A 71,595-nucleotide genomic window follows, 5' to 3' on the forward strand; every position below is an offset into this window, starting at 1 on the left:
ACTTTGGATTGGACATTTTAGTTTTATATTTCTTATGGTCAAATTAATGTAAATATTAAGAAACATAAACGATAAATGAGGTCGAAATGAAAAATTGTGGGGTCAAAATTATATATATTTATACATGAAAAAAATAATTTAGTGGGGTTGGTTGCCCACACAAAATTGTGTGCGGGTCCACCCATGCTCTTACGAGGGCTTTTGAGGGGGCGCTTTTCTTTACATTTGACTTCAGCAAACCCTTGTCGCAAGAACTCTAGATCCTCTATCGTTCGTCTAATCTTCGCTTCCACGTCACTTTTAGTTGAAAATGCTCCTCTTGCGGCCACATGGATTGTGGGTGAAACGACATCTTCGCCAATAATCTAAGTGTTGTCTCTCCCTTCATCCTCCTCGTGACTGGTTCTCGGTTGGGGTTACAACCGTGGGAACTGACATAGGGAAAGATCCGGCATGGTCGACTTAGATGATTCCATGAAAATAGAATTAGGGTTTGATAGAGAAAAGAAACCTAGGGCTCCTATACCATGAAGAGTTTTATGTTTGGCTTACTCAACTGAGTGCCCTGTCATTGTATATATATGAGTGTGTATACCATATAAGATTACATGAACACCCTTTGTACACATTGACTCTAATACTTCTCTTGCTTCCAATCCGACTTCAGATCTAATGGTTGCCATGTCAAAATTCAGGCTTGATTCATCGTGGAAAACATATCTTCTCCCTTTGTGGTCGTCAAAATGTAGTGAACAAAATTTTATCTACTTTGGCCGAACACTCATTTGTGCTAAGTGGGGTTGTTCGGCTGGTAGCTCCTCCACGATCTGGCTGCCATAGCCTGAGAATCTTCAATTTCAACTCTTTAAAATTAGGGTTAATTAGCAATAAGTCTCCAAGGCTCAAACCAAACTTTTATTCCAATAGGTCCACTCATAAGGTTCATAAGTGAATAAGATTTATTCCATTAAGGACAAATTATTTAAAATATATTTTTTAATCAACCAAAGTACCGTCGACTACCTCTTGCATGGAATCTTCATAGAATGAAAATGGTATTCTGGTCGGGTAAGGGAGGGTGGCGCGGTACGGGGTCATGGAAGAGCTGGCCATGCTCAGGCGGCTCATCTCTCAACTTCAAGACCTCTTACGTCTCTACGGTACATGATGCAATAGAAGAATTGGTGTAGGAATTGATGCAATAATAGTGGGCTCTAAATCAACAAAAGATTGGGAATTACAAATGCAGCAAGATTTTATAAATATCATAGAATCAATCAGGGCTTTAGTTAATTAAGCTGGAATCATTGAAGACCTAAGAATGAATCATGGAAGTCAATGGCAGTAATCAAGGAAACTATTAGAGGCTAAAGTCCAGCTACCATAATAATGTAGACGTAATAATATTGATTATGTTCAGACTCCTATTTAAAATGATGAACCTTAGTTGCACCCCATTATTTGCTCACTACACTCCAATCTAAATAAAACTCACTTAAAATTAAAACAATTATGAGTTCACCCCATTTTCTTCTTTTTTTTTGATTTTGCCACTTGCACCCCATGTACAAACCTGCAACTCTTGTTCATCTTCTTCATTCGTTCAAACCCTAGGCTCTCTCCCTCTCTTCTGGCAAGAACCACTCTCCTTCGACGCCTAAAACCACCAAATCGAGACCATTTGCACTGCCATTGAAGTTTCAGATTCAATGTTGTTAGTTGGAGGAGGAGGAGGAGAAAGGACATGCATGATGATGGGAGGAGAAAGGACAGTGAACAATCTGCAAACCTAGCAATGGCACCCAGATCGGATTCCGTCCAGAGCTCCACCACTGTGGAGCCGATATTCGGCGCATGAAGCTTCCCATCTTCACCCTCCCCTCTCTGATGACTGTCTTCTTCCTAATTCTTCTCACCTACTTCATGGTGGTCTCCTACCTCGTCTACGACGTGATCGTGGAGCCTCTAGGTATCGGTTTCATGTTCGTTCTCGACGATGTCGGCATCATTTTGTTGGACCTCGCTTTGGACAAGAATCGTGCCAAGAATGTCAAGGTCTCCTATGCCTCTACGGGAGAATGACAGAATGAGGAATAAAATGGTAGGGTCAGGAGGGGTGTGTATAAATCAGAGTTTTTGTGTTTTTTGGGGTGTACTTAGCAAAAGCTGGGGTGCAAATAAGAGCCAAAGTCATTTGAGTTTGATTACCTTGCTTTGATTTGAGAAAATAATGTATGATAGGAGAGATTCCACAATCCTTTCAAGAGTGATTCTCAAAATTCTTAGTGTCGTTCTTGTGTTCACTATAAATACATGTATCATTCCAACATTTGAGACACACTCGCTTCTTTAATAAAAGATCAGATCTCCGTGGACTAGGCAAGTTGTCAAACCACATATATCTTTGTGTTCTTGTATATACGTTCTTTCTTTCTACATTACTTTTTTTCCTCGGTGTAAAAATTGCATCGACAATAGATAAATTAATTGCAGTGCAGATAAATTACATGCATAAATTCATTCCAATAGAGATAAATTCATTGCAGTGCAGAAAAATAAAATTTACATGCGAGATTATTTCATCTCAAAATATATCGATGAGTGATTTTGTTTGAAAGAGTGTTTCACGCTGATTGAGAATATGAAATTCTTTTCAAATTTCGTCATGTATGAGAGATAAATCATTTTGAAATTTCGTTTTAAGAAAAGAAAATTGTAAAAATTGTGAGTGAGGCGCCAATACAATATGGTGTAAGTTATTTAAATGAAAATGGATATTTATGTAACTTTGCAATCTACGTCCTTATTCTTCTTCTTTTTTCTGGTTGTCCTTATTTGAATAAATTTTGTTGATTTTGTCCTTATTGTTAATTGCCATTTTAAAATATATTGCAAATTTGTTTATTTTTTAATTAACTTTGCAATCTCAATGTTGCCTTCATAAACTGATCAAGATTAGTCTACGAATTAGGGGGATGATTAAGTAAATGTAATCATCATATACGTAGCAAAATGAAGTTAAAAGCATCCAATAATCTTCTATTTTTGTTGATTCAGCAAAGGAAAGTTTTTCGGTGGGATTAACTGGCAAAATTAATACCAATCCTTCCATTTCCATTACCTCCATTGATTTATTTTCTTCTCTCTCAATATTTTTTTCCATTCTCCACCATTCAAGGTAGAGAGTTAAGAACAACCAAATCAACCCTATCTTGTGCCACAATATATTTTTGTTTGATCAAATCCTCATAACCAAAACATGATCACATTGAAGGAGAAGACTCGGTTTCGGGTGTCTCCATTGGCAAGAACCATTCTTGGCTTATCGGTAGCTGCTTCGATCGTCTGGTTTCTTCGATCGCTAAGAAACCCTAACCCTAATAGCTTTGATATTCTAGACACTAAACCCATGAGCGTGCATGAAGATTCACCGGAGCGTAATTTCTACGATGATCCCAACCTCAGCTACTCAATCGATAAGAGTGTCAAAGATTGGGATGCCAAGAGAAGGAATTGGCTTAAACGACATCGCCCCGATCGCGATCGAATCCTAGTGATCACCGGATCGCAGCCGTTGAAATGTCAGAATGAAAATGGTGATCATTTGTTACTGAGGATGTTCAAGAACAAGGTTGATTATTGCAGAATTCATGGCTACGAAATCTATTACAACAATGCCTTCTTGCATCCCAAAATGGGTGGGTATTGGGCCAAGTACCCAATCATACGGGCCGCAATGCTGGCCCATCCGGAGGCCGAGTGGATATGGTGGATTGATGCTGATGCAGTTTTCACAGACATGGATTTCAAGGTCCCAATTGAGAGGTACAAAAGCCACAACCTTGTCATAAATGGTTGGCCCAATATGATCTACAAGGACCGTAGTTGGGTTGGGCTGAATGCAGGAGTGTTCTTGATCCGGAACTGTCAATGGTCCATGACGTTGATGGAAGTATGGGCCGGAATGGGCCCACAGACTCCGAGGTACCAAAACTGGGGCAAAATCCAGAAATCAGTACTAAAAGACAAGGTATTTCCAGCCTCAGATGATCAATCAGGCCTCATATACCTTCTCTTGAAACAAAACAAAAGGTGGGCTGACAAAATATACCTGGAGACTGAGTATGGTTTACATGGTTATTGGTTGAACTTAGTGGACACATATGAGAAGGTGAACAAAGGGTATATTGAAATAGAGAAAGGAGTGCAGAAGCTGAGGAGGAGACATGCAGAGAAGCAAAGTGAAGTGTATGGAGAGCTGTGGGAGTTGTATATAAAGGACACAACCTTTAAGAGAAGGCCTTTTATTACACACTTCACAGGATGTCAACCATGTAATGGTGAACACAATCCTGCTTATACTAGACAGCAATGTTTGAAGGGTATGGAGAATGCTTTGAATTATGCAGATAACCAGGTGCTGAGACAATATGGTTTTGTTCATCCCAATTTGTCGGATTCATCAGTGACTCAGTTGCCGTTCGATTTCCCAGCTTCTTCAGGCTAGAAATCAATCTTGTTCTGAATTGTATCTGCTAGTTTCTCTAAATTTAGTGTAGATAAAAAAAAAAAAAAGTTATTTGTTTTGCTTTCAACTAGCTTTGAAGCCAATCTACTATTTTGGTGTCAATGAAATGAAAATATATCCTTATATCCCGAATTTAGGCTCATATCGGATATCCAAAGAACAAACTTGTAGGGTATCGTCCTTGGTTACCAAAAATATAAAACGCAAGTGAATGTTCATTAATCGTGACTTCAATCCAAATTACAAACCGTGTTACATCACTGGATCAGGGATCCATTACATAAATCTGGAACGAATACCATTGTCCAAAAACACCATCACTGCTCAAGAGTATTTTGCATCACAGCTGCAAGATAACTCGTCGAGCTACGACACAAGAAACCTAATTTAGACTTGCAAAATAATTCGGAATGCAGGTCTATATTTTAATCAATCAGTAAGGGAAGATTAGGATATTGTTCTGTTCTCTGCAATATATTTAACAAACTCCGCAATTACATCACTGTCGGATGACAAGTAGAAGTGTGAAATTAGAAACTCTTCGATTTACAACAGTTAATGACACTTTAAAGGAACACTGACCAGATTGGTTTATAGTTAAGCTACTAAAAGAATATACAAAGCTCAATTTCTCCTACCATACTTCCTTTCAAGTTCTTCTACCAAATTTCCTTTCACTGGACTTCCTTTCTTCTGCCTCTCGCCGTCTTTGTTGCCTGCAATTTAATTGAGATATAAATCAATGAACCAACAATTTTGCTGCACAAGTTAAATGCAGTTCCATCACCAGAAAAACAAAATTAGTTTCATTCATATAATGCCAACTATTAGAATGTAGTTATGTGGCATCAGTGGACACCAATCAGAACGTTTCAAGATAAAACATCTATGACGATCGTCGTACAGCTATAAACAGAAGTTGAAATAATAGCATATAGAAATTTCAAGCAAGGACAGGACAAAATCAGGAAACTGTTTAGGCATTACAAGTATGAAACCCATTAGATTGAAATTACAAAACAACGTTTAAGTGGAAGACCAAATTTTCAGCTCAAGAAATACATGGATGTTAAGCTTAAATATAACGTCTGATTTTATATTTCTAAATTGGCGCAAAAAGACATGAACGTTTGAGTCCCATCTCTCGTCTATAGTAATAATAATAATAATACTTAATATGACTCATAAAAAAAAGGCCCAAAAAATCCGTCCGTGGCCTCTAGTAGTCCCAAGGGAGAAAAAGGAGGAAAGAGAGGACACTCTGCTGTCATCCATGGAGACCAAGGCCAAAACTAGAGAATGGTAGATTAGAACAACAGGTGGACATCGTTAGCTAACTTAATTAAATCTCCTGATATCAATAAGAGCATCCATGACCTCTGAATCAACATTATATGAGCCTGAATGGGATATCTTACCCTTAATTAATGCATAATGCTTATGCTGAGTGATGCATTCAATCTAACCTTACATTTGTAGCAATTTCCATGAAAATGATTACAATTTACAAGATATCCACTAAATATTTTTTACATGCAAAAGGGATAACTGAATCATTAATGCATGTCATACAAGTTATAGACAGCATAAAAAGGAATTAATTAAAAGTTAAAACTTGTTCACAGTATAGAATTAGATTAAAAGGATGCAAGTCAGTATTTCAAAACCTAAGGGGTGACCAGTCCAATCCATGTATCAGAAGGTCTTTGCTTAAACTTGTTGAGATATACAATAATTTTCATTCTTCAATCTTTCACATAAAATACAATATTAAGTTTAATAAAGCACATGGAGACAGGAACACGACACAAAAGGGAATGTTCAAGTAAAAACATATTATACAAAGTAGTTATATATTATAAAGCTTACGCAAAAGCTGTGTATCCAGCACCAGCATTCAAAATTGCTGTATGAGTCCCTGCAGTGGACAAATCCTGGGTCCCTTTGGTAGAAGAATTTGCTTGGTCAACATCCACCTGAAATGAAAAACAAATGAAAATCAACTATACAATTAAATACACAAAGGAACTACATGTACGTTTTATAAACAGACAAGAACCTTGTCCCATTTTGATTTCTTGTTCTGTCTGCCATCCCGAACAACAGAACCTACAGCAGTTGGCACAGAAGGTAATCCACTGGAAACTACAGCTGGAACACCTGCAAAGTTTCACAGATTAAGTACACATTCACGTGTATAGTAAAAAACCTGCAAAGGAAAACTGTGGTTGAAACACATGCATCAAATTGGAAATTTTGGACCTGGAATAGCCAGGTTAAATTTTGGTGCCCCAATCACTGTTCCAGGTTGTGTCCCTCCTGAAACAAATTCAACCTTCGGACTTTTCTTCCGTTCTTGCTCCTTCCTTTCTCTATCACGGTTCATGTCTGATTCTGTATCAAAATAATGAAACAAAGATTAAAAAGAATGTAATGAACATTCAATATAAAAAAGGTAAACAATTACCCTCACATAATATATGGAGAGGCTTTTCCAGGAATTAAACTTGTGACCTCTAGGCTGCACCCTTACAACTCTACCACTAGGTCACATGTTTTCTTGTCAAGAACATTGAATATGCCAGGGAAAAAACATTGAGCTATTAATAAGTACTAACTAGTAGAGCCCTGAACTTTTTATCTTTTACTTCTTGCACTTCATTAATTGTACTAGTAACTCTTTGATTTCTCCTCAGTTCAAAATATTGAGTTATTAAGAGCCAACATGCCCAAAGAATGAGTGTAGCAGAAATGAGAATGTTGAGCTGCATGTGTATAGTATAGTGTATAGATATTAAGGCAATAGCACATAGAGTTGAAAACACTCAAGTAGGAGCAACTAAAAAGGAAAGAGAGACCTACAATTATATTAAGGAACAAAAGGAAAAAGTGGGAGAGCAGAAGAGACAGAGATAAGTAGACCTATTTCATCATAATAGTCGCTTTTGTCATAACCATGAGGATCAAATACGTCATTACATAAACATGACCCAATCTGGTCAATTTCTTGAAACCTCACTGCATGCAGCAAGAAGTCCGGGTTTCTATAATCTTTCCTGTTGCGTACTTCTGCATTGAAACTTTTCCCAATTTTCTTCAGAGCCAGAAATTTATCTATTCTTCTCTGCACGGATGTCATAAACATAAAATTTTAAGAGAATGGTTATTTTCCATAGTTGATCAATCACTGAATTTAATTATATTTCCATTAACTAAGTTTTAAAAGTCCATCATTCCAAATAAATTACAACCAACTTTTTAAGATGGCAGGCATAATCATCATACTGAGCTTTATAGAGATGCTTATTCTGAGAAACAGGAAAGTATTCTGAAAATCCAGCAGACAAGATAGTTTGAACTGCAATTTTTCTGTATCAAACTAAGATGAGCAACAGCAAAGAGCTAAAAACTTTGCTCAAATAACAAGTTAACTATAGTTTTTCAATCAACAGTTTGTCATAAGAGTAACGCAAATTAGAACTAAAAGCTCTAAAAAGAAAATGGGTTAAAGACATAAACAGTTTCGCATAGTGCATAATTAGTTCCTATCATTTTACTATATATTAACTACTCCCTGCGGTTTGACCCTTTATCCGATTAATTTCTTACATCCACAACTACATAACACCATAAGGCTCAAACCACAGCACCTAATTTTGTAAATATTAAAATCATAAGGACTAATTATGTATTATTCCAAACCAATGGATTCATTATTGTCTCCAACCCAAAGAAAATAAAAATTAACACAAGTGGAATGCACAACTGATAGAGAAAATAAAAAGCAAGACTTCTAGAGAAAAACTAATTTAAAACTTCGAACAATTAAAAATCAACAAAGTGCACAAAGTTCTGGCTATGCTGGGTCTAGTGATAGATATAAGCATCATTACCCATTCATTGTGGAGTGCTTACTCATATGGATCATTTAAACTTAATGGACAGCACCCAGATTCACCCTCAAATAGCAATCAAACAAGCAAGCTCCTAAACAAAAATAAGAAACCTAAAAATATTATAAAATACAATAAACATGGGATTTCTTTACAGCAAAATAAATAAATAATTCTGCAGAGAAGATTTTAATGTGGTGGGGGGAGGGGGGAGGGGGGAGAGAGAGAGTATTAGAAACAGGCTAATACTGCCATATTTCATTAATCTGAATCAAGTTCCTCATTGGCTCTAGTAGATTTCTTCCCTTTTCTCCAAGCAAATCAGTTTAGTTAACATAGAAATTTCAAAAGAAAATCAGAAAGGCTAGTAAATCAATCAAAATTATCACTAGATAACGAAGTTCTATTTCTATTGGCATGCCTCCCCTCCCCCTCCATGCCACCCCACTCCCTACTCCCCCTCCGTGCCACGCCACCCCCTACGCCTAACCCCCAACCCTGCCCCCCAAAAAGAAAAACAATTGCAAAATATAACAGCCACTTACTTGCAGCTCCTCTGGACACTTAGCTTTTGGTGGTGGAGGCAGAAATTTATCCAATAGATCAACAGCTTCCACAGGAAACATTTCAACACCCATACCTTCTACAGCCTCTGCTTCGACAATAGCATCAGCTATCATATCAGATTCTGACTGTTCTAAATTTTCAGATGATAGAGAACTTGTGTGAATGCCAGGTGTTGAAAGCACGGCAGTTCCCGGAGAATTTTTTCCTTCTACGTCACCTGTGATATAAATATCAAAAATAGTACTTATTATGTCACTTGTGATATAAAAAAAAAACTATTTATTTATTTAAGTGAAGCATATCAACTTTCTCAGAAGTTTAAATAGCAATTCCTTTTTTTGTAATTGAAGAGGAATGCGGGCTTAAACCCGTCCCCCAAACTTAGGTAGGATGATGAAGAACTAAACCACCTAAACTAGTGGTGCTCCTCATTTTGAATAGCAATTCCTAAGTAATCCACTGAATATTTTTCAAGTGTAAATCCTTGAGATGTTGTTATGCTGCAAATGCAATTAAATAAAATCCTAAATTGATTTTGACAACATTTGGGTGTCTCAGGGCTCCACTTAAAAGGCATATAAAAGAGGAGAGTTCATCTCACAATTTTTTAACCCATATTACATTCTCTTGCATATTCATCAAACTTTGATAGACTTATAGCACAACTGCCAGGACAACCACTTTACTCACATTAGTATTAGCCTTCAAATTGGATGTCCTTTTAATGAAGAATCTAACTAGTAAATAAGGTCATCCAGTCATACTGAACCAGACAGGCAGACACTGAAAGGCCTTGGGAAGGGCAAATATAAGCAAGGAACTATGATACCTAGACTCGGGTACGGGTGTCAGGTATGGGTACATATCTCATATATGAGTGTCAAAATTTTCAATTTTGAAATTTGATGGGTACGTGGACACCGTGCAAAAACTAGGATATGGGTATGTGGCATCATCCAAAACTAGGATACGGGTACGTGGGTACGTCATCTTAATATGTGTTAGGATTATTATATAAAAATATTAATGTTACGTTAAGTTAAATATAATCTTGTAATTCTTTCAAAAATATATATATATAATCTTGTAATGATTTTTTTATTTTGACAAATTTTTTTATCAAATGAAGTTTAGTAATCATACCAACTAATAACTTAAATAGTTTTCTTATATAACTAATGAATATATACTAACTGCTATATATGGAAGAATTGGGACAAAGGCATAAAATTTTCTCTCCAATTGAGTCTTCACATTCAAAGTGTAGAATCCTAAGAAGAAAAAAAAACGAAGCGCAAAATTTTTTGGAGGATCCGACACAGATCCCATACCCATACCATGTCGTGTTGTGCCGACACGCGTATGACGGTGAATATTGGAGAGTCCAAGTATCATAGGCAGGGAATACATGAATGTCAACCGTGTAGTTTTAAACTTGTGATGCCTACTCTGCAATGGAGCAAGTTCCAATTTCTTTTAAATGAAAAGTATAATTAAGAAGAAAAAAGATACATGTTAGAAGAAACAAGGCCCTGTGAACAAAACTCCCCATTGGAATAGCAAATGTAAACGGCCTTGAGTCGAACGTTGCAAAGAAACTATTTCTGTGGTTTGGAAAAACTCCCATGCTGTGATCAAATAACTTTACTACTACGCCAATGTTCACATTTCGCAGTTAAAACACAGATACATGTTATTACTGAAAATAAAGATACAAAAAAATCAAATAACATATAAAAGCACAATGTCTGTAACCATAACAAGGAAATTATCATCTCTAATCTTCCCAGCACAGATGATACTCCATTTTTTTTGTGGAGCCAGCAGAGAATAGAGATCAAGTCCTATACAAATAAACTGCTATCTTGGGCTTCGAGGCTGTTTTGGGACTCAAAGTAAACATTGGAAAAAGTAACATAATCCCAATTAGTCCTGTAAACAACTGTAGATACCATGCTGATACCCTCAGATGTGGGAATTACCATTGTCCTACTAGTTATCTTGGCTTACCTTTAGGTGCCAAATTAGAGACAAATATTTGGAACCCAATAATAGCCGGATTTGAGAAAACTTGCAGGATGGAAGAGAAACATCTTGGCTAAGGTGGGGAGAATAGCCCTTGTCAAAAGAACACTTGCAAATCTCTCCACGTACCTCATGTCCTTATTCCTAATGCCTAACACTGCAGTCAACAGAATTGAAGTTATACAAGGTAGATTTCTTTGGGGAGATACTCTAGAGTCCATGAAGTTCCATTTGGCTAACTGGGATACCATAAAGCTGCCCAAAAGATGGGGGATTTGGCAGTTACCTCTAGGGCAGCTTTTAAAGCATTGTTGGGTAAGTGGCTTTGGAAATTTTGCTACTAGAAAGACCAGTTTGGAGGAAAGTAATTGCTATTAAACATAGTTTATCTTGTAAGGGATTGACTACCTTTTTCTTACAAGGGATGGACTACCAATTTACCTAGTGAGCCTCACGGCTTTGGGTTATGGAAATGTATCAGGAAAGGCGGGAAACTGAGTGGCTTGACATGACTTGTTTCCAGACTGGAAAGGGTGATTCCATTATTTTTGGGAGGAACATTGGAAGGGTACTGCACCCTTCAACAGGCTCTTCCCTGACATTTTTATCTGGTTGTCAACAAGGAAGTGAGCATAAAAGATTTTATTAACAAGTCTGGACCTAATCAGGACATTCCCCCTACAAGAAATGTCCAAGATTGGGAAATTAACACCATGACAATTTTTGAGAACTGATTTACTCCTCAAGAATTAACACAAGTGTGCAAGATATGTTGTGCTGGACATTGACTAAGGACGATTGTTTTACTATCAAATCATACTACAAGCAAACCATTTTGAAGAATCATCATTTTGGTACCCAAGTTTTCCAAGTTAATGTATCGGGAAGACTAAAGCCCCTTCAAAAGTGGCTTTCTTCTCCTTGGACCTTGTATGGAGAAATTTTCTTACCTTAGACTATTTGCAGAGAAAGGATTTCAGTATTGTCAACAGGTGCATTCTTTGCAAAGCTAATCCTGTTTCTAATGACCACCTTCTCCATTTTCCTTGGGCTAGTAACACACAGGATTTTCAGGAATCTTGTTGGCTTGATTTGGGTTCCTCCCTGTACTGTCAAAGCTTAATTAATGGCACAGAGTAATCTGTCAACCAATAAGAGTAAGATGAAGAATTGCAATTGGTCCCTATGGCTATTCTCATGGGGCTAATAGGAGAGAAATTTTTGAACCTTTGATAATAGGGATTGTCCTGTGGATGTTTTTATTGGCAATATCTATGCTACTTTAAATCTTTGGTGCTCCCATTCTAGTAACAATCTCCTTCAGGCCACTTTTTGCCTCTCAATTTCAGTGCACTTTCTCTGTTTTTCTTCAATAAAATTATTTGCCACTGAAAAAAAAAATTCAATAAAGTATAAGCTCAGACTCATGTCCTAGAATTACATGGCAACACTTGTGTATATATCACATATTCACATTCAACCTCAAATATTTTGATAGATAGAAAAATCTTTTAGTTTGATTGATGTTTAAAGCCCAAAAGTTACTAGACTAATGCAAACTATGCTCAACATCATATTTCTCTCACAAACTAATAGAATACCTTAACTTAAAGACCTTTATGATTTCATAGGTCAAATAAGGATAGCATATCGGCCTTAACCAACACACTTAGAAAGACAGGCATTCCCATATGGTCACTTCATGTTTTAGATGATTAACAATTTTACTTGTATATGGTACAACACCACAAGATTTTCCTCTATGCTAAATCTCATAATAAGACAGCTTGTGCAACGATCTGGCTAAATGAGCGACTCAAAACACATTTAACTGTGGTTCATCAAATGATGCAGAATCTTCTCCAGTTTTTGCCCAATTGCCCTTCATCCCCTAACGTTGTTTTAATTCGTCACCTAAATTGTATTTCCCAGGCTAGTATTCCTTTTTTTTTAACATTAATATATAGCAAATATTGATCTTAGAAATGTTTGGTACCCTAATTAGCATAACTTCTTTGAATGAAAACCAGAAACTTGGAGGAACTAGCTCTGACACATATATGCCTGTATCATTCACACACAAAAAAAAAACAAAAGGTTTAAATTATAAGCCAAATGACACAGCCATGATGGAGAAGACACACACGCCAAATCCCGAATAAAGCAGACACAAATTAAACTATATAATTAAAAGAAGTAAATGGTCAGTATTATTTTGAGCTGTAAACATTAATTTACAGAAGTACAACTCATACATACCATTAGCAGTTTGAATCTTCGCTCCAAACTTTGATTCATCACTGCTTTGTATCTCCATCTCCTGCATCATTCCGAACCAGAACAACCAGTAAATCTTCACAAGGTAAAACGAACAATACAAAGGCACTTCAAAACAAAACACGTCTCAACCCAAACTTACAAATTGCACATCAAACAAGTATCCAGTCCGTGAGTACCTCGTGTTCTGGGGACATAGCAACCTCATCGTGAGCATAATCAACAATCGTGAGCCTCCCTCTACCATTCCTCACCGTAGGAACCACCCGTTGCTGGGGTGACGGTGCCTGAGCCTGCTGCGGGGATAAACGCCCAAAACTATCATCTTCTGAGGTCGAATTCGAATTCTGATGAGGAACAGGCGGGGTAGCGTCTCCAGTAAGCATAGAATCGTCGTTTCTCGAAGCTTCCTCGACGGCGCTCTTCTCCTCATAACCACTCTGTTGTTCTTGTTCTTCGAAAGCTTCCATTTCTTCGTCTTCTTCTTCGTCGTTGTACATCGACAGTAAAGCGATTCCTTCCGCTTCTTTCTTCTTCTTCGACGCCATGAGTGAATTCTCAGTAATGCCTTTTCGAGATATGTAACACATGGATTCGGGGGCTTAAAATAATATAATACTAATATTTATTAAAATTATAATTATAAATAAAATAATTAGTATTAAAGATATTATAAATTGAATGAATTTCATATTATTATATTTATAACAAATTTGCATCATTACTGGTTGAAAACATCTCAACTAGGTTGGAATCTTTTTCTTTCTTTTTGAAAGGGTGTAAACACCCTATAACTTCCATTCAAAACGATATTAATCTGATACAAAGTCAGGGTATTTTGATCACACCCACCAAACATTTGCTCACAGTAGAGCAAAAGAAAATAAAAACCAACCACATACGCACGACAGATACTCAATTGTCCATTGCCAAGCACCCGTGCAAGAAAGGACGGGAAATGCCAGTCCATTGAGTTGGCCATCCACGAAGAGCTTGTTTTGCAAGACTATCAGCACAATGGTTCAAAGTTCGACCCACATGATAATAGAACAACACTCAACAGATTGCAATAAAACAACCAATTTAGTGACGGAATATTTCGTCGGTACCCATGGAAAATCCGTCACTAAATTCTTTTGTGACGGAAAATAATCCGTCACAAAAACCCTCACCACAAATTTTTACGACGGAATTTAGCTATGGAATTTAACGGTAGAATGGGCGACACAAATTTTGTGATGGAAACATTTAAGATGGAATTTGTGAAGGAATAATCTGGCAAAAATTTAATTAAAATGGTAATGTTAAGCCTTGGCAACAAAATATTCCGTCGTCAAATTACAGAATATTCCGTCACTACATTAGTATATTATTGTTAAAATAATTTACGAATTTCTTTTTTTGCGACGGAAATATTATTCTTTTCCGTCACAAAATTAATTTAATATTTATTTATATTTAGAATTTTTTGTTGTATTATTTTAAATGTAATTATTAATAATATAATTTGATAGTACATTGTAATTAAAATGCATCACAAATATTTGTAATAAAACTATTTATATAAAACTCATGTTCAAGTTAAATTGTAAAAAATATTACAACAAACTACAACCACATAATCTAAACCCTGTCACAATCGTGCTCCTCATCATCACAAGCATCATCAGCGTCATCACCTGGCCATTGCATCCCAAACCAAGCAAAGATTTGTTGCATCATTTGGTCTTGTTGCTCAGCCCTCTCGTCTGCCACCCACAAAATCCGGGAAGCCTCTGACTCGAGGGAGAAAGAGTGCGCTCGCTCGAATGGTCACCCGACATCTGCAAAACTTCAACGGTTAATTGGAGTGTGCATCCGCTCAACAATCCTATCCACTGCAGCACGGGACATGACCAATGTGTCATGCAACAAGATGTTGTATATGTTCAAACCTTGTAAAAAAATGCGGTGGAACGACCATAAGTGGAAGGATGGAAGCTCAAATCCATTAAAGACACATCATATTACTTTTTGTTATTCCAACTCATGATTCGATTAGGAATAAGGATCAGAACAAGACTTACAATTGAAGGTAGCACGTTGACATAATGTAGATTCTGTGTAGCTAACTTCAGCTTCTCATTTATGGGGCCACCGTCAACAAGCAACAGTTTTTTGGTGTTCTCCATTTCACCAACATGAACAAATACATTACGATGACGCCAAATATCCTTAAGTAGAGACGCCAGAACACAAAGATCCTTGGCCAGTAGGAGATCAGCCATAGCACCCCAAAAAATAGGAAAATTCTCATAAGTGGACTTCAGCTTTTGCAAAACCACAGGGCCAAAGCTGATACACATCACATGCTGCTTGACATTCCCAAAGAACATGAATGACTGATTCTGGCATACAAAGGCAAATAGGTCACACATCTTCCTACACAATCCCTCTGCTTCGTAAGTTGATTTTAGTTGGAAGACCCCCATGCAAGGCACGCCACAGAAAAATCTTAGTAGAATCATGGACATTCATACTCCACAAATGAACCCACATGGGAAGAGAACGAACAAAATCTGATGGGAAAGGATTTACATTGCTCTATGATAACCACTAGTACAGTATAATGTCCATAATGAGTTTCATTCCAAAACAATTTGTCAGGAAGCCTTATATTCGGGGCTGGTTGTCGTAATATCTCCTTTACCACCGTTGGATGAAAAAAAAATAATTAATCAATGATGTATTCTACCAAGACATAGAATGTGTTGGAAACCGCACACCTGCTTCGCTAAAAGAGCATCATTAAAAGCTGTGAATTTTCGAAAGCCAAGCCCTTCTTTTGTTCAGGGAGGCACATTAAATCCCAAGAAAACCAAGCAACCTTGAGTGAATGTGCAGTAGAACCCCACCAAATATCCCGAATAATCATGTCCAATTCTTTGCATAAGGACACCGACTATTTGAATATCTGCATACTGGAGGATGGAATGGCTTGCAAAACAAATTTTATAAGCACAACTTTTCCCGCCTGAGACAAGTATTTGTTATGCCACGATGCAATAAGAGATGGAAGCCTCAAATAACGCTCAAAATTCTGAATTTCACAACCTCCCATCTGCTGTAACAAATAATACTTCAGATGCAAAGGGGTATACTTACTAAAAAAACACAGCAGTCTTAGTCACATTAAGTTTTTGTCCCGATGCTTCTTCGAAACAATCAGGAACATTCTTAATATTAGACCATTCCAACACCTCTGCCTTACAAAAGATCATACAATCATCAACAAAAAAATAAATGTGACAAAGAGACATGGCCACGAGCGAAAGAGAAGCCCGTAAAAAGAATGTCTTGTTCAGCCAAACAAAGCTTGTTATTCAGTGCTTCCATACAAATCACAAATAATAAAGGAGACAAAGGATCACCCTATCGTAGCCCCCTTTGAGGATAAATCAAATCCCCCTTTACACCATGTAGAATAGTAGAATAGGTAATCGAAGTTACACATTTCATAATCCAGTTGACCCAAATGTCACAAAAGCCCAATCGAACCATAACATGACGCAAAAAATCTCACTCCCCCCTATCATAGGCCTTACTCATTTCTAATTTAATAATTGAAAGCAAAACAACACCCAATCGGTTAGCAAGAACCCTTGAGATAATCTTATAAAGAACGTTGCAAAGGCTAATCGGCCGAAAATCTGTCAACAACTTGGCTTGAGCACATTTGGGAATAAGGGGGATGTGAGTGTGATTTATATCTTCCAAAGACAGACTTGAATTGAAAAAATTGGTAATGGACTGATAGATCGATGCACCAACTGTCCGCCAGTGTTGCTGATAAAAAGCAGACGTATATTCTATAAGATTGGAGAAGATTACAAATCTTTTCACACTTCTTTATTGACATAGTAATCGTGTATATATATAAGTACATGAACAACCCTGATTAGGGTGATACTGATTGTAATCGGTCCCTAAGTTAAGGAGATAATCAATCCCTTAAGTTAAGAAATCAATCCCTTAAGTTAAGGAGATAATCATGTAACGGACTAACATGCTAATTACAAGCTAATTACAATTTATGTGGTGATGAATATAGTAACTTAAGATTTATAAGATTTCTCTCTATCATGCCCCCGCAAGATGGAGCTCCGTGAGGAGAGGCCAATCTTGTTCCGGAGGAGTTGGAACCGTGTGCGGGACAGCGGCTTGGTAAGTGCATCCGCCAATTGATCTGCAGAAGAAACATGACTGACACGAAGCATTCCACTTTGTACCTGTTCTCTAATGAAGTGATAATCCAGAGCAACATGTTTCATGCGAGAATGAAAAATTGGATTGGAACACAAGTGCATGGCGCCGACATTATCACAATATATCACCGGTTGTTGAGAAATGGTGATGCCGAGTTCAGTTAGAAGGGAGCATATCCAGCGAATTTCAGCTGATGTGTTGGCAACAGAACGATATTATGCTTCAGTAGAAGAACGTGCGATGGTGCGATTCTTTTTAGAACTCCAAGAAATTGGTGTGCGTCCAAGATACACAATATAAGCACCAGTGGAAGTAAAGTCATCTTTGTTCCCTCCCCAGTCGGCATCAGAGAATGCATGAAGAGACATAGGAGAGTTGTTGTAGAGGACTACACCGTGGTCCATGGTTCCACATAGGTAGCGTAATAAACGCTTGACTGCAATCCAATGAGCACTGGTAGGACAATGCATAAATTGTGAAAGTCTATTCACTGTGTATGCGATATCTGGACGTGTAATAGATAAATATTGGAGACTTCCAACAATGGCCCGGTATTCTGTGGGATCCGAGAGTGTTGTGCCTGAGTGCAAGGTGAGAGGAGGGTCGGTAGCAATCGGAGTTGCCACTGGTTTGGATGTTGCCATGTGATGTCGGGCTAGCAAGTCTGATAGATACCGGCGTTGAGAAAGAAGTAAACCGTTGGGATGAGGAACAACTTCCACCCCAAGAAAATATGTCAACGTACCAAGATCCTTAAGAGAAAAACGTTGAGCAAGAAGTTGTATAAACCTTTGGACTGTAGCAGGGTTGTCACCTGTGACAATGATGTCATCTACATATACGAGAAGATACAACATAGTTTTTCCGTTGTTGAAGACAAACAAAGATGGATCGGCATAAGAGTTGGTAAATCCCGAGTGTATGAGAAACTGGCGCAGTTCATGGTACCAAGCACGTGGGGCTTGCTTGAGACCGTATATTGCTTTGTTGAGCTTGCACACTTGAGTGGGATGATCAGAATCAATGAAACCTTGGGGTTGGGCCATAAAAACATCTTCGGATAAAGTGCCTTGAAGGAAGGCATTGTTAATATCAAGTTGTCGAAGTACCCAGCCACGAATGACAGCAATACTAAGGACAAGGCGAATTGTGGTAGGCTTGACGACTGGGCTGAATGTGTCATGATAGTCAATGCCCGGTCTTTGGTGGAAGCCTTTGGGGACTAAACACGCTTTGTACCTGTCAATAGAACCATCGGGTAAGTATTTTATGCGAAAGATCCATTTGCAGCCTACCAAATTTTGTGATGGACTTGCGGGAACAAGGGTCCATGTGCCATTCCGAACAAGTGCATCGTACTCATTAGACATTGCTTGACGCCATTGAGGATCTTTGATGGCCTGAGTTACAGTTGTTGGTTCAGGGGTGGTGGATGGGGTGAGTTGGGCGGAAAGGTTAAGTTTGTGGAGAGGTTTATGTATGTTGTTTTTGGATCGGGTAACTATGAGGCGAGGGGAAACAGAGGTGTGTGGTTGGACGGTGGAGGTAGGGGGAATTTGTGTTTGGGTGGTGGGGTTAAGATGGGTATTTGGTTCGGGGAGGGGGGGTTCTGGTACAGCTTGGGTGGGTGGTGATGGTGGAGGTGGGTTTGGTGGGTGTGGTAGGGGGGGTGGTGGGTTAATTGGTGGGATATTTGTGATGGTGGAGTTGGCAGGTTGGGTCAAGGGAGGGATGGTCACACGGGGTGCAGGTGGCAAACTTGTAGATGGTGTGATCGTGGCCGGAATAAGAGACATGGAGGTACACCAATGGGAAGTAGACTCAGATGATGGACGTTCAAGAGAGGACTGAATAGAAATAAAGGGAAAAATGGACTCGACAAATTTGACATGGCGCGACTTGTATATACGAGAAGAGTGAGGATCAAGACACAGATATGCACTTTGAGATGTGGAGTACCCAATGAATACACAAGGTGAAGATCGTTGGGTAAGTTTGTGAGACGAGTACGGTCGTAACCAAGGATAGCAAAGATACCCAAAGCTTCGTAGTTTGGAGTAGTTGGGAGGAGTGCCAAATAGTTTAGCATAGGGAGAAAGCATATGAAGTGTGGGTGTGGGAAGCCGATTAATAAGATAAACGGCCGTGGAGAAGGCGTGAGACCAGTAAGTTAAAGGCATGGAAGCATGAGACAGGAGAGATAATCCTGTTTCAACAATATGACGATGCCTACGTTCAGAATAGCCATTGTGTTCAGGGGTGTGTGGGGGAGATGTAAGGTGAGAAATTCCATTGCTGGCGAGAAAGGATGTGAGTGCTTGAAATTCTCCTCCATTGTCGGAGTAGAATGTTTTGATTTTCCGGTCAAAGAAATTTTCAACAATTGATCGGAAACGAATGAAGACATCATGAACATGAGATTTTTGTTTGAATGGATAAAACCATATATATTTGGTGAAATGATCTACAAAGATGACATAATATTTGAAACCATCCACGGAATAAATAGGAGATGTCCACACGTCAGAGTATATAATCTCAAGAGGATTTGTAGAAACAAGAGAGTAAACAGAAAATGGTAATTTATGACTTTTATTGCATTGACAAGAATTGCAATTTGAATTGAAATTGGATGAACTTAAAACTTGTAAATTAAATTGGGAAACAAGATGCTTGAGAATTTGAGATGATGGATGACCGAGACGATGATGCCACTCGGATGGAGTGGTTTTGACACTTGAAATGGCTACTAATGGTGAAGATGGGATGGATTGCGCCGGCCACTCATACACACCGTCCTTAGTTTGACCCCGCAAAAGTATGTTCCCCGTGCGAAGATCCTTCACAAAAAATGAACTGGGTAAGAATTCAATGGATGTATTGTTAGATTTACAAAATTGCGATATGGAAATAAGATTCTTTTGCATGGTAGGAACATGAAGAACATAATGTAAAGAAAAGGTGTGTGAGGGTGTAGAGAGGGAAGTTGAACCAGTGTGATTTATTGGGAGACCCGTGCCATCTCCAATCACAATATCGTCTGAGCCATCATAAGGAGTATGAAGCGAGAGGTTACTAAGATCGGAAGTAACATGATGCGAGGCACCACTATCAAGGAGCCAGGAAGCATTATGGTTGGTATTGGCAGTGGCTAGATGAGCCCGTGGTTGCCATGGAACTTGTGGATGTGACTGCCATGGGGATGCACTCCGTGGAGGATTGGGTGATTGGATGTTGGGTTGCATCCGGTGAAAGACAGGACACTGAGGAACTGTGTGGCCTTGGGCACGACACCATTGACAACGTCCCAGATAAGGCCGAGGTGGTGGACGACCACCCTGAGGAGCACCAGGATAGCGACTCAAGTTAGGACCCGAAGAAGCCGGAGAGTGAGGGTTCCAGGAGGAGCGTTGGCCACGGTTATTGTTGTGTCCGGCTTTGGGTCGAGAGGTGGTTGGGTTCGCTGTTGCAGGCAATGGTGAAGTGGTGGATTGACGAACACCAAGGGAGAGCTCCTTATTGATGAGTTTTTCATGCAGCTCATCAAAAGAAATCGGTGTGTCACGACCATTGATGATGTCAATGATTGGCTTATAATCATCATCTAAACCATCCAGAATTTTCTCGGTGAGATCCTCTCCATCCATAGGCTTGCCGAGAGCGGCAAGTTCATCAGCGCGATTTTTTAGGAATTGCATATACTCAGTGATGGATTGAGATCCCTTAGTGGCATGCTTGATTTGATCTTTAATTTGTTTGATGTGGCCTCGAGTGGGACGGGCATATGTGTCGGCAAAAACTGTCCAGATATCTCTCGAAGTCTTGGCCTGGTGGATGAGAGGTTGAAGAGGTTGAGAGATAGTGCCTACAAGCGCACCAAAAATGAGTTTGTCCTGTCGAAGCCATGTAAGGTATTCTGGGTTTGGTTTGGTGACATTGTTGGATGTGGTGGTGGTAGGAGGGGCTGGATGGGAACCATCAATAAAGTGGTAAAGACCATAACCAATGAGAATAGCTTCAATATGAAGCTTCCAGGAGAGATAATTTAGAGATGTGAGTTTGACAGAATTGTGAATGTTCACAATAGTGAATGGCTTGGTAGGATCGTAGGTGTTGGGTATAGTGAGTGGAGTTTCATCAGTGGCCATGGTTGGTGCTGGAGAGAAGATGGAACAAAGAATAGATGATGAGGTTGCCCAGGGAACCGTCCGATACCATATAAGATTGGAGAAGATTACAAATCTTTTCACACTTCTTTATTGACATAGTAATCGTGTATATATATAAGTACATGAACTACCCTGATTAGGGTGATACTGATTGTAATCGGTCCCTAAGTTAAGGAGATAATCAATCCCTTAAGTTAAGAAATCAATCCCTTAAGTTAAGGAGATAATCATGTAACGGACTAACATGCTAATTACAAGCTAATTACAATTTATGTGGTGATGAATATAGTAACTTAAGATTTATAAGATTTCTCTCTATCATATTCATCAGGGTCAGGTGCTTTTGAAGAATCAATTTGAGACAGGGCACTCCAAATCTCCTCCGAAATTACAAGACAACATAATTGATCGTTTGTTTTTCGTCTTCCGTCCTTAGCCAATCCTAGACAAATAGTGTGATATTTATAGAGTTAGTGAAGATTTTATTGTGTGGACCATGATGCTTAAACCAATTAGTTGTTAGTTTGTCAGGCGAGCCCAAGCTGAGGGGCTAGTGGGTTGGAAACCCAGCCCAACCCATCTAAATTGAGGTTATGTAGATACCCCAGTTCTCACATGCGGGATCCTGTGAATTTTTTAAAGTGCGGGATACATTTTTCACCGTTGATTACCAACATTGCACATGTGTACCATAATGTGGGTCTGGGCCATTTGATATGATGAATGGTTGAAAACCTATCCGGCACTTTAAAAACACTACGGGATCCCGCGTGTAAGAGGCACACTATGCATATATATGTAATTTAGGCAAGTTAAATAAAGATTGACATATTTAATATAAAATATAAATATTTAAATGAAATGTTAATTACAAAACTTAAATTAAATGACATATTTTAATATAAAATATATATGGAGTCACCATAATATATATGTATATACATCACTATATATATATATATATATATACCTAGATGGGTTATGTATATACCTAGATGCAGTTTGATGATGTCTAAAACAGATCTACCCTATTAGGCAAATCAGCCAAGTCAGACTGAGCTGGAGTAACTGAGTTCTCCTTTGTCGGTACATGATCTCTTCCTTCCTGCATAAGAAGCGAACGTAAGCTTCGGTAGGGCCCCAAGGGTGTACTTGGGAGGACCTCTCCGACGCTCAAGTCAGTACAATACTAAACTTGGGAGGATGGCTTGTTGCTTCGAGTGTTGCCTCTTGCTCAGTAAGTATTTTGGAGTGCAGTAGCTAGAGAGCATACCTGAGGGCAGAGGTTCCCCTTTTATATGAGTTTGAAGTGTTTGAGTTGTAGTAGGAGTCAGACTCTCTCTTATTGGTTTTCTAGAGGGTTTCTCGGACGGTAAATTCCATCCGTATCCCTCTCCAAAGGGGAGTAGAACTCTCTTGAGGATTGGTGTCCTATGAGGACACTTCTTTGGCTGAACCTTGTATATCTTCGCTTCTATAGTGCGGATGCCGAAGTACCCTCTTCTGTTATATACCGAGACGAGGTCTTCGGTTCATACACCGAAGTGCCTTCTTCCTTTTTGTACCGAGGTGAACACTTCGGTTAAGAATTGAAGTGTACCCTTAGGTTCTTCTACCAACCAGGCCTAGCTGGCACTTGTTCTGCCACATGGCCTTCTCTGCTTATTAGGGCTATTTTGGGAATATCAGTTGCCCCCCACACTCATATCGAGGCACTTTAATGATGAACTAGGTATGACTATAATAATGTTAAATGTCGGTTCATCTTTGCTGTCGAGATCGAAGGATGCGAAGCGCTACAACTTTGGGACTGTTAGATCGATCTTTCATTTCATGTAAATAGGTGATCTACTGTTCTCTTCAACTTCACTTGTCTATTTCACTATTGAGAGTGTCCCGCCTGATTGACCGACCGAAGCCTTCCTTCTTTCAACCGAACATACTTCTTACCAGTTCTTTCAATTTCCATCAGGTTAGTCCCTACTTCCTTATTCTTTTAAAGTTATGTCCTCGAGCTCTTCTACTTCATCTTCCTCTCCAGGGGAAAAATCTTCTTCCTTCACTTCGAGTGAGCGGACTGCATCCGACTCTGAAGTGAACATAATTGACTCTCCCAATACGGATCTCAGTGAGGCTTCGGTACTTCGGTCAACATATCCCAAAATTACTGATCCAAGTGAGGTTCCCCTAACCTACAAGAGGGGGGAGATGAGGATGATACTGAACCGACCTGTTTGTCTGGTTCAGGCCTAGATGACCACGGTGTGACCAATATAAAGAGAGAGTACGGTATTCCTTGGCCCTGTCAACACATACCTTCAGATGAACACCCTCTTTATCCTAAGGAAGGAGAGTTTGCCATTTCTTTACACTCTTTAAAATATGATGCAAGAATTCCATACCCTTCTGCACTAACCAGCTTTTTCTGTATCTTCAATATTTGTCCAACTCTTCTAACCCCAACTCTTGGCACTTCCTTAATACCGTTGTTAATCTTTGTGCCAAATATACAATACCCTTCAATTCTTTTATCATACAACACGTTCTTAGATTAAGTTGCCATGGCAGGGAGGCCAGACTATACTACTTCCAATTTCGGCCACCCATTGAAGCTCCTCCTTATCAGGCTTCTATCAAGGATTGGAAGAAGGGCTACTTCTTTGTGAAGGCACCCCTTCAACTTGGGGAACACCTCCCTTTTTAAACTAAGGTCGGCATTCCACATGTATTTCATTTCAATAACCCTCGCGAACTTAGGCATGAGACCGATAGAGATTTATTGGACCGATTAAAGTCCTACCTTCCTCCCAACCCTTCGATCAACCTATCTTTTAGTAAGATTGACTCTGTGTACACCTACTCTTCGGTCATTCTTCTGAAAGGTGTGCTTTGATAAATTTATTTAGATTAGAAAAAATTCCTTTTCTTTCTGTTACTACCTTACTGACTAAGTTCAACAACTTCTTTTGTAGATATGGCGAGCATGGAAGATAATGTGAACATGTTCAGCGCTGGGGCTTCTAAAGGCAAGAAGCATGGCATTGGTAAGGGAAATCGAAAGAAACCAAAATCGAATCCGAAGCGTTCCCGAAAAAATACAACATGAGAGACTTCGGCTGTAGCAGATGTACTTAACGCTCCTACAACTGTTCGTAGTTCGGTCAAGGTGACTCAACTAGGCTCAAACCCCTCCTGAACTCCAGATTTTGCTTACGTCCCTCTTCCAGTGACCCAACCTCCCCGAAGGATGAACTTTGAAGACCTCACCATTCATACACCAAACTGAGATGTTCTGGTGAGTGATTCTGCCAATAACCCAACTATCACGGGTAGGATGGTTACGAAGGCTCCGACTCCTACTGACTTTAGCCGATATGAGGCTCTTGCTTTATTAGAGAAAGTGTCTGATCTGAACGTTGCAGCTATGAAGGTATATTAAATTTCACTTAACTTCGATTCCACCATTTTTACTTGGACCATTCTTATGAATGATATTATTCCTAGAATAGTGAAGTCCACATTCTTACCTGTGTAGGTCATTTCTGTTCTTGCCATATTGTTTGGAGGCATTGCAAACATGGCTCACAACGAAACAACGGTAATTGAGCGGGTTGAAACAGCTGCCTTGGCAAAAGCAAAGGCGAAGTCGAGCTAGAGACATTTCAGGCCGAACTAACTGAAAGAACCAAAGCCCTAAACGCTGCTAATGCCAAAGAGCTGAAGTACCGTAAAGAGAAATCAAGGCTGGAAGCTTAGGTCACTAAGCTTTCACAAGCTGCTGAAGTTGAATGGGTGAAAGTGATTGCCGAAGACAAAGCCCTGGGGGTTCAGGACTTCAAAGCTTCAGAGGAGTTTAAATTGAATCTACATCAAGAAGGATACTTCAGTAGTCGAGATGCCTTCAAGATGGCCAGAAGGGCTTTGATTGACGTAGGACAAGACCCCAGTATTCTTGACAAGCTTTGCTCGGTTTTGATCGGGAAGGATGGTTTAGAGGAATCTAAGGAGGAGATATATGCTGAACTCGCCAAAATAGAGGAACTAACTCACCGTACTGAGGAGGAGGATGATTCTGAAGGTGATTTTGATGATGAGGATGAACCCCTTCAGTTAACCTTACCATAATTGCATCTGACGAAGATCCTCATCATACCATCCATACTGAAGGCGGTTCTCCCCTCCGATTAACTGAGCAAGGTGAAGTTCGTCCCTTCACTCCAGAGGATGTTCCTCCTTTAGATCTTTCTGAACATATCTAGCCTGAAGCTAACCTGTATGAGCCTTCAGAGATTGAACTGCCCCCTTCAACTGAATATGTTTAACTCCTTTTCTTTTTTTCTCTCTTTTTTTGACATATCGTCTCATGTATGAATGATTTAGTATCATTTTGTAATGATATTTCTCTTTTCATGTTCAATTCTTTCCACTTTGATTTGTAAATTTTTTGTGAGTGGTCGAAGTGTACTTCATTGCCTAAAGTTATTTCTTTGGTCGAAGTAGCATCTTTTGCTGAAGAACCTTCCATAGCCAAAGTGTACTTCACGGGTGAAGTACCTTTTCATAGCTGAAAGGTTGGCTTCGGATGAAGTACACTTTAAGGCCAAAGTATAAAATTTAAAACTTAGAAATTTTTCTAAGTATTTGGGCCGAAGTGGCCTTATTGGACCGAAGGGTCTAATGGGACCGAAGCGGTCTAATTTTGAGACTTAAAATTTTTTCTAAGTATTTGGACCGAAGGGGCCTTATTGGATCGAAGAGTCTAATGGGGCTGAAGCGGCCTAATTTTGAGACTTAGAAATTTTTCTAAGTATTTGGGACGAAGTGGCCTTATTTTGGAGGATTCTTGAGACAACTTTAGAATTTTATTGAACTAATGAAAAAGTAAACAATCATTGTAATAAACATTGTTAATTTAGATGAAATATCTACATAAGTTGTCAGCATTCCAAGGATGCATCTCCTTCCCAGGGTTCTCCGGGTCTACAATACGATAAGTCCCCTCCTTGAATGCTTCAATTACTTTGAAAGGTCCATCCCATGTCTCTCCAAGCTTCCCGGGGTGCTTTCCAGCTACTTCTTTTTTCCTTAGGACGAGGTCCCCTCGGTTGAACCTCCTTTCTTTGACCCTTCGGTTGTAATATCAGGTCGTCCTCTATTTATACGCAGCAGTTCTGATTCAATCCTCTTCTCTAACTTCTGCAACAAGGTCTAGATTGTTCAAAAGTGCCTTATTATTCTCTGGGATATTGAAGTTAATGATCCTGGTAGCTGGAATTCCGATCTCTACCGGTATGACTGATTCGGAGCCAAATGCAAGGGAAAATGGTGTTTCTCCGGTAGAAGTTCGTGTTGTGGTTCGGTAGGACCATAGCACACTCGACAGTTCTTCTACCCTTCTTCCCTTGGCAGTATCCAGCCTTGTCTTCAAACCTTGTAGGATCACTCGGTTTGTCACTTCGACTTGCCCATTATCTTGTGGGTGACTTACCAAAGTGACTCTGAGATCAACCCCCAAGTCTTCACATAGCTTCTTCATCTTTCCTCCGACTAATTATCTATTGTTGTCAACAACAAAAGCCCTTGGTATCCCATATCTATAGACAATGGTTCTCTAGATGAAGTCTATTACCTTATTCTCAGAAATAGTTGCGCGTGGCTCAACTTCTACCCACTTTGTGAAGTAGTCCACAACCACGATCAAAAATGTCCTTTGACCCGATGGGGGAGGAAAAGGACCAAGAAGGTCGAGCCCTTACTGAGCAAATGGCCAGGGGCTCTGGATGGGCACCATCTAACTATGAGGAATGTGGGGTACGTTGGAATGCCTCTGACACTTATCACATTTTTTAACCAACTTCTTGGCATCTGCCATCATCGTAGGCCAGTAGTATCCACAACGTAATACCTGATAACTCAATGTACATCCTCCTATGTGGCTCCCACAAATTCCTTCATGTACTTCCCGTAGTGCATAATCAGCTTCCCTTGGTGCCAAACATCACAAATAGGGGAGTGTGAAGGATCTCCTGTATCATTCTCCATCAATCAAAGTATACCTCGCTGCCCTTTTTTGTATACTTCTTGCTTCATTTCCATCTTCAGGGATTTTTCCACTTTTTAAGAAGTCTCTGATTGAATCTTTCCAACATGGTTCAGCATTTACTTCGGCCACTTCTAGTGCAGCCGAAATACTTGGTTGAGGAAGTACTTCTATTCTGACTGAAGTAGGTTCTTTCACAGAACAAGCTGAGGCCAATCTGGCCAGCATATCTGCCTTCTCATTTTCTTCCCTAGGTATTCGATTAATCTCTACCTTGGGAATCTTAGCCGATTGTTTCCTTACGGCAGCCAAGTATTTGATCATTTTTTATCCTCTCGCCTCATAATCTCCCTTCATTTGTTCAGTCACTAGCTGGGAGTCACTGTTGATCAATAAATTTTTGACTTCAAGTTCAGTAGCCAATCTCAATCATGCTAGTACTGCCCCCGGGCCGAATAGGAGTACTCCTGCTCCACTTCCCTCCAGAACAGTCCTCTTCGGCCGGCATTATTTGGTTCGATCGGAGGCATTCTACTACAAAATTTGCCAAGGCTTGAGCCTTAATTGCCTGCCTTGGCTTGTACTGGATGTCAAACTCACTTAGCTCTATTGACCAATGTTTTCAAAGGCGAAAACGCAAGGCGAGGCGTTATCGTCTCTTCAAGGCAAGGCATAAGCCTTGATGCGTTGAGGCGTGGGTTTTTCGGGAAAAAAATTTTATACATTAAAAATATTTAAATATAATAAAAAAAAAGAATGAAATAATAAGAAGTCATTTTCATACTAGAAGCAGAAATCTTAATTCAAGTCTTAAAGATTACATATTTCAAAGTTCACTTCATATTTCATAATTCATAATTTCATATAACAAATAATTAAAACTTAAAAGTGGTAATTCTCATCCAAATCATCATCATTCTCTTCATCCATAAATTCATCATCATCATCATCAATATTAGGATTGGAGGCATTGCCACTCCCATCACCAAGAGAGTCAACACCAAGTCCATCATTTGGAAAAATAAACACATTATCCATGTTTGTGCTTGGTGCAAGCACATCATTCCCATAATCTTCTTCAACAAGTACCACTCTTGGTGCTTCATTTTTGCGTCTATCATCTCCATTTCCACCTAAGAATTAAAAGAAATTGAATTAAAAGGTATGCAAATTATAAATTGTGTTTAATTGTTTTTTTTAGATTTTTAACCTACCTGAATTTCTCGTTGCAGTAGACGATTCATCACGAGCAGGCTGAGCAGCAACAGTGTCCCTCGACTCTCTCCTAATAGATGGTGGAGGATTTGAAGATTCCTCACCAGAAATAACAGTAGCAGCAACAGAGAGACTCCTAATAGCATCCACATTGAACAATTGTTCATCATCAATCCAACTAGTGTCTACTGGAAGGACATGATCTTCTTTTTCTGCTATCCACTCATCATCAGATTCAATTTCCTCCACAAGAATTGGGTCAATATTTAGCTTTCTTCTGATGCTTCGCTCACGCAGCCTAGTGTTGTACATAACATATACTAGGGCATTTAACCTTTGATGATCAAGCCTATTCCTCTTTTTTATATGGATCTAATGTATACATGTATAAATTATATAAATTTAGTAATAATGTAATATAACAATTTATATTAATAAATTAAGAATTTAAAGATAAAGATAAGAATTTGACCGCTTCAAAAGTACTCCAATTTCTCTCACAACCTGATACGCTGCAAGTGAGGCTAAGCACACAAATAGCAAAGCTTTGTAATTCAGGTGTTTTTCCACCAAAACGCTCCCACCAATCAGCTAAGGAAAAATAAGAAAAGAATAAGATATTTATGTAATGTTAAAACTTAAAAGGCTAAAGGCTTAAAAGTTAAAATAATGAATGAATTTTTTAAAAAAAATACCTGGAGAGCGCAACTTCCTTGTATCAATGGCCACTCTGAGTCCAAAATTTCCCCTAGCATGGTCATATAAATCCAGTTGGACATTCGCTTTCAAGCGATCTTCATATGGCAACATCCTTTCCATGCATTCAGTTAACCCTTGTCTCACTTCCTCAACATTAGAGAATTTAACATCATATCGTAATGATGGGTTAAGGTAATATCTAGCCGTTGGGGAGTCCACCTTGCATCAATTCTCTTCCAGATTGGATCATATTTCCTTTTGTTTCCTCCACAACCTATTTGAATTTTCTCCTTTGCTGTATCCATCAATTCATAAATATAACCCACGGCAGGTCTCTACTCTGAATCAACCTCTCTCAAAACACTAACTAGTGGGCCAACACTCTTAATACAATAAGCAATGTTACCCCACAAGGACCCATCATGCAATACAATTGCACAAGCCCTCATACCATCTGGTTTCTTTGCCTAAGTACTAGAAGCCCACTTCTCTGAAGAGAACAAAGTCATTAAAGGTTGTTTTTGCTTATACAAGCTCTGTAGAGTAAGAAATGAGGTGGCAAATCGAGTTACTGCTGGACGAATGATTTCTTGATTTTTTGTATGAAACCTCATCAATGCTAACACCCAAGAATGTCCATAAATATATTTGACAACATTCTTCGCACTCTTAATTGTCTTCTCAAACACCTTTATCTTTGAAATGTCCTCCAACATCAAATCAATACAATGAGTAGCACAAGGGGTCCAGTATAACGTCACTCTCTTCTCCATAAGCTTCTTTCCAGCATACACATAATTGCTATCATTATCAGTAAGAATTTGCACAACATTATCTTCACCAACTTCCTCAACAACTTGATCAAGTAATCTAAACATCAAATCTCCACTCTTAATAGAATCAGAAGCATCCACTGATTTCAAAAACCAAGTCCCAGCTGGGCTGTTCACGAGAAAATTGATTAAACATCTATTTTTCCCATTCGACCAACCATCAGACATTATAGAGCACCCATATTTTTCACATGCCTTCATATGTTGCTCCTTAAGCTTGTTTATATCCTCGACCTCTTCTTTTAGCAACCATGTCCTCATCTCATGCATTGAAGGTGGCTTAAACCCAGGGCCAAAGTTAGCAACACTCTCAAACATAGGTACCCAATAAGGATCATTGACAACGTTAAAAGGCAATGCCTTGGAAAAACAAAACCTTGCAATTTTCCTGCAAACCTCCTTCCTTTCTTCTTTTTTCCATTGAGAATTGAGTGTACTTTGCTTTGGCTCTGAAATTGTGAAAGCATCCATAGGCCCCCTCACCCTAGGTTGTGGTCCTTGTGGAACACGTGCACCAATAGTTTGAGTTTGCGAAACACTCTCACTCGCACCCCCACCCCACCCCCACTCCCACTCCCACTCCCACTCCCACTCCTAGCCATCCTAATCTCATGTAGCATCTCATTTTGCATATGCCTATTGTCTTTCAATTTCTGCAAAGCAACTTGACATTTCAACTTAACATCATCGGAAGCACTTTTGCAAGGAGAAATTCCTTTGTGAGTGCTTGCTATATGATTCTTCAAACAAGTAACAGTCCCACTACATATGTGATTACAGAAACCATCCACTTGCTTTACAAAATCCCAAGCAAAGTCTTTCTTTGGATCTCTTTTATCACCCATTTAGATATCCCTTCACAAATCAAGAAAGTAATAAATAATAATCATTAATCACTACTCAGAATCAGACACTAATTAAGTATTAAACACACTAAATACTAAATACTAAATAGCAACAAATTAAACAATTGAAACTCACTTGAAGTCTTGTACATTACAATAACATTAATAGTTTAATACTAGTATACTACAAGTCTACAATACACTGTAAAAAACTCACTTGTCCAGTTGTCCTAAGTCTCCTAACTTCTAAATCACCAACAGAGTCAACAAATGAACAAACTAATTACCAGATTAATATCAGATCAAGAAAGACAAATTCACAGATTAATAGCAGTGAGAATCAAGCAGAAAAGCATATTCACAGAGTGGCATCAAGCAGAATTACAGAAAAGCATATTGACAGAGCCAAATCAAGCAGAAAAGCAGAATCGAAATAAACAGAAGAAAATGAAACAGAACATCACAACTCACCTGGGGTAGCAAATCGTCAGGGTGGAGGAGCAGACAGCAGCCGATGGAGTCGTAGACAGCAGTCGATGTGTCGATGGAGTCACAGACAGCAGCCGCCGATGGTCTTCGATAGCAGATAGCAGTAGATGGTCTTCGACAATAGTTGGTGAGTCGATGAAACCTAATTTCGAGCTTCGACAGAGCGTTTTGCCTCTGTTTTTAGTTGGATTTCTGGGTAAACGATGTAGTTTGGTTGGATTTCTTGGTAAACGCACGCCTCATGCGCTTCACGCTTCAACGTTTTACCTTGCGTTTTGTGGAGAAAGGCGTACGTTTAGTTAACAACGTTTTATTCATACGTTTTAATACGTTTTTGACCTAAAAAGCCCTAAAACGCGCCTTAAAGCGCAAGGCGAAAACGCCTTTGAAAACACTGCTATTGACCACTTTATCAGCCTCTCTGATGTGCCTGGCCTCTGGAGTATGTTTTTCAATGGCTGGTCAATGAGTACTACTACCGTAAATGCTTGAAAGTATGGTCTTAGCTTTTGAGCAGCGTTTACCAAGGCTAAGGCAAACTTATCTACTTCTATATAGCGGATTTTCGCATCAACCATGACCTTACTAATATAGTATATTGACTTCTGCACTTGATCCTCCTCTCTGATAAGGACTGCACTTACTACGTGATCTGTCGTAGCAAGGTATAGGTACAGTACTTCCTCATCTTTCGAACATGTTAGTAGTGGAGGGTGTCCAAGGTAATTATTCAAGTCTTCAAATGCCTTCTGACACTCTTCAGTCCATTGACGTTCCTTGACCTTTTTTAAGGCCCTAAAGAAGGGTCTACATCTATCTCCTGATCGAGCAAGAAATCTCCCAAGCGCTGCTGCTCTTCCCATAATCTCTGAACCTCCTTCGGAGACTTTGGGGACTCCATTTGATGTTTGGCTTCTGCCTTCTCCGGATTCGCTTCAATTCCTCTATTGGTGACAAGAAAATCAAGGATTTTCCCCGAGCTTACTCCAAAGGCACATTTGTCTGGGTTCAGCTTCATTTGAAACTTAGCTAAAGTGTTAAACACTTTTTGAAGATCTGAAGGATGAACTTCAGCCCATCTACTCTTTACGACCATGTCGTCCACATATGCTTCCACTATTTTCCCTATCTGATAAACAAAGACATGGTTTACCAACCTCTGATAAGTGGCTCCTGCATTCTTAAGTCCGAAGGGCATAACTTTGTAGCAATATGTCCCTTTTGAAGTTATGAATGAGGTACTCTCCTCATCTCTTGGGTTTATCTTAATTTGGTGGTACCCTGAATAAGCATCCAAGAAGCTAAGGAGTTCTTGGCCCGAAGTTGCATCCACCAATTGATCAATCTTGGGAAGAGGATAACTGTCTTTGGGACAGGCCTTGTTCAGATCTGTGAAATCAACACACATACGCCACTTCCCATTCGCTTTCTTCACCTTGACCATGTTGGCCAACCAATCTGGGTACTGAACCTCTTGGATGAAGTCAGCCTCAATTAGCTTCCCCACTTCTTCCCTGATGGCAATTTGTCTCTTTGGGGCGAAGTTACATTTCTTCTGCTTCACCGGTTTAGTCCCCTATATGATGCTCAAACTGTGGGAGATAACTTCCCTGCTAATCACCGACATCTCGTGTGCACTCCATGCAAAGTTTTTAATGTTAGAAAGGAGGAGCTTGGTTACCTCTTCAACTAACTCTTTATTTAACTGAGACAAAAGAAATAGCTTCTTTTCGGTTCCTTCTTCCATAGTTATAGGAAGAAGTGCTCCAGCCTGTGTTGGCTTCTGTATCTTTTCCTCTTCCCGAACATCTAGGCTTCCAACTGAGATGGGGGTCTTCTTTTTATCCTTCAAATCAGTATAGTACATCATTCGAGCTAACTTCTGGTCCCCTTTCACTTCTCCTACCCCATTAGGTGTTAGGAACTTCATTTTGAGGTGGTAAGTAGAGACCGCTGCCCGAAGCTTGTGTAACAAAGGTCTGTCAATTATGGCGTTGTAAGGGGATTGCATATCCATCACCAGAAGATCAATCATATGCATAACTGTTCATGGGTAGGTTCCCAGTGTAACTAGCAAGTGTAACTGGCAAGAATATGACTCCCTTGGGTATTATGGATTCCTCGACAAATCCATATAGAGGAACCGAGAAGCTTTTCAATTTGTCCTCTGAGATATCTATCTTCTTGAAAGTATGGTAGAACAAAATATCAACCGCACTACCATTGTCCACTAAAACCTTCTTTACTGTGAAGTTAGCGATGACAGCGTCTACTACCAGGGCGTCATCATGCAGGTTTTGGATATCTTCTGCATCTCGTTCTGTGAAGGTTATTTTCTCTTCATCCCTTCTTGTCTTTTTTCTTTCTTTCCCCACTTCATTAATCCAGGCATAAGCCCTTCTTGCTGAGGAGCTTTCTCCTCCTGCCGCCAAACCTCCCACGATTACTCCGATCATTCCAGCAGTCCCCTTCTGGTGACGAGGAGACTTATCCCTTCTTCTCGCCTGCTTCGATCTTCATCCCTATCATCACCATCAGTTCTCCTCCTCTTCTCTTCTTTGTTCGAAATGAACTGCCTTAGATAACCTCATCTAATTAGACTTTCAATCTCATCCTTTAGGTGTCTACAATCTTCAGTGTCGTGACCATGGTCTTTATGGAATAGACAATATTTATCTGAAGTACGTTTTGCAGTCGGGGCTCTCATTTTCTTAGGCCACTTCACTTTATCCCTGTTTCCCACCTCTAGGAGGATATTATGCAATGAATTGTTTAGTGGAGTGTAAGAACTATATCGCGGGATTGGACCCTGGTCAGTCTTCTTACTAGATTGTTCTTCTCTTCTCCTATCACTTCTTACTTCAGTTCTTTCTTGCTTCTTGTTTGGTAGAGGTAGATCTCTCTCAGTTCTTCCTGGGCCGCTCGAGCCTTTCTTGGCACGGGCCGAGGAAGTAGAGAACTGGGAGATCTTTATCACGTCTTCTGATTGCATGAACTTATCTCCCCTTGCATAGAGTTCTGCCAGAGTCTTTAGGCGTTTCTTGGTTAATAAGTGTACATATGCTTCATTCCTTACAGTTCTTACTAGTGTTGAAATGACTACTTCTACCTAGACATATGGGATCTCAAGGCATGCTCAATTGAACCTTGCAAGGAACGACCGAAGTGACTCTCCAGACTCGTGATCTAGGTTCATCAAGTCTAGACTAGTCTTCGTCGTTCTTTGTGCAGCGGAGAAGTGACGCTCGAGCTTTTCTGATAGGTCTCCAAAGCAGGTCACAGTATGTCTTGGTAGCTGATTGAACCAAGTTCTTACTGGCCCAAATAGAGTTGAAGGGAAGATCTTACACATTATTATGGCACTTGCCCCCCGACACTCCATCATTGACTTGAAACCCTGTATGTGGTCACATGGTTCGGTCAACCCTTCATACTTCTCCAGTTTTGGAACAATGATGTGACGGGGCATTTCAGCTTCCAAACTTTCGGGTGCTAAGGGAGTAAGCGTACTATCCCATACTCCCTCCATTGGGGTCCCCCTTGTAGAGCGGCAATCTTTTTGTTCATCTAGTCCAGGTGACGACCTACATCTTCATTATAGGTTGTCCTCCTTTTAGTACTTTCTCTAATGGTACCTTCTTGGTTACCTTTTGTGTTAATTCCTTAGAGCTTCCAGAGTGTGAACTTTGCACCTCCTCATTATTCTGAACTCCCTGATTCGGTGAGGGTACTTCATGTCTACCCGCCGCTTGATTAGTCCGTGACTGTTGATTCAAGATCAATTCTGTCAACATTTGTACCTATTGAGATAGTTGCTGAAGTTGCGTCTGAGTGCAAGGTACTTTGGGCTGCCTAGCCTATGGGTTCAGCAACTCGGTTCTTCCAGCTCATTCCCCTTGGTGTCCAACTTCCCCAGGAGGGGGGTGGTCCCCCTATTCCTGGTTGGGGTCATCGGGGTCTATAATTTGGCGGCTTGTTTCAGAAGTAGAGGTGACGTTATTCCTTAGGCAAATCAGCCAAGTTAGACTGAGCTGGAATAACTGAGTTCTCCTTTGTCGGTACGTGATCTCTTCCTTCCTTCCTGCACAAGAAGCAAACGTAAGCTTCAGTAGGGCCCCGAGGGTGTACTCGAGGGGATCTCTCCGACACTCAAGTCAGTACAGTCCTAAACTTGGGAGGATGGCTCGTTGCTTCGAGCATTACCTCTTGCTCAGTAAGTATTTTAGAGTGCAACAGTTAGAGAACATATCTGAGGGCAGAGGTTCCCCTTTTATATGAGTTTGAAATGTTTGAGTTGTAGTAGGAGTCAGACTCTCTCTCTTTGGTTTTTCAAAAGGTTTCTCGGATGGTAAATTTCATCCGTATCCCTCTCCAAAGGGGAGTAGAACTCTCTTGAGAATTGGCGTCCTATGAGGACACTTCTCCGGCCGATCCTTGTATATCTTCGCTTCTGCAATTGGGTGCCGAAGTACCCCTTTCTGTTATATACCGAGACGAGGTCTTCGATTTATAGACCGAAGTGCCTTCTTCCTTTTTGTACTGAGGTGAACACTTCGGTGTACCCTTCGATTCTTCTACCAACTAAGGCTAGCTGGCACTTGTTCTGCCACATGGCCTTCTCCGCTTATTAGGGCTATTTTGGGAATATCACAGTCGATTAAGAGTTCGAATAGTTAGGTTTAGATCCTAACCACCAGGTACTCGAGTCTGATATGGGTGTGTCTACCAGTGTATTTTGCACTACCAAAACTCACCTCATTATGGCCATTTCTCGCTATGTTGGCAAGAAAACCGTTTGAGGGTATAGTGCATGGGGGTGACATCGCACCTCTGTGAGTTAGAGCTAGAAGCAATTGGGAGGGCTTTAGATTGAAATGCGGTTTGCGCAACGCAGATCAACGTCAACAAAAACACAGGCTTTTTACCATATTGCCCTCAACATGTTTGTTTATTATTGATATGTAGAACTCGAGCTGGGCAACCTTTATGAAGTGGTATCGTGCGGTGGGGTGACCTGCGATAGACGGATCAAACCTCTTTTTCACGTGGACACCCTGCTTTGCAATGTGATTCTGGCGAAACAAGTAGGTTTTTGTGGCTGTTGATGGTAGAAAATGATTGATGGAGGTCGGGTCTTTGATTTGATAGGTTGTCAGACGACGGAGAAAGGTGGTGGCCATGTGCGTTCCTCAGTTGGGAGAGAGGAGTCGCGTGAGGAATATTGGAAGTGTGTGGTTTCTTTTACAATTAATGAAACATTTCAGGTAGTTCTTGCAATTTCATAGGTAGACTTTGTAATTTCATATTTTTACATAAATAAATATATTTGTATTAATATTTAAGAAAGTACAATGTTAGAGACCCCCAAAATATCACTCTCAAAAGTCCCCCAAATCTATGTTGCATTAAAATAACCATTGATTAAAAACACACATGTAGGTCCCACTTCACATCCAACACTCCATATTAAATGAGGGTCTTTTGGGAATCATTTTTTGGGGATCTCAAGCATTATTCTTTAAGAAATACGGGTGATATTGACGACAACAATAATTTAAAATGTTAATATACTAATTCATTATAAATTATAAAAATATTCAAAAGAATGTTATAAGTTACATTAGACTCAGACAAAATAGTAATTACCAATTGAACTCACTTCAACGCAGTTTTGTTCATCTAATCTTTAAGTTACACATTACCTCACCACATTACAATATTTTTAGTGATGTGTAGAACATTTGTTTTTCACCACACAACTTAGGTCACCTTAATACAGCTTTGTAACTCACCATATACACTCACCTTAACGTGGTTGAATTAAATATCAGTAGCTTGCAAATGAGTCATTAGTTGAGTGGCAATGATTTTGCATGCCCATGACTTTAGGTCATGAGTTCTAGTGTCACCTTCTCTTGAATATTTATAAGGAGGTGTGTGAGCTTAGTCTGCCCCTGCGTAGGCTTGGTTTGTGTCCCTACGTGGACTTGATTTGTGCCTCCTGCATGGGGTCTGTTGATACTTGTACTTTTATAGGCTTGATTTGGTGGTGTGTCGTATATTGTATATGTACTTGTACTAAAAAAAATCAATAGCTTAATACAGGTGCATGATTGATGCAAAATTGGTAGTTGTTATGAGCCCAAGTGAGTAATTGTTTTCAAGAAAAATCTTGGTTACTTTGGTTACAATCTTGTTTAAATGTTACCGAATCTTTTAACCATCTTTTAACCATCTTTATTACTTGTTTTTACTTTAAAATTTGTTGCGTTTAGCAGTGATTGTTAGTTTGCATTTCATACACTTCCAAATTTGCACCGCAACCTATTTTTATGTGAATATATATATATATATCCAACGATTGATAGAGCATCTTCCCATAATTTGCGGACATAACAACTAGCTAGGCTTTATTAGGGATGATGGATGTGAGTGCAAAACAGCTGCACCGCAACCTTTTTTGTTGTCGTGACATGAAATGGCTGAGATGCTATTATTTAATTTATTTTCAAGTTTGAAAATGATTGAAAAACTGTTTGCACCATTTAGAAGGAATCATTTGACTTAAAGTTCTTCCGGATAATGATTGTATTGCACAATTATAATATTGGTTGAATTATTTGGCATAAACCAAACAAGTTCTTGAAAGACAATACGATATAAAATCATGTCTTAATGCAATTGAAGTAACGATAGAATTGAGAAAACCACAATCTTAAAAGGTTCAAAAATCTTTAGTTTAAAGAACCAGCCATGATCCTGAACCCAACTCCTTTTCTATTCTTTCCAAAAATTAAGAATTTGCACAATTATAACATAACAAGAGAAATTTTATTTATTTTTTAAAAAGAGGCCAGGATGCCTAATAATAGATAATCAAAGCCTTGAAGTGCTAGTTCTGCTGGTATCTTCAAATATGTTGTGACCTAAAGTAACGAATGCTAGCAGTTCTTGGTTACGTTCAAAAACCGCCATCTCTTCTTTAGTCAAGTACATTATGGCTTCAATCCCATTTCCCTCTCTCGTATCGTTTAAGATTACGAGATTAGACATATTCAGATTGATGACATTAATCCATACTGGCTTTCCCCACCCGAAATTAGCTTCATACACCGACATTCCACACGACGTAGTCACATAAAAGTAGTGTGCGCCCGCTTTACTTACCAAATCCATCATCTCTGAATTTGTTTCCCCAAAAATATTTTGGCCTTGCTCGAACTTAAATTCTTGCATCCGTTTCCTAAGAAGGGCAACTATCGATTGCAATTCCAAATCGTTTTTGTCCTCAACTTTCATGAGGGTCACCAATGATGCTAAAAGATTGCCAACTACATGTTTTGGCAACGGGGGAGAAAATCTCCGCCGCAAGTTTACAGCGCGAGTACACAAATAATTACTTGAATTTCCGTTGAGCAATCTTGATGTTGTTATTAGACATTTCCAAAGTAGTGCCACCACCGCATCTGTTCTGGTCGGGCGTTGCACGTTTGTACTGGCGCATTTTGCTTTGAGTGCTTCAATACTTGAAGGACTGAAAACAAACCTTCTTGCGACGCACTTTTCCCTAGGAAAATCGAAAGTAGGCAAAACGCAATCCTGTGGAGGAAAAAGAGATGATGCGATGGTTAAGTCCGGAAGCACACCGTCGTCTGAGTCTCGAGCTATGGCAGCCCATTTCTCGACGAATGTAAAATAAGATCCCGCATCCACAATTTTGTGCGTAACGCATATCGCAATTGCCATCCCGCCACATTCAAATACATTGGCTTGAACAGTGACCAAAAAATCCTCGGTCGTTACCAAGGTTCTAGGATCCACCGAGAATAGTTTCTCAAGTTGCGAAATGTCTAGTTGTTGAAGAACGTTGGATAAAGAACAATTGACTCGAGCCTCCACAAACTCGGCTCCTTGATCATTGCATTCAATAGAGGTCTGGTCTATAAATTTTCCTGCGAAGTGGTAGTACTGAGTGAGTGCTTCCGATAAGGATATCTTCAAACGTTGCATACGTTGTGGTAACATGTTTTCCAACACATGAACATTGTTTGCCGGGTAGAAGAAAACCACCGGAGCGTAGCTTGTCACTTGGACTTGATCAAGAAGAGAGAGTTTGAAAATTTTAAGGTTAGGAGGAGTAGGAGAGGATGGTTTGATGATCTCTCTTCGAGTACTGGAGACCTTCATCATTGTAGAAGCCATGAATGTGATTCGTTTTGAGTGAATGAGGACACGTAAGTATATATATTAGGCTCTTGGTTTATAAGTGAGTGGGTGCGTGTCGGTGGTCAAGAAAGAGGTGCTGCTCTCCTTGTGGACAAGAACACAAAACGTGAGTGGGTGCGTGTCTTTGGTCAAAAAATGGGTGCTGCTCTCCTTCTGCAAAACATGTGAGTGGGTGAATGGTGGGCCAGATCTAGTTTTGCAGAACCACAGAAAAAGTCAATAGAGTGTTTTAGTTATAAATTTATAATGGTGCTAGAGGCCCTTTTTATATGAATTAAAATGTTGTTGTAATAGGAGTGAGACTTTTCTCTCATTGTCTTTCATGCGGATTTTTCAAATGATATATCTTATTTGTATTCCTCTCCAAAAGGACTCGGATTCTATCAAGAGTTGGTGTCCTATTGGAACATTAATTCATTAAAATTGTGTTTACCTCGATCGGATAAGTGTAACCTACCTTTGGTCGGATAGGTGTAACCTACCTCGATTGGATGGGTTGGATCCACCTCGGTCGGGTAAATGGAGCCTACCTCGTTCATGTAGTAATGATGTACCTTGGTCAGTAACGAGCTACCCCTACTCTTAATTTGGACATTCTTTTCAGACAATGACGAGGGAGGCACTTTGGTCGGTTTTGAGATACTTCCTCATTCTTACCTAACTACTCTAGGGGTGCCACGTGACTACGTATAATTGGAGGGGTTATTTTGGTAATATCATAGTCCTCCTCCCTCCGCCCTTGTCTCCAGCTCTCCTTTTTAACTCTGTCGATAGTAGCAACGCCAAAAGCTTTCCTTCAATTGCAAACGAATTCCAAATCCTTCTCTGATTCTTTCTGCACGTCACTTTTCCTTATTTGGCTTAAATTAAATTCACATGCAGATTTTTTCTTTAACTGAATTTCTTCTTTCATTGGGAGTCAGCGGACCATAAATTCCTTTGACAAAACTTCTCACGTGATGCTTTTCTTCTTTTTCCTTCCAATTCTTCATTCTTTTCTTTAATACGAAATTCTTTCACATGTTGTATTTTGTCTCTTTCTTACCTTGTCTCAACCACATTTGCTTTTGCTTTTCTTTGCTTCAATCTAATTTCTTTCCTCATTTTTATTTATTTTGTTTCCTTGTTTTGTCTATTGATTACTTGCAGCCCAAGCAGTCCGTGTATCCTTCAATCCTCCTCCTTGTAGATTTAAGAGTTCTCTTGTCGGCCTCAAGGAGATCGATTCTTCAATCTCCAAGTCTAGGTACCAATTAAGACTTTTTCACAATATTTCACATGAAAATCAAAATCAAAAGTATCCTTGTAATATCCATGATTAATTTCATCAAAAGAGACAAAAATAAGGGTAAAAATATAATCCGGCTGGTTTTCAACCCTTGGAGGATTACTCAGTATGTTACCTTGGCTTGCCCATTAGTTTGTGGTGACTAACCAAGGTGACGCTGAGATTAATCCCCAGGTCTTCACAAAATTTGTTAATCTTTTTGCTGGCGAATTGTTTTCCATTGTCCACAATCAAGATTGTTGGCATCCCATATCTACAAATGGTTCTCCAGACAAAGTCCCTCACTTTATTTTTCGAAATGGTTGCTAGCTAGTGGTTCAACTTCTATATGCTTAGCAAAGTAGTCCACCGTCACTATTAAGTTAGTCCTTTGGGCTGTAGCTAGAAGGAATGGACCAAGGAGGTCTATCCCTCATTGAGAAAATAGGTAAGGACTCTGAATGGAGACCATCTGAGCAGAAGGGAGATAAGATGTGTTGGAATGTCTCTAACACTTATCACATTTCTGAACCAGATGCTTGGCCTTTGCCATCATTGTCGGCCAGTAATATTCACATCGTATCACTTTGTAGCTTAGTGTTCTCCCTCCTATATGGCTTCCACAAATTCTTTCATGTACTTTTCTTAGGGCATAGTCAGCCTCCCGAGATGCTAGACCCCTCAGATATGAGAATGTGAAGGATCTCCTGTATAGTTCTCATTTTTGGGAGTTTATCTTCCATCAAAAATTCTCTGATTTGGTCTATCCAAATCGGTTCTAGGTTTACCGTGACTGTGAAAACCCAAGTTTAAAAAAAAATAAAATAAAAAAAATGTGAAGTGTCCGGACACCTCGAGCAGTTTTTGAGCAGATATGCAATCTGTCTCATTTTCTTCACAAAGTGTCCAGACACTTTATGAGCCGTCCGGACACTCGACGATAAATTTCATTTTAAAACACATTGGGACAGTTCTAGGTTTATTTCTTTCACTGGTTTTGACAGAGAGCGTCGAGAGAGAGAGAACCAAAGAGAAAAGAAGGATTTTGGTGTGAATCAAGGAGGAAGGAGCTTGAATTGAAGATTTTGGACTTTCTAAAGCTTGGTTTTCTAGATTTCTTCAAGATTGAGGTAAGATTTCCATGGGTTTCAAGCTAGGGTTTATGGGTTTTGTGGGATTTCGTGAAATTAGAAGTTTTGGGGTAAAAGATTGTTGAGTAATCAAAGTTTATGTATATTAATGCTAGATTTGAGCTTGGATTGAAGTGTGGAGATAGGAGGAGAGGTGGTTGTCCTAGGGTTTGAAGATTTGGGCAAGGTGAGTAGTTTACCTTGAAATTTTGAGATAAATGTGAGTAGTTGGTTTGAAAAATAATAATTTTGGGATGTCAATTGAATTGCAAATGCGTGTATGGTTTAGGTTGATTGGGCTTGGAAGAGTTGTGGTGTTTGGCCAAAACGAGGTAGGGATTTTCTTAACCCTCAATTTCGAACACTTTTGGCTACCCGAATTGTGGTTAATCTCATTCGTTTCCGCCTTTTTGTTCAAGGGGAAACAAACCTTGGATTGTGTGCTATTGTGAACTCAAGTTGCTATGTTGTGTGTTTAATGTTGAATGCATTACCCATGGACACTCGGTCATCTATCGAGTAGTCGATACTCTTGAGCATATGTTTTAATGAAATTGCGTGCAAATTGAATTTAGTTGCATAATATTAATGTGTGACATTGCATTGGTTGCATAGTAGAAATGGAGGATTGGATTATGGTATGTACGTCAACGTGTACTAGTGGTTCCGGTTATTTGGCTCTAGTGACACGGTTGATGATACTCGTATGAACATGCACTAGTGGTTCCGGTTAATTGGCTCTAGTGGCATGGCATGGAGTATTTGTGAGAGCATATGCTAGTGGTTCCGGTTAATTGGCTCTAGCAACATGGCTCGGTTGGACGTACGAATTGCATTTTGTATGACGACATGGCATATTGTTGCATAGCTTTATTTTTTTTATAATATTCCGGCCTTATTACTTATTTTATACTCCTATTCGTTATCCCTACTGAGCCTCCTGCTCACCGTTTATTTTCCCCCCCTCCTCAGGTGATATAGGTACTAGCGCTAGTGCTCCGACTACGGATCAGCAGGGAGGAGCATGACGCGGATGGCCTGGACTTGTGGTGGTTTGTTGTTTTATTTTGTGTGGGGTTGGTTAGTCTTTGGCTTAATGGTATATTAGGATATGTACAAGTATGTAATGTGTGGGATAAAAGAAGATTTTGGATGGATGGTTAGGCTTGATGCCTTGGTATGTATGTGTGTATGATAATTTATGTTTGGGATGATATGGCCTGAGGCCCTGCATATTTAGTTGGTGGTATGAGAATTATTGGTTTAAATTGTTATATGTTGTGTGGGAGGCATTCTTTGATATACAGGGAGGTGCTGCCGGATTTTTGTATAAATTTGTGTTGGTATTATGGTATTTCAATCTTGATATTTTAGGTGGCGGCACGTGGGTGCACACACGTGTTGCCAATAAGTCACGTTCCTGGGACGGGGCATGACAGTGACCACTATGCTTGGCGAGGTAGAACTTCAATTCTAACCGAACCAGGTGTTTTAGCCGATCAGGCTAAAGCCAATCGAGCTAAGACATCAGTCTATGCATTTTCTTTCTTATATATCCAATTGACCTCCACTTTGGGGATTTTTGCCAATAATTTTTTAATAGCAGCTACTGTTTGACACACAATTTCCTTATCATGGCCATAACATCATTACTGCTACATCAACTTCGCATCAACACAGTTGTATAGTTTCACATGACACTAACAAATGAGATTTATCTACTCTAATCATTCAGCCACCACAAAAATTTCAGGACAACAAAACCTTATAGGTCACATCTGGTTGTTTTAAACAAGGTTTAAAGACAATCAAAAAAAATTAATACCCAAATTTAAGCACAAAAGACAAAGCGTAGTGCATTAAGCAAATTTCTATGACTATGTCAACAACTCAAATAATGTCATAGACGGTTAAAGTAACCATAAATTTCCAATCATGCCGAGCAAGACAATTAACTAGGAAAAAAAAAACAAAATTTAATGACAAACCGAATCAAATCAGATGAGAACCAAAACTTTAACTAATTCAAAACGCAATTATAAATAACTAATTTCAGCAATTGTTTGAAATCAATAAACCCAAAAGCTTAAACAATTAACTAGAAGCATCTGGCTCTTACAAGAGACCTTAGAATTACTCATAACTATGTACCCAAAAATAAATAAATAAATACTCGAAACTGATAAGAGGTTAGTTAATAATACATGAATCTTATCTTTGATTCTCTATTTATTTATTTTTAATGCTCAAACAAACACATGCAATCATGATCCTATGGCTACCCAATACTAAAGTTACGCCAAAGGATAGCTAAACCTGGCGGCTTCGATATCATTAAATTGTCACGCCTCCAACCCGAAGGTCAAAGACATAACAACGCCACGCGCTCATGGGTAACCCCAAGTGCATGCAAGGCTAACAAGTAGCTCTTAACCTAAACTCTAAATGTTCTAATGAAATTAACACAAAACTCGCTATAAGAAAATTGAAACGAACTCTATTAGATAAACTTAAAACAATCACCATTTGTGAATATTTGGACACTTATTCAATTCACCTATTTCAACAATTCCTTAGAAAGAAAAAAAAATCAACTAAGTTCTTGACACAAGAAAATAATAAAAATAAAAAAAATTGACTTCGATCTCCCTCTCCGTGCACCCCATGCTCAAGCATCTTCATCTGAAAACAATGAAAACAAAAACTATATGCTGCGAGCCCGTAAGTAGACAACTCATAAATAAAAAAAAACATTTGAAAACAATAAAACTGTGAACATTCTACTACACCAAAACTTTATCCTCCATGACCATGTACATTCCTTGTTACAGTCACACAATAATCTCAGTCACAGTACCCTCAATTAACCCCCAGAGGAACAGGTCAATGCACTCAGTTTAGCCCTCTGAGTAACGGGTCAATTCTCACAAGCCAATAGAGACATAAACAGTACACGCTAGACTCCACTATCAATTGACTAAACAAAAGAGACAACAATTATCTTGATCTGAAGAGGTATGACTGTGTTTTAACCATGATGAATATAATGCTACGAATGACCAGATTAAGTTAAAATAAGTAAAGCAAGAACGTCGTCAATTTTGATCCCCAAGTTACTAGCACAACCAATCAGATACTCAGATTAACTTGTTTCCCCCACTGCATTGTATAAGAACCATATGTTTAGCCATTCACCACCTCTATCCGCATAAGCTTTTTGAATAACCAAGTCCCAATGTTAACACAAAAATCATTAAGTTACTTTAATTGATTTCAAAAAGTCAAGAAGGAAAAGTACCCACCGTATATACTATTCTATAACACAAAAACAAACTAAATAAAAACTTGAATTATTAACTAAGTGACATATACCCCAATCTTCATTGAAACCCAACTAGATTGAAATTGATTAAAGACTACTACATGTACAGGTACACCAAAAATCAATCTATCACTCACTACAAATAAGCATATAGTAAAATTCGATTCCATCAGTATCTGATTCACCAAACTATCAATTGCAATCATCAAAGAAAATCTTTGAAATCATTCAACCAAAAACCCATCAACTATTCTTTTCAAACTCCTCATCAAAACCATATTCGTTTAAATTTTCTCGTCCTTTAAACCGCAAGGGGATTCGTCTACTTACCCTTTTTGCTTGGACGAAGATGAAATATAGCCTAAGATTGCTTTCCTCCCAAAGAGCACAATTCTTCCCTCCTTCTCTTTCTCTGCCGCCCCTCTCTTGCTTCCCCTTTTCTTTTCTTTTGCTTTTCTTTTTTTTTAATGAAAACCTAGCATTTTATAAGATGTGGGCCTATATAAAAAAATTGGGCTATTATGATTAAAGGTTTCAAGGGCCCATCTTGGTTTAGGGTCCTTTCATCTAGGTCGGTCGGAGGCTTTCAACTATAAAGTTTGCTAGAACTTGAGCTTTGATTGCTTGGATTGGCTGGTATTGGATATCAAATTTGCTCAACTCTACGGATTATTTGATCAGCCTTCTTGATGTATCAGGCTTTCAATTAGTTCTTCAAAGGTTGATCAGTGAGGATTATGATAGTGTGAGTTTGGAAGTAACGCTTCAACTTTTAAGTTGATGTGACTAGAGTAAGGGCCATTTTTTCTGCCTCGATATAATTGGTCTCTGCATCTATCATAACCTTGCTAACATAATATATTGGTTTTTGCACCTTGTCCTCTTCTCGGATAAGGACAGTGCTCACTGCTTGCTCTGATGTTGCAAGATACAAATATAACATTTCTCCTTCTTGTGGACATGTCAATAATGAAGGTTGACCTAGTTCTTCAAACTTTCAAATGCCTTCTGGCACTCTTTGGTCCATTAAAACTCTTTTACTTTTCTCAATGCCTGGAAGCAGGGCCTGCATTTATCATCTAAAAGAGCTAGAAATCTCTCGAGTTCTACTACTCGGCCTGTTAGTCTATCTACTTCTTTGCATTCCTCGAATGCACCATTTGGAGTATGACCTCAACTTTTTTTAGATTAGCACCAATTCCATGCCTGTGACAAGGACTTCGAGGAACTTTCCAAAGCTTACTTCAAATGCGTATTTGTCTAGGTTGAGCTTTATCTAAAATTTTACTAGGGTATCAAACACCTTTTGTAGATCAATAGGGTGGTCTTATGCCTTTCTACTCTTTACTACCTTGTCATCTACATATGCTTCTACTGTCTTACCAATTTGATTAGTGAGGACATGGTTGACCAACCGTTGATGTCTTTAGCAGAGGATATACTAGTTAGTTAGTCTTCAGTAGTGGATAGCTATCTTTTGGGTATGCTTTATTTAGATTGGTAAAATCAACGCAAATACGCCACTTCCCATTAACCTTCCTAATCATAACAACATTGGCCAGCCAGTCTGGGTACTGTACTTCTTGGATGAACCCAACATCTAGCAGTTTCTTCACCTTGTCCTTGATAGCATTTTATCTATCTAAGACAAAGTTCCTTTTCTTCTATTTTATAGGCTTGGCGTTTGGTTTGATACTAAGTCTATGCGAGATTACTTCCTCACTAATCCCTGGAATCTCATCTGCACTCCACACGAAATTAGCAATATTAGAGAGGAGGAGCTGAGTTACCTCATTTGAAAGATCTTTTTCCAATTGAGATTTGAGTAATAGTTTCCTCTGAGTGCCTTTATCAACAATAGTGGGGACAAGCTCATCTGTTTGAGTGGGTTTGAGGACATTCTCCTCTTATAGGACATCTAGGCTTGCTACCGAGATGGAGGCCTTCTTTTTGTCCTTTAGGTTGGTATATTACACCATCCGAGCTAGCTTGTTTTGTTTTTCAAAAAGTGAACTTTAATTGTTAAAAAAGTCTTTTGGCCCAAATATTTTTACAATGCATTAAAAATCGGTCTATTTTTGTCAAATTAAAAGTTTAACCAAATTAACAATTTATTAGAGTTGAGTTTGACCAGCGTGTTTGACTAGATAAATAATTGGGCTTACAACCCAGTTGACCAATACAGCCAGTTATATACTTAGATTATTGAAAAAACTATTTTAGACAATTTAATAACCGAGTATACACCAGTATATTTTTTAGGAGATCGAGGAGACGCTATTGATGTGTAAATTGATTTTGTACTGCTATCAAGGTTGGAATTTCGTATTGATTGGCTTCTAGTGCCCGTTACTTCTTATTCTAAAAAATTTATGTGAATATTATTTCCTCACTTGTCAAGTACTTGATTCCTCATTTTGTTGTATCTCTTCATGATCTTTATTCATTTATTCACAGTAGTTCGCTCTTGTTGAAAATTTTTTTTTACATGTAGTCAAACATTTACTAATTTTGAAAATGGATCAGTAAAATTTCTACATAAAATTGTTTTTTAATTTATTTTTAATTTTTTTGTCAATTTAAATAGAAAATTATTTAAAGGGATTTAAATCAAATAAAAGTGATTGGGTTTGATTAAAAAATTTCATAGAGCCATGCATAATATTTTTAAAAAATAAATTATTTTTGAATCGTTACGGGTGCATGAGAAATTTATTGAAAATTTATGCATCATAAATGATGGTTGGTTAATGACTGGTTGACTTGGATGGATATTGATCACGGAGTTGGTTGGGATTGTTGTAGCATTGTTGTTGTTGTTGCTGCTGGCTGTTTGCGGTGATTGTGCTAGCTACACACCACTATGATACGTGATCACCATATGAGGTTATATCCCCTTTGTTGTTATTCAGGTGATGATGAGGGGGATTTGAGTGCCTTAGCCTTTGATAAGTATTTTCGAATTGTTGTGTGATGTTGATTAGTTGTTGGATAGTTGCTGGTGTCATAGCCTCCAATGAGTGTTTCCCAACTACTGTGCGCACAGGTTGTGAACTTGGTGCGTGTGCATATATATATATGCATGCTTATGTATATGCATTGTTGGTAGTTATTGCGACATGCTTCGATATAAAATCATGTCTTAATGCAATTGAAGTAACGATAGAATTGAGAAAACCACAATCTTAAAAGGTTCAAAAATCTTTAGTTTAAAGAACCAGCCATAATCCTGAACCCAACTCCTTTTCTATTCTTTCCAAAAATTAAGAATTTGCTCAATTATAATATAACAAGAGAAATTTTATTTATTTTTTAAAAAGAGGCCAGGATGCCTAATAATAGATAATCAGAGCCTTGAAGTGCTAGTTCTGCTGGTATCTTCAAATATGTTGTGACCTAAAGTAGCGAATGCTAGCAGTTCATGGTTACGTTCAAAAACCGCCATCTCTTCTTTAGTCAAGTACATTATAGCTTCAATCCCATTTCCCTCTCTCATATCGTTTAAGATTACGAGATTAGACATATTCAGATTGATGACATTAATCCATACTGGCTTTCCCCATCCAAAATCAGCTTCATACACCGACATTCCACACGACGTAGTCACATAAAAATAGTGTGCGCCCGCCTTACTTACCAAATCCATCATCTCTGAGTTTGTTTCCCCAAAAATATTTTGGCCTTGCTCGAACTTAAATTCTTGCATCCGTTTCCTAAGAAGGGCAACTATCGATTGCAATTCCAAATCGTTTTTGTCCTCAACTTTCATGAGGGTCACCAGCGACGCTAAAAGATTGCCAACTGCATGTTTTGGCAACGGGGGAGAAAATCTCCGCCGCAAGTTTACAGCGCGAGTACACATATAATTACTTGAATCTCCGCTGAGCAATTTTGATGTTGTTATTAGACATTTCCAAAGTAGTGCCACCACCACATCTGTTCTAGTCGGGCGTTGCACGTTTGTACTGGCGCAATTTGTTTTGAGTGCTTCAATACTTGAAGGACTGAAAACAAACCTTCTTGCGACGCACTTTTCCCTAGGAAAATCGAAAGTAGGCAAAATGCAATCCTGTGGAGGAAAAAGAGATGATGCGATGGTTAAGTCCGGAAGCACACCGTCGTCTGAGTCTCGAGCTATGGCAGCCCATTTCTCGACGAATGTATAATAAGAGCCCGCATCCACAATTTTATGCGTAACGCATATCGCAATTGCCATCCCGCCACATTCAAATACATTGGCTTGAACAGTCACCAAAAAATCCTCGGTCGTTACCAAGGTTCTAGGATCCACCGAGAATAGTTTCTCAAGTTGGGAAATGTCTAGTTGTTCAAGAACGTCGGATAAAGAACAATTGACTCGAGCCTCCACAAACTCGGCTCCTTGATCATTGCATTCAATAGAGGTCTGGTCTATAAATTTTCCTGCGAAGTGGTAGTACTGAGTGAGAGCTTCCGATAAGGATATCTTCAAACGCTGCATACGTTGTAGTAACATGTTTTCCACCACATGAACATTGCTTGACGAGTAGAAGAAAACCACCGGAGCGTAGCTTGTCACTTGGACTTGATCAAGAAGAGAGAGTTTGAAAATTTTAAGGTTAGGAGGAGTAGGAGAGGATGGTTTGATGATCTCTCTTCGAGTAATGGAGACCTTCATCATTGTAAAAGCCATGAATAGGATTCGATTTGAATGAATTAGGACATGTACGTATATATTAGGCTCTTGGTTTGTAGGTGAGTGTGTCTGTGGTCAAGAAAGAGGTTTTGCTCTCCTTGTGGACAAGAACGCAAAACGTGAGTGGGTGCGTGTCTTTGGTCAAAAAATGGGTGCTGCTCTCGTTCTGCAAAACCCGTGAGTGGGTGAATGGTGGGCCGTATCTAGTTTTGCAGAACCACAGAAAAATCAACAGAGTGTTTTAGTTATAAATTTATAATGGTGCCAGAGTAACTTTTTTATATGAATTAAAATGTTCTTGTTGTAGTAGGAGTGAGACTTCTCTCATTGTCTTTCATGAGGATTTTGGGATATAGCTTATCCGTATTCGTCTCCAAAGGGAGTCGGATTCTATCAAGAGTTGGTGTACTATTGTGACATTAATTCATTAAAATTGTGCTTACCTCGATCGGATAAGTGTAACCTACTAATGTAATATTTCTCGCAAGTGCACAAGTGTACTAATAGCACAGTATATGCAAGTAACAAAGTCGATCCCACAGAGACTAGTTAATTCAGTTATTGTACCTAACTTATTGTATGAATGAGAATTGACGAAGAATGAGAATGTGAATGATATAATTGGACTAACTAACAAGGAATGAAAATTCAGATTTTTGGAGTATCAGTATGAGAAGAACACTAGGGCAATAATTTCATCTAGTAATCATATCACAAGCATTCAATTAACAAACGCACAATTATCATTCTGATTCAATGGTTGATTCTTTCTTAAACATGCTGGTTCGTTCGTTCACGGTGCCAACAAATATTATTAACAATGGATTAATCTTGTTCGGTTCGTAGTTCTTAACCCAAAATTAACAACTCATTACGATCTAAATAATTATAACAACCAATCAATCCCCTAAACCTTGTTCATGTCAGTCGACAATTGATTTCCTTAATTCCAGTTCCGCTATAACATGTGAATTCGGTTCGTTCCTTAGTCCTAACTAGATGAATCTAATTGCATTCAATTGGTGGTCAATCAATCAAACAAGCAATATATTATAAGCTTGGAAATTAAAGACAAGAATCATGAATCAAAATTATGCATTCAAATGATTGAAATACTTGCAACAATCATACTAGACTACATCAAGCCCTAGCAAAGAGGTTTAGTTACAACCCATCATCCAAGGGACAAAAACAAAATCAAAAAGAGAATTCATAGAAAGAAGATGAAGAAACCCCCTTGAGATTGATGGAATTGTTGTTGGGTAGTGATGTGCCAAATATATACATACATTTGCACATTCTTTACACATAAGTTCATCCCATTTTGAGTTGATTAAGAGTTAATATTGCCTAAGAAAGTTATATGTGCATATTGTAGGTGTCAAGGCAAGAAAGGAAGGAAAAGAGTGCAAAATGAAGATTTTTACCCCAGAACCGATTTCCGATCGATCGGAGCCATTCCCGATCGATCGGACCTGCCAAAACACTAAAAAACTCGTGGAGACAGATTGTATTTCCGATCGATCGGACACTGTTCCGCTCGATCGGAGGTACTATTCACAGCACGCACAGTTTCGCGAAAAAGTTCCGAATTCACTTGTTTTTAAGCCAAAACGACCCCAGCTTGTTTTGAAAACGACATAAGAGTTTGGGGAAGTATAAAAGGGCAAAAAAATAGGGTTTTGGGGAGTTCTTGGATGGTTTTTCATTCTACCACCATTGGAGAGCTTGGAGCCACCATTGGAGCTTGGAGAAGAAGAGGGTCTACAAGGGGATTTTCTCTCTCCTTTTCTATCCTAGTTTCTATGGTTGATTTCCCTTGTTTAATGATGTATTTTGCTTTCATGAGTGGCTAGATTTCTTACTAGGGACTTAATGTAACCAAACCTTGAAGATTCAATAAACTTGGTTTCCTTATTTCTTGATTTCTCTCTCTCTCTTGATTGTCTATGGGTGTGATTAATGCTTTTGAATGTTTGGCCATCATTCAATTGATTTGTTGCCTAGATTGAGACCGGAAGGAGATATCTAGGGTTTGCCTCAAGCCATAGATGACATAGGGTGTATGAACCATAGGAATATAGGTTTGTGACTTATGCAATTACTAAATGATTTCCATAGTTCTTAATGGGTTTTTGATATATTAATCCGATTGTTAGGAATAACAGGGATTTATGTTGAAAATATGTTTGATGTATCTAGGAATAGAACATTGAATAGGTTGGGAAATCGATTGTCATTATAGAGAGAGGAATTAGGGATTAAGGGACCAAGGGAATTGAATTGGATAGGTGAGGTGATGTTAAGTACCTTAGTGCTTTCCATCCTTGATTTCATACTTGTGTTTGATTTGTCTTTGTTCTTTTGCTTTAGTTTAGTTTAAAAACAAAATCAATCTGGAATCCGTTTCCTCAATTTGCATAGTTGTTACTAGTTTGACATTGATCTTGATTGCCAACACATCCCTAGTGGAAACGATAATTTACTCATCTCTTTATTACTTGTGCGATTTGTGCGCTTGCAATTAAATCCATATAAGGTAGGAAGCCTTTGATGGATCGTACTTAACACAAGAGGGGGGGTGAATTGTGTCCCCAAATTCCGATAGGAATCTCTTTTTATAATTTAAAAGGAAATCAATGTCAATTAACAATTAGCACACAAATTTGAACTCTAATGATTATCCTAATCAACATTCATTTCAATGCAAGATGTGATACAATATGGTGAATGATCAATTATCAAATAATCAAGGAATTGCAAAAACAGATTTTTTTTCAAACAACACACTGCGCACAGATTTTACAACTCAAATTTCACCTAGCAAATCAAGTCAGAATTCAATTGAAATTTGGTATGCAGTATCATAACACCCTAATGAATACTATATCAAAAATTCAGATTAAAATTCAAAGTTTAGCTATGTGAACAGTGCACGGACAGACTAGTGGTTAAGAAAATTCTGCAATCAAAACACTTAATCAATCAACAAGCAAGCAATGCAATCAAGAAAGTCCACACAGCAATTTATAGTAGTTCGGAGACTCTTCTCCTACATCTACTACCTAGGTTCACCAACCTAGGATTTTCCAACCTCCACTAAGGATGTGGTTTTCTCAAGAGCTCCACAAAACTCACAAGGGTTTTTAGGTCACCCTTAAAACTGAAGATTTCAAGATAATCTTCAAACTTTACAACCAAGGGTTTCAAGCACTCCCTTAAACTCAACCTCAACAAGGTTTTTGCCCAATGAAGGGACTTTTACAAGTGTTCGGTATAAATGGTTCACTCAAGGTTTGCACTAAGCAAATGGGGTTGAGGAACACTCAAGAATCACAATATCACCTCACGGGTTGGATAGAAAATGAAGAATAATGAGGATTTTCGAATCTGAAAATAAGAAGCCAAATGAGATGCACTCCCTCTTTGCAAAAGCAAAATAGTGAGGAAGCCTTTAGAGTGGCTTGGGTAGAAGATTGGATTCAATGGCACAAACTAGCTTGAAAGTTTTGAGAGCAAGAATTTCTTCAATGTAATTTTGGCTTCTCCAAGTTGGAATGAGGAAGAACCCCTCTTTATAATTTACCAAGCTCTTGTGATTTCCACCATTGGATCTTTTTCTATCTTCAAATCTCGACCTTCAATTACATGTGCAAATCTTGGCCATTGAATGAATAGATCATTAAATCTTGACCTTACAATATGTAGCCGTTGCACTTGCATTATTTTCCAAGTCTAGCTTTCCAAGATTTGAGTTGTCATGTGCACTTGCAGCCATCTTTGACAATTTGATCATACTTGCACCAAATCTTGACCTTGGTATCTCCAACAATTTTGTCATCTTTGACCATTTGATCAAACTTACACCAAATCTTGGCCTTGGTATCTCCAATGATTTCCTACAAAATGTGTAGCAACTTGCAACAATCTTTGACTCCAAAAATCAAGTAAGATCTTCTTTTAAGTCAAAAATTGCAAGCAAGAATATGGTCTTATGCACAATCATTGGATTCACCTTTTAAATGGTCATCTTAACCCTTCAAGTCTTGTTGTAATCTGGTCCATTCATAATTCAAAACAATTCAATCTCAGCCATAGATTAGTGTACCGTTGGAGCTTGTAGTCTTCAAGAATATCTTCATAATCTAAGTCTTGTCTAGTTGCAAAATATACTTTCTCATCTCTTACAAATTTCAACCATTGCATTTGTCCTTTAGCTTCATCAATTGTCTTCTCACAAAAATATGATCATTGACCTCAATAAAGGAAGCATGTGCAAGATCTTGTTTGATGAAGACAAGAGATCCTTCAAGTGACCAAACATGTCCCTCCAATCTTGATTTCAAACTCTGAATTTGGCAGCACCAATATATCCATATTATACAGCCCTAAGGCTAGTTCCAATCATCAATCAAAATGCCTTAGTGGAAGGTTGATGAACATAGGTTTTTCTTGGTTTTCTAGGGATCCAAGCTCATACTTGAAAACCAGACTTCAATTCACTTGAGCAAACTGAATTCTGAGTGATATAACATCCTCATGATGATTAACCTACAAAGAAATAGGAGGTAGAACTCCCCAATTGCATGTAAGCTCAAAGAGCTTCATATAGAGCGCATAGGTTAATTACATTAGAAAAACAACCCAGAAAATTCGTATTACTGCATGATAAATCATTTTATATATATTAGAATGTCCACATAAAATTTCATAACAATCGGAAATCGTTTGGTCACTCAACCAAACAATTTGATCACTAATAGTGAAACCGATAAATTCTAAATGTAAATTCAAAGTCATTTTGCAAACTCAGTGTAAATGACCTTTTCTTTTGAACTTTTCTAAATCAAATATGTTCATAGTGATGAAACTAAGATGCACACGAAATTTCATTTAAATCGGAGTTCATTTGGTTCACTACGTTCACAAAGAACACATATGCACAAAATTAGGTAAAACCTAGTTTTGACGGAATTTAAGCATATGACCAAATATATATGTGATGCACTTAATTTCTCATGATTATAGTCCTAGAACATATATTAAACCTTCATGTGCATGTGGTTCAAGTTTCAAGTAATTTGGACCTAAGTAAGATAAATTATGATCATTAGAAGATTAATACCCTAACTTAGTCCATGTATATTTATTTTCAAAACTTAATTTCCAGCACTATCTCAAAAATATATAGATACCAAATTCACATAGAGATATGCATAAGCCTTCATTTGTATATGCACAATTAAGATATTAAACAATTAACCAAATAACCATTTAAGCATGTTTTCTAGCATTTTAGGATATGTTCAAGTAAAGCATGCTCACACACATTTTAGTATACAATCATACACAATCATCAAAAACACAATGTTGACTAGACACTAAGTCTTGGTCCAACAATCTCTTCATATTCCATTCGTATAAATATTCAAAAGTAAGAATCATCATAAACCAATATCTTTCTCAAGAAATCTTCAAGGATGGATACTCCTAACTCTCCACCTGTAAAAGGGTCTAGAACTGATGAAGGTTCTACTTCTAAAGAAGAAGAAGGTGGAGGTGATCCCAGATTCAACCTCTCCCCTATAAGGGAAGACGTATACGAGGACGATCCCCAGAAAACTATCGAATCTCTACAAGAAGCTTTGAGGGAAACCAAAAGGAGACTTAAAAAAGCAACCGACAAAGTTCAAGACTACAAAAGGCAACTTATGGTTTCAAGGTATGCCATACAAGGTGTTCGATATATGTCATGGGGCAGACAAGCAAGTACTCATGACCCAGATAAATTGCACGAAGCAATCACTGAGATCACAGTACAACTTGGATCTGTTGCAGATGGAATAGACAGTGTTCTTTATACCCTAGAATAAAATCTTTGTCCAACAGCCTTGAGTCCTTGTAAAAACTTGGAGAGAAAGAGTTTTGTTGCTTGAAAACCCAGGAAAAGAGTGTGTCCAATCCTATAAACGTGGCCCCTCTTTTATATCCAACTTAGGAATCAAAAGAAATCTAATTTTAGTCGATCTCAGAAAACTGCCCTGTCAGGTACTGCTCGAGCGGTAATGGCCGCTCAATCCGTGGAGAATGCAGCTTCTGTCCCCGCAGCCTTATTATACTCCGCTCGATCTCCCCTGGCAGCTTGAGCGGGAGTGAGGGCAACTTCTGTTACGAGATGTATATACTAGACCGCTCAATCAGCTATAAGCGCTCGATCGGCCCTGATTCACTTCAACGTACTCCTTTCTACGCAATTTCGTTCGACTTCGTATATTTCACTTCATAATTGATCACGGGCTCTCCTACAATAAAAACAACAAAAGACTCATATACTACCAACCCAATTTTACTAAAATTATCAAGAACTAATATAGATCTATGCACACAAGTGGAATAAAATATGTACATATATCACCTACCTCGGTCGGATAGGTGTGACCTACCTTGATTAGATGGGTTGGGTCCACATCGGTCGGGTAAAGGGAGCCTACCTCGTTCATGTAGTAATAATGTACCTCGGTTAGTAACGAGCTACCCCTACTCTTAATTTGGACAGTCTTTTCCGACAATGGCAAGGGAGGCACTTTGGTTAGGTTTGAGATACTTCCTCATTCTTGCCTAACTAGTTTAGGGGTGCCACATGACTATGTATAATTGGAGGGGCTATTTTGGTAATATCATATGCCCTCACACTCGCATCAAGGCATGTTTCGGCGAATGGATAGAAGGGTAATAATGACCCCTTGACAGTTCATATTTATGACCCAGATGGGGGAACATGAAGAGTTGCTTCATCTAAGACCGTTTAATATGTCCATATTCCTCAAGTATAAATAGAGTGTGGGTAATACTGTGATTTTTTACTATTGTTTTTCACTTCTCAAAATCTCGAACGAACTACTCTTATTCTGAGTGAGCTACCCTTATTCCGAGCGAGCTATCCTCTTTGCAATACGAGCTGCTCCTTTTCACTCTTCAAGTTAGTTCTTTCTTCACTTCTTTATTTATCTCTTTAGATTCTGATACTTTCATCTCGGCCCCTTCCCGAGGTGACTCCTCAGATTCAACTTCCTCTCCTTATGAAAGATTTGTATCCGATGATGGCTCCTAGGTGAGCATCATTAATTTTCCTTAGGATGGCCTTAGTGGTGCTACAACTCTTCGAGATGCACATCTTGAGATAGATTCGTCGAATAGTGTTCCTCCCAATGAACAAATTGGGGGTCTCGTTGGGGATAAAGGTACCGAGCCAACTTGTCTCTCAGGCTTGGGCGTAGATGACCATTGAATCAGGAACATTCAAAAGGACTTTAATATCCCCTAGCCTTGTCGTCATTTTTCTTCATTCATTAAAGCTCAAGGCTCGGATCCCTTATCCTCCCGCAGTTACTAATTTTTTCTGCCTCTTCAGCAAGGTTCTCATCGCAAGGTTCCTTTTCATTCTTTTGTCGTTCAACATCTGTTTAAGTTGAGTCATCACCCACAAAAAGACATACTATATTACTTTCAGTACCGAGATCATGTTGGGGCTGCACCCTATGACTCTTCCATCAAGGATTGGAAAAAGGGCTACTTTTTGTTAAGGCTCCTATCCAGCCTAATGATCCTATCCAGCCTAATGAACATATTCCTTTCCACACAACCTTCAAGGTTCCTTTCCGTTCCTTTTTTAATTTTGTCCTTGAGCTAATCTATCATGGGGATGAGGAAATTCTTAGTGGATTGATGTAGTTTCTTCCTCCCGATCCCATTATTAGCTTAGATTTGAACCATAAGTGTGATGGGGCTCGGTATTCTTCAACTTAGAAATTTGTTTTGATATATTTTACATTTAATAACTCATCTCTTGTTCAATTTTCACAAATCCGACAACCATAGATGACTACATCAACATGTTCAATACTAGTATTGCGGGCACCAAAAAGTAAGTTGTCGCCAAGGGAGGGAACAAGAAGCCTACTGCCAAACATCCGAGGAAGAACACCTCGGGTGAGATTGTTGCTGCCGATGAATCGTTGAATGCACTAACCGAAGTACATACAGTAGTTCGGGAGACTCGACTTCCTTCCACTATGTAGTACTCGGTTTTCGTCTGGCCCAAAAAAATAGAAAAATAGAAAAACTAAAAAATATAATAATAATAATAATTCAAAAACCCGTTCTGGAGCCCGTAAGCTTACAAAAAAAAAATAAAAAATCAAAGCCTATTTCTTGGACCCGCAAACATGCAAAAATCCTAAAGCCCATTTCTTGGGTCATAAGCCCATAAAAATTCAAACCCAAACCCAATACAACAAAACCCTAGAAAATATCTAAAAAAATAGGAGAATTAAATAAATAATAAATAAAACCTTTAAAAAGGAAAGGTGACACCTTTAAGGTTTTTGTAAAAACATTGGAAAATACCAAAATATTAGTTTCTTAGTAGAAAATAAATAGGGTTTGGGGGGACATTTTGATAAAAGGATGAAATAGGGTTTTATAGTGATATGGTATAAAAGAAATAGAGATTGTGGGGGAGAGAAAGCAGCCGCACAACACAAAACAAAGAGAAAAAAAAGAAAAGAAAAAAAGTCAAAAGGAAGGCAGCTGCACAAGGGGAGGAAGAAAAAACAAAAGAGAGAAAGGGGAGGCGGCACAAAGAAGCAAAAGAAGAGAAAAGGCACAGGGGTAGTGAAGAAGTTTTGGGGCATAAAAGAAGTGGAGTCACCGGACAAAGGAGAAAAGAAGGAGAAGAAGGAGTTTCACTCTCTTCGGTTTTGTTCTTCCGAGAAGGTAATAGATCCACTCATATTTGACACTTCTTGTTACCTTTCATTATTTATGTTCCTGTAGTTCTACTTTGCATCTCTTTATTTCTGATTCCTTGGATCTGGCTTTCTTTCTTTGGATTTGATTGTTGGAGGTTTATGTCCTTGTTTGCTCACTATTGAAATAAGGTTTTTACTCACTTATGTTGGTTCGGTCGTAACATATGTTCTTTGGATGTTGTGATGTATTGTGTATGTATACGAGTTTATATATATATATATATATGTGTGTGTGTGTATGTATATGTATATATGCTGGGTTTTTGATATCTGTATGTATGTGTTTGTATATATACCGGTTTATGTGTGCTTGTATATATGTGTTCATATGTGTTTGTATATGTATATACGGTGTGTGTGTGTACAATGTGTTCTTGTATGTATAGGTTTTGTGTGTGTATATATATATATATATACAGTATATGGGTGTATATATATATGTATGGTGTGTATATATTATAGGCCGTGTGTGTGCATATTGATCTGTTTGTGTATAAATGAATGTATATATATCTACGGTTTGTAGGAGTGTATATAATATGGTTAGGGGTACACATGTGTATATGTATATTTGTACGCATGGTTTGACCGTATATGGCATAATGAAAATATGTTTGTATGTGTATATGTATACTTGATGCTAATTTGATCACTTGATATTATATGTGAATAACTATTTTCCCCCTCTTTTGTGTTTACTTGTTGGGCTTGGGTTGAATGAACTACTTGGGTCGAGGGGCAATTTGGAGGACTTGGGCCAAAAGGAATAATTAGAGGATTTGGGCTGGATTGTAGCAATGGGCCTCACGGGTGATATTGGATTTTTGTACATTTTATTATTTATCATACATAATTGTAAAGTGTAAGCCTTGTAATAGTGTAACAAAAATAGTGGATGTAAAATAGAAAATGCATACATGATATTCTAGGATGTTAGAAGCATATAGAAATTAGTAATTAATTTTGTGAATAATGATTGCATTAGAATGCATGCTTAGGACTTTGATTTCTCACACTATGCCATGATGCTTAGATGTATGTTAGGATTGTTTGAATGCAATGAAAATGAATGCAACGCGTTAGTCATTAGAATTAATCAAAGCCGTCTCACCTTAATAAACACATCAAAATTAATTTATGGAATCTTTATGTTTTGTTTAAATACCAAGGAGCCTTCAAGATATTGGGGTTCCATTGGCATTCATCCAAAACATTTGGATTTCGTGGACCCGGAAAACAAATATGTTTATAGGGATTAGGAAAATTTATTTAAGGACCCAAAAGAGGGGGTTTAAAGATATTTGGCCCGTCCGATGGGCCTTAAATGGATTATTTCTTTTCTCATGAAGAATATAATTGTGAGTAAGGCTTGAATTGAACATTTTTCATTGATTGTGGGCCTTTTTGGTGCATCAACCAAGTTCCCAAAAATCTCTTCTCCAAGACCATCAAAACCCATTTCAATGTTCCTATGTAAATAGCTTTTTTTTCCAAATCATCAAAAACATCAAAACCCACTCCGATATGGACTTTTTCATCCAAGACCAAGTAAAACATTTTCGGCCAAGCCGGGAATGGCCGTAGTGATCCCGTGCATCTTTTTATCCAGAACCACTTCAAGTGGAATTTTTTATTAAATATTTTCGGCCAAGCCGGGAATGGCCGTAGTAATCCCGTGCATCTTTTTATCCAGAACCACTTCAAGTGGAATTTTTTATTAAATGTTTTCTGCCAAGCCGGGAATGGCCGTAGTGATCCCGTGCACCCTTTTTTTTATCAAAAACTACTTCAAGTGGAGTTTTTTAAAATATTTTTGGCCAAGCCGGGAATGGCCATAGTGATCCCGTGCACCCTTTTTCCTCCTTTTTTATCAAAACCCATAAAAATAAGATTTTTAAAGTCAAATCTTGGTCTAACATTAATGGAATATTTCCACCCATTTGATAATACATGATTTTCCGGGCATATGGAAAACTCATTAAAACATTTGGGACATACAATCATTCCTCAAATCAAAGTAGAGCCAAATAGGAAAACTTTTTTGAAGGTAATTGTTTTCGGGAGTTGTGGGGTGCCTAACACTTTCCCCACGCTCAGTAGACCCACTTACCCATTTTTCTGGTAGACCAAAATGGATGTCCAATTGCATCCTAAAAATCAATTGGTGGCGACTTCATTGTTTTTCAAGCCGGTTGCTTCAGCTGGCGACTTCACTGGGGACCATGGTTGTTGTACCAAAGGGGTCGGGCCTTGTTGTCTTGGTGTTTTCCTATTTGGTTGATTTGTTTATTTTGTTGTATAATAGTCTTTCAACATTTTGAGGAGTCTAATGTGTTTGTTCATGATTGTAGATAAAATAACAGGTTTTTGGTTTCATAAAATTTGAGTGTTTGAGTGTTTGTTAAGGATACGGTATGTTCCCCCGCACACACATCACTATTCACATGCACACAAATGGCCTATAAAAACCGGGTCCTACTAGTGACTAGTGAGGGTTGATCTTTGCTTTTGATGGATTTTGTCCTCACGTAAGCAAGGAAAAACATCCTCCTGGATTGACGTCCCTTCAAGATATTGGGGGATGAGTTCCACTTCCAGATATGGGGTGTGAACTAACCTAATCCAGTGGCCTCTCGCGTAGCCGCGTTATAGTTAGATATGCCACCTATATGCACATTAGATAACTCTTAGATCTGGTTCGAGACCTTCAGAAGTCTGTAGGAACCTGATTTTTTTAGGAGCAATGGGGGAACTCTCCTATCCTTGACTCTATTTATTTCTTGTATTTTTATTTTTCATTTCATAAAACCATACATGTACATCTTTTATACACTTGCCATGAATATGTTAGCCTAGGTTATGATCTTACACGCTTGTTAATCATGCATACATGTTCATATATACTTGTACGCTTGCCAATTATCTCTACATATCCATACATACTTGTACATTTGTTAATCATCCATACATGTTCATGTATACTTGTTAATTACCCATACATGTCCATATCTACTTGCATAATTGTTAATTACATGTACATGTTCATACATATCTCATACCCTTCATATAGGTATAGTCATTGGAATTTGGTTTGGTAGAATTTTCAAGACATCTTTTAATTGAAATAGGATTTGCACAAATAATAGCCACATACATGCACATTTGTAAAATAAATGAGAACTAATGTCGTTGTTTGTACAATGCACAGAAAATCATAAATAATCATAGCGCCCAAGAAGCACCATCGACACCCCTATCATACTCGCCTACAATCAAGAATTATTGAGAATATGGAGCAGGAAACGGGTGAGCATAGTCAAAATCAGGATATAGTCGAACTGAAAGAGCAGATGGCCCTATTAATGAAGAATATGGCGTTGCTAATGAAGGGAAAAGGAGTAGTTGAAAATTCTGAAACACCAGAGGTTCCTGACAATCATTTGCACCAAGAAGTACCAGTTTACCCACCCGGGTTCACTCCTGTCCGTAACCAATCTTTGTCTGGTTTGCACCAGTATCAATATGTTTCTCAACAGGCAACGACTCAGAACCCAGCTTACATTCATCAAGTTGATCCTCATGTGCAGAACAATCCCTTCCCAATCGGTGCTGATACAGCGGGAACTTTTATTGGCGGAGTAGTGACTGAGGGAGTTCAGTATGAAGAAAGTAGCTCAATGGATGCCATCAAGAAGTTAGAAAAGAGATTAAGAGCTATGGAGGGTTTCAATGCTTCAGGGATGCTGAACCCAGCCAATCTGTGCTTGGTGAAGAATTTGAATGTTCCACATGACTTTGTACTACCAAAATTCAATTTGTTTGATAGCACTGGAGTCCCTTTGGATCATTTAACGATGTATTGTTGGCGTATGCAGCCATATGCAAGTGATGAGAAAGTGTTGATGCATTATTTCCAAGATAGTCTGACTGGGGCAGCTCAAAGGTGGTTCAATACCCTTAATCCTTCATCAGTAGCTTCGTGGGAGGATTTGGCTGAAATGTTTATGAAGCAGTATAAGCATAATGAAGAGAAAATCCCTACCATTTACGATCTGCAGAACACAGCAATAAAGAGTGGGGAAAGCTTTAGGGAATTTGCCAATCGATGGAGAAATTTGGCAGCCCAGATAATTCCACCCCTTTCAGAAAAGGATTTGTTGAACGCTTTCATTGATGCTCTCCAGGAGCCTTATACTTCCAATCTGGCGGGAGGTAGACATAATAACTTAGCTGATATGATACAGGCAGGAGAACGAGTTGAACGATGCATGAAGAGAGGAAACCTGCACTATCCCATCCTTGACAAACCAGATCCAATTAAAGGAAGTAAAGGCAAGAAGGCTGAAGTGCATTCTGTGAATTTTGATTCAAATCCCGTTGTTTATGGTGCGCCTACTTCAGACTACCGCCCTAGAAGCAATGCCCCAAGGATGTCAAGCCCAGGAGCCTACTATAACCATAACCATACCCATACCCAAAATCCTTATCTACCCCGATTCAATGCACCACCACCCAATCAATACCCGCAAAACCCAAACGCTTACCAAAATTTTCAGAACCCACATACCTACCAAAATCCTCGTCCAAATTTCCAAAATCCAAGACCCAGAAGGCCGGTGGAACGTTTTGACACTATACCTATGACATATGCGGAGTACCAATACCAGGAAGAGTTCACCAGCCTCCATATCCTCCCTGGTATGATCCAAATTCTACATGTCTTTACCATGGGGGCGCACCCGGACATTCAACAGAAGCATGTTTGCCTTTCAAGAGGTTAATTCAGGGGATAATTGAAGCGAAATGGCTCAACTTGGATGCTGTGGACAAGCCAAATGTTAACAACAATCCGCTGCCAAACCATGGAAATGAGGGCGTGAATTGTGTTGGTGAGTCTCGTGTTATCAAGAGGTGGGTGTCAGAGATTACGATGCCATTGAGCCAGTTATTTGACATCTTAAAGGAGCAGGGGATGATTGAAATGATGAGTCCTTTTTGCCAAAGTAATCAACCCGATACAAGTAAGATTTGCAAATTTCACAGTGGAATGGAAAGTCATACTATTGAAGAATGCAATGATTTTCGGGAGAAAGTACAAGAGTTGATGGATTTGAGGAGGATTATTTTTGAAGAAGGAGAAGGTCAAGAAGGCCATGTCAATATCCTACGAGGTTATTACCAGGGACCAAGGCCGAATTGTGTGAAACCTTTTGTTCTACAATACTCTACAGAGGACAAGCCAGTGACTGTGACTCCGAGGATAGATCCTTTGTACAAGAATGACAAGGTTGTGCCGTGGAATTATGAGGTTGAAGTTAGGGGAAAGCAAGGAGAAATGGTAGATAATATTTCTGGTGTCAGTGGAGTTACTCAGAGTGGGAGATGTTACACGAGAAATGAGCCAGAAGGGAATCCGGTAGTGGATCTTGAAGCTGAGCGCAAAAGAAAAGGGAAAGCAATACCTGAAGTTGAAAGATCAAGTTCTATTCCAGAAGAAGGTCTTTTTGTACGCCCAGAAGAGAAAAGAAACTTGTAACTGATGTGGAAGTCCAGGAGTTCCTGAAAATTATTCGGCAGAGTGAGTACATGATAGTGGATCAATTGAAGAAAACCCCTGCAAAGATTTCGATCTTGGAGTTGATAATGAGTTCTGAACCGCATCGACAAGTCTTGATGAGAATGTTAAATCAGGCGTATGTATCAGACAAGATTCCTACAGACTCTTTTAATGGCATTGTGGGAAATGTGTTGGCCTCTCATTTGTTGTCCCTTACTGAAGATGATATTCCCCCTGATGAGATGGGGCACAACAAAGCTTTGCATATTTCAGCCATGTGTCGTGGAAAGGAGTTAGCAAGTATCTTGGTGGATAATGGGTCATCCCTCAATATTTTACCAAAGGAGACTTTTGAAAAACTGCCGATTGACAGATCTTATTTAAAGCAAGTGCCGATGGTGGTGAGGGCATTCGACGGAACACGTAGAGAGATTATGGGAGAAATTGAAATACCTTTACAGGTTGCAAGTGTAACTTTCAATGTACCATTTGTGGTAATGGATATCTCACCAACTTACAGTTGCTTGTTGGGACGACCTTGGATTCACACTGCAGGAGCCGTTCCCTCATCGTTGCATTAGATGCTCAAGTTTGTTCATGATGGAAGGGTTTATATAGTAAAGGGCCAGTCAGAATGGATGGTTGCTAGTTTGTCTAATAGTTCTCCTATTGATGCTCCGGCGGAGGGGATTGAGAGTTCATTCCAATCTTTTGAAATTGCTAGTGCTAGCTATGTGAAGGAAGGACTCTCTCCTTTAAAGCCACAAGTATCCAAGGTTACAAAGAATGTAGCAAAATTTATGTTGAAAAAGGGGTTTCGCCCGGGAGAAGGATTTGGTAAGAATCGACAAGGAATTAAGAAGCTAGTAGATATGGTGAAACATCCAGAATGTTGGGGCTTGGGTTATAAGCCAACTAGGGTTGACAGGAACCGTGTGCAGGCAGAAAAATAGGCAAAGAGGTATGCTCGTCTGGAAGGAAAAGAGCTGGAAGTTGAAAAGAAACCGATTCCTTGGCTTTATGACAGTTTTGTGTATGGAGGGATGCAGAACAAGATAAGTTTGGCTGATACTGGGGCAGTTTTTGGAAAACTGCCAGTTGAAAAATCGGCTGATAAAACTGGGGTAATTTTGGCAAATATATGTGATCCGTTTGAAGACTTCCAAGTTGCTGTGGTGGAAGAGGAACAGAGTTCGGCTGCTAGACCTTGCTTTGTCATCTCGCGTCCTTCAAATTTCAAATTAGGCAACTGGACCAGTATGGAGCTCCCAATATCTCTCAAGAACTTGCAAGAGTAATCCCGAGTGCACTACCATCGTGGGCCCAGCTCACGGCCTTCGTTTGGGTCTTTTGTAATGAGCATGCTTTACTTTGCTTTCAATAAATTTTATAGTATGGCGATTGCATGTCCTATCTTTGTTCATATTTCCTTTTTCCATGAAATGAGAGTCTTTTGATAGTTATCCATATTCATGTTTCTTCATTCCCATTTGAGTTTTTCTTCCCCATTCTCAAAGCCATTTTTATTCACTTCTTCAACAGGATTGAAAATGATGATAACGAAGATGACGAACTTAATGAACCAGATTTTGATGCACCCATTAGCAATGTTGAATCTGACTATGACATAGAGGAAGAAATTGAGGTTTTACCTGAAATGTTAAGACAAGTCAATCAAGAGGAGAAAATAATACAGCCACATCAAGAGGTAACAGAAGTTGTTAATTTGGGAACTGAAATGGAGAAAAAGGAGGTTAAGGTAGGAGCTGCCTTCGAAGGAGAGAATAAGAAGAAATTGATAGATTTGTTGCATAATTACCAGGATGTCTTTGCATGGTCTTATCAGAATATGCCCGGTCTTGATACAAGTATAGTTGTTCACAAGTTGCCATTAATTCCAGAATGTACTCCAGTGAAACAAAAGTTGAGGAGATTAAAGGCAGATATGCTTTTGAAAATAAGAGATGAAGTGAAGAAGCAGTTTGACGCTGGTTTTTTAGCAGTGGCTAGATACCCTGAATGGGTGGCAAATATTGTACCTGTTCCCAAGAAGGATGGTAAGGTTCGGATGTGTGTCGATTACAGAGATCTCAATCGTGCAAGCCCGAAGGATAATTTTCCTCTTCCCCATATCGATGTTTTGGTGGATAATACGGCTAGACATTCAACTTTCTCTTTCTTGGATGGATTTTCGGGTTACAATCAGATCAAGATGGCACCAGAGGATCGTGAGAAAACGACTTTTATTACCCTATGGGGAACCTTTTGCTATAAAGTCATGCCGTTTGGTCTGAAGAATGCCGGTGCTACTTATCAACGAGCCATGGTCACTTTGTTCCATGACATGATGCATAGAGAAGTTGAAGTATATGTCGATGATATGATAGCAAAATCCAAAGAAGGTGAAGATCATATTGTGAATCTCCAAAAGTTGTTTGATCGATTAAGGAAGCATCAATTGAAGTTGAATCCAGCTAAGTGCACATTTGGGGCAACCTCGGGGAAGTTGTTAGGTTTCATTGTAAGCAGGAAAGGAATTGAGGTAGATCCTGATAAAGTGAAGGCGATCTTGGAGATGCCATCCCCTCGGACAGAAAAGGAAGTTAGGGGTTTCTTGGGAAGATTGAATTACATTGCCAAATTCATTTCACAGTTGACAGCTACTTGTGAACCTATCTTTAAATTGTTGCGTAAGAGTAACTCTACTGAGTGGAACGAAGATTGTCAGATTGCATTCGAAAAGATCAAGCAATACTTGAAAAGTCCTCCAGTGTTGATGCCTCCTGTGGCTGGCAGGCCGCTTATTCTCTATTTGACTGTCTCAGATAGTTCGATGGGATGTGTACTTGGACAACATGATTCATCGGGAAGGATAGAGCATGCCATTTATTACTTAAGCAAGAAATTTACTAGTTGTGAAGCAAATTATTCGATGTTGGAGAAGACTTGTTGCTCTTTGGTTTGGGCTGCACATCGTCTTAGACAGTACATGCTTTATCATACTACATGGTTGATTTCTAGGATGGATCCTATCAAGTACATTTTTGAGAAACCTTCTCTTTGAGGGAGGATAGCTAAATGGCAGATATTGCTATCAGAGTATGATATTTTGTATGTCACACAAAAGGCAATCCAAGGGAGTGCAATGGCAGATTATTTGGCAGATGGAGCAATTGATGATACTCAGCCAATGGATATGAAATTTCCAGATATTGATGTCATGACCGTGTCGATAGAAGGGGGGAATCAGAAGGATTTGGCAAAATGGACTATGTTGTTCGATGGTGCTTCTAATATCGTAGGATATGGAGTCGGTGCAGCGTTGATGTCACCTGAAGAGAATGTTATACCGTTTACAGCTAAGTTGTATTTCGAATGTACTAACAATGTGGCTGAGTATGAAGCATGTACGATGGGAATTCAAGCTGCTATTGATATGGGGATTAAGAGGCTATAGGTTTATGGTGATTCACAGTTGGTGATTAGACAATTGAATGATGAGTGGGAAACCAAAGATGACAAGCTCATTCCATATTACCAGCATATCAAAAAGTTAGTCAAGTTTTTTGAGTGGGTTGAGTTTGATCATATCCCAAGAGAGGAGAATCAAATAGCGGATGCTTTGGCAACTTTGGCGGCAATGTTTGATGTAGACCCAAAAGGGGAAGTGCAGGTGATTAAAATCGAGAGACGAGAAGTTCGAGGTTACTGTTCAAATTTGGAGGGAGAGCCTGATGGTAAACCGTGGTATCATGATATTCAACAGTACATTGAAAAGAAAGCATATCCTTCAGGGGCATCAGAGAATGATAAGCGTACCATCAGGAGACTGGCAGGATCTTTCTTCTTGAGTGGAAATGTTCTTTATAAAAGGAATGATGAAATAGTTTTCTTACGTTGTGTTGATGTTGCTGAGGCTAAACAAATAATGGAGGAAATTCATGAAGGAATATATGGGACTCATTCCAGTGGATATGCAATGGCACGGAAGATTATTCGTGCAGGGTATTATTGGTTAACCATGGAGAGGGACTGTATAAGTTATGCAAACAGATGCCACAAGTGTCAGATTTATGCAGACAGAACACATGTTCCAGTTAATCCATTGCATGTGTTGACATCACCATGGCCTTTTTCGATGTGAAGATTAGATGTCATCGGTCCAATTGAGCCAAAGGCTTCTAATGGGCATCGTTTCATTTTGGTTGCTATTGATTATTTTACTAAATGGGTGGAGGCTGCTTCGTATTCTAATGTGACGAGTAGCGTGGTTGTTCGATTTTTGAGAAAAGAAATTGTTTGTCGATATGGAGTCCCGGAAAGAATTATTACTGACAATGGCACGAATTTCAATAGCAAAATGGTGAAGGATTTTTGTGACCAGTTCAAAATTTATCACCATAATTCGACTCCTTACCGTCCGAAGATGAATGGGGCTGTCGAAGCGGCGAATAAGAATATCAAGAAGATCATTGGGAAGATGACAGAGAATTACAAAGATTGGCATGAGAAGATCCCTTTTGCTCTATATGGTTATTGGACATCAATACGGACATCTACCGGGGAGACGCCTTTCTCCTTGGTGTACGGTATGGAAGCGGTTTTGCCTATCGAAGTGGAGATTCCATCCCTTCGAGTAGTTCTGGAGGCAGGATTGGAAGAATCAGAATGGATTCGAATGCGGTATGAGCAGTTGAATTTGATTGAAGAACGAAGACTAAGAGCAATTTGTAAAGGGCAATTGTATCAAAGAAGATTGATGAAAGCACATAATAAGAAAGTTCGACCTCGCAGTTTCAGGGAAGGAGATTTAGTGTTGAAGATGATCTCGCCACCTCAAAAGGATCACCGAGGGAAGTGGACACCGAACTATGAGGGACCATATGTGGTGAAGAAAGCCTTTGAAGGAGGGGCATTAATTTTGACAAGAATGGATGGAGAAGAATTGCCTAATCCGGTGAATGCAGACGCCATCAAAAAGTATTACCCATAGAAAAAAAATCGCTAGATTGAAAACCCGAAAGGGCGGTCTAGGCAAAAATTAGAGTTAAAAAAAGAAGAAGAAAAACAAAAGAAAAAAGAAAAAAAACTCGCTAGATTGAAAACCCGAAAGGGCGATCTAGGCAAAAATTAGAGTTAAAAGCTCGCTAGATTGAAAATCCGAAAGGACAATCTAGGCAAAAATTAGAGCAATAAATATCCTACTGGAGTGAAAACCCCTCGTGGGCGCTTCAGGCAAAAATTAGGGAAAATAGGAAAGTCTCTGCTAAAGTGAAAACCCTTCCTGAGAGCTTCAAGTAACATTGAGATCAGAAAAGGCGTGGAGAAAGCAATTACGGGGAACTGACAGAGGCCATTAAGAATATTTGAGAAGAATATGGGACAATATAGTGAATGACAGATAGTAAGGCTGTACACGGGTGAATTGGTTATGTTCAGGGGTATGCATGATGAGTCAGTGAAGGAGAAGCTTCATATGGAAGTAGTCAGATTCAATAATTGTAAAATGGGGGCACACAAAACTGGAGCAGTTTTGTGCGGAATCAAAGTTATCTCATCTTATATCCTATAAAGATTCTGCTATTTCCTTTATTTTTAACCCTCTTGAATCATATATATACTCGATCAGTCTCTACTGTTATCTATTTATTCTAAATAAAACTCTCTGAGGTCATTCAATTCATTTCTGAATTCCTTATTCATTGCTTGTGTTTTTCATGATTTTTTGCCTTCATAAATCTCATGTAGTACAAGCATTGCCATACTATTGAATTTATTTGGAAGTTGAGTAAAGTAATAAAAGAATCATGATAAGTGCATTAGGACATTGTTCTTAGCAGGAACCTGTGAGATTTTGGTGTTCTTGACTGTAAAGGAGCTAAAAGAAATTAACTGGCACTAAAAGGCATGGTGGAGCTAAAGAGATTGTGGTGTTCTTAACTCTAAGAGAGCTAAAAGAAATTAGTTGGCGTTAAAAGGCATAGTGGGGCCAGAGAGATTTTGGGAGCTGGAGAGATTGTGCTTGGCGTTAAAGGTATGTTAGATTTGATGGAAATCAGATGTAAACAGTAAATTGATAGAAAGATCGGACAAAAAGAGAATGAAAGATACAAGAATAAGCCTAACATGGCAGATTGAAGATAGGATGGAATCAAAAGATACAGTCTTCTCATGATGGATGATTGCAGGATGAAAGGGTGAAAATCAGATATAAACAGTAAATCGATGGAAAGACCAGACAAGACAAAACAAGAATGAAAGATACAAGAATAAGTGTAACATGGTAGATTCAAGATGGGATGGAGGCAAAAGATGCAGTCTTCTCATGATAGATGATTGCAGGATGATAGGGGTGATGGTGCTTATGACAATTAACCAAAATCAAATTTTTAAAATGAGAAAAATAAAAGAAAATACAATTTTCTTCATGCATTCATACACTCATGGATATTTTCTTGCATAAATTCAAACAAACATTTTTGGCCAAGCTGGGAATGGCCGTAGTGATCCCATGCACTTTCTTTTCATCAGCCAAGCTGGGAATGGCTGTAGTGATCCCATGCGCTTTCTTTTCTTGCTGGCCAAGCTGGGAATGGCCATAGTGATCCCACGCACTTTCTTTTCATCAGCCAAGCTGGGAATGACCATAGTGATCGCATGCACTTTCTTTTCATCAGCCAAGCTCGGAATGGCTGTAGTGATCCCATGCACTTTCTTTTCTTGCTGGCCAAGCTGGGAATGGCCGTAGTGATCCCACGCACTTTTTTTTTATTGTTGGCCAAG

General features: G+C 38.9%; 7 protein-coding genes and 2 long non-coding RNA genes across 9 annotated transcripts; 3 read left to right on the top strand and 6 right to left on the bottom strand.

The window, feature by feature from the left end:
* The first annotated feature begins 1,854 nt into the window (after positions 1 to 1,854).
* Positions 1,855 to 2,082, top strand: LOC119985554 (oligosaccharyltransferase complex subunit OSTC-like). Its single transcript, XM_038829844.1, has one exon. It carries the CDS (start codon positions 1,855 to 1,857, stop codon positions 2,080 to 2,082), a length of 228 nt encoding a protein of 75 aa, XP_038685772.1.
* A 1,177-nt stretch (positions 2,083 to 3,259) lies between these two features.
* LOC119985555 (galactomannan galactosyltransferase 1-like) lies at positions 3,260 to 4,507 on the top strand. Its single transcript, XM_038829845.1, has one exon. The coding sequence runs from the start codon at positions 3,260 to 3,262 to the stop codon at positions 4,505 to 4,507; it is 1,248 nt and encodes a 415-aa protein (XP_038685773.1).
* A 465-nt stretch (positions 4,508 to 4,972) lies between these two features.
* On the bottom strand, positions 4,973 to 13,870 carry LOC119985072. Its single transcript, XM_038829241.1, has 8 exons — positions 13,470 to 13,870; positions 13,273 to 13,333; positions 8,967 to 9,205; positions 7,451 to 7,652; positions 6,791 to 6,922; positions 6,588 to 6,688; positions 6,398 to 6,504; positions 4,973 to 5,244 (listed from the first exon to the last, which is right to left on the bottom strand). Exons 1-8 carry the CDS (start codon positions 13,836 to 13,838, stop codon positions 5,178 to 5,180), a joined length of 1,278 nt encoding a protein of 425 aa, XP_038685169.1. The 5' UTR covers positions 13,839 to 13,870; the 3' UTR covers positions 4,973 to 5,177.
* A 14,756-nt stretch (positions 13,871 to 28,626) lies between these two features.
* On the bottom strand, positions 28,627 to 29,778 carry LOC119985556. The gene is made up of 4 exons (XM_038829847.1): positions 29,655 to 29,778; positions 29,432 to 29,550; positions 28,959 to 29,331; positions 28,627 to 28,877 (listed from the first exon to the last, which is right to left on the bottom strand). The coding sequence occupies exons 1-4, from the start codon at positions 29,776 to 29,778 to the stop codon at positions 28,627 to 28,629; spliced, it is 867 nt and encodes a 288-aa protein (XP_038685775.1).
* A 347-nt stretch (positions 29,779 to 30,125) lies between these two features.
* On the bottom strand, positions 30,126 to 30,962 carry LOC119985557. Its single transcript, XM_038829848.1, has one exon. The coding sequence runs from the start codon at positions 30,960 to 30,962 to the stop codon at positions 30,126 to 30,128; it is 837 nt and encodes a 278-aa protein (XP_038685776.1).
* Positions 30,963 to 38,701: 7,739 nt separating this feature from the next.
* LOC119985558 (stemmadenine O-acetyltransferase-like) lies at positions 38,702 to 40,027 on the bottom strand. Its single transcript, XM_038829849.1, has one exon. It carries the CDS (start codon positions 40,025 to 40,027, stop codon positions 38,702 to 38,704), a length of 1,326 nt encoding a protein of 441 aa, XP_038685777.1.
* A 2,114-nt stretch (positions 40,028 to 42,141) lies between these two features.
* On the top strand, positions 42,142 to 43,497 carry LOC119986221. The gene is made up of 4 exons (XR_005465211.1): positions 42,142 to 42,448; positions 42,565 to 42,635; positions 42,738 to 42,780; positions 43,421 to 43,497. It is a non-coding gene; the product is annotated as an uncharacterized LOC119986221 (long non-coding RNA).
* A 1,145-nt stretch (positions 43,498 to 44,642) lies between these two features.
* On the bottom strand, positions 44,643 to 46,244 carry LOC119986069. The gene is made up of 2 exons (XR_005465200.1): positions 46,101 to 46,244; positions 44,643 to 45,130 (listed from the first exon to the last, which is right to left on the bottom strand). It is a non-coding gene; the product is annotated as an uncharacterized LOC119986069 (long non-coding RNA).
* A 2,750-nt stretch (positions 46,245 to 48,994) lies between these two features.
* On the bottom strand, positions 48,995 to 50,439 carry LOC119985409 (stemmadenine O-acetyltransferase-like). Its single transcript, XM_038829709.1, has one exon. The coding sequence runs from the start codon at positions 50,428 to 50,430 to the stop codon at positions 49,117 to 49,119; it is 1,314 nt and encodes a 437-aa protein (XP_038685637.1). The 5' UTR covers positions 50,431 to 50,439; the 3' UTR covers positions 48,995 to 49,116.
* Between the last annotated feature and the right edge of the window lie 21,156 nt (positions 50,440 to 71,595).

Source organism: Tripterygium wilfordii, chromosome 19 (assembly GCF_013401445.1).
Source record: "Tripterygium wilfordii isolate XIE 37 chromosome 19, ASM1340144v1, whole genome shotgun sequence".
In the NCBI taxonomy this organism is placed as follows: Eukaryota; Viridiplantae; Streptophyta; class Magnoliopsida; order Celastrales; family Celastraceae; genus Tripterygium; species Tripterygium wilfordii.

What these genes read in the sequence shown, in the direction of transcription:
- LOC119985554 (XM_038829844.1), top strand. Translation starts at nt 1,855, where the DNA reads ATGAAGCTTCCCATCTTCACCCTCCCCTCTCTGATGACTGTCTTCTTC.
- LOC119985555 (XM_038829845.1), top strand. Translation starts at nt 3,260, where the DNA reads ATGATCACATTGAAGGAGAAGACTCGGTTTCGGGTGTCTCCATTGGCA.
- LOC119985072 (XM_038829241.1), bottom strand. Translation starts at nt 13,838, where the DNA reads ATGGCGTCGAAGAAGAAGAAAGAAGCGGAAGGAATCGCTTTACTGTCG. An exon ending in AGTGTCCAGAGGAGCTGCAA is followed by an intron (nt 7,653 to 8,966) that starts GTAAGTGGCTGT and finishes ACATCCGTGCAG; the next exon opens with AGAAGAATAGATAAATTTCT. An exon ending in GCTGGATACACAGCTTTTGC is followed by an intron (nt 5,245 to 6,397) that starts GTAAGCTTTATA and finishes ATTAAATTGCAG; the next exon opens with GCAACAAAGACGGCGAGAGG.
- LOC119985556 (XM_038829847.1), bottom strand. Translation starts at nt 29,778, where the DNA reads ATGGAAAGGATGTTGCCATATGAAGATCGCTTGAAAGCGAATGTCCAA. An exon ending in AAGGAAGTTGCGCTCTCCAG is followed by an intron (nt 29,551 to 29,654) that starts GTATTTTTTTTA and finishes ATTTTTCCTTAG; the next exon opens with CTGATTGGTGGGAGCGTTTT. An exon ending in ATTGGAGTACTTTTGAAGCG is followed by an intron (nt 29,332 to 29,431) that starts GTCAAATTCTTA and finishes TGTATACATTAG; the next exon opens with ATCCATATAAAAAAGAGGAA.
- LOC119985557 (XM_038829848.1), bottom strand. Translation starts at nt 30,962, where the DNA reads ATGGATGCTTTCACAATTTCAGAGCCAAAGCAAAGTACACTCAATTCT.
- LOC119985558 (XM_038829849.1), bottom strand. Translation starts at nt 40,027, where the DNA reads ATGGCTTCTACAATGATGAAGGTCTCCAGTACTCGAAGAGAGATCATC.
- LOC119985409 (XM_038829709.1), bottom strand. Translation starts at nt 50,430, where the DNA reads ATGATGAAGGTCTCCATTACTCGAAGAGAGATCATCAAACCATCCTCT.